This window comes from Adiantum capillus-veneris, chromosome 10 (assembly GCF_014529385.1).
Source record: "Adiantum capillus-veneris isolate H3 chromosome 10, ASM1452938v2, whole genome shotgun sequence".
NCBI lineage: Eukaryota > Viridiplantae > Streptophyta > Polypodiopsida > Polypodiales > Pteridaceae > Adiantum > Adiantum capillus-veneris.
In genome coordinates this window covers 163,816,748-163,888,836 of record NC_140940.1, presented here as the reverse complement: position 1 = coordinate 163,888,836, position 72,089 = coordinate 163,816,748, and positions in this window count along the sequence as shown.

Here is a 72,089-nt window from a genome sequence, read left to right as displayed (position 1 = left end):
ACACAACCCCAAGGGCACAAGAAAGCAGGCGAGGAGGATTGCATGCAAGCATGCATGGCTTCTTGCATGGAAGACAAAGCGTGTGCTAGTGTCCCAAGCCGCGGGTAGCCACCCTAAGTTGGGAAAAGGGACGAGTTTTGATAGGAGCAAAACTAAACAAGGTTGGGCTCGTTGGGTTTGCAGCACGAAGCCAAGAGCTTTTCGACACCTTAGTGCCCCTTGATTTGGCCCACAACTCACATGGTGAGCAGTTTTTGCCTGGCACAGAATCCGCCATCGCAAGTCTGGTTTTTTTTCTTCTTTTTTGGTTTTTATTTTACACCAAAGTGTCCTGGCCGCCAAGGAGGCGCCCATGGGGTGCCCAAGGGGAACCCCCTTGGGGTCCATCCCACTCTTGGGTGCCCAAGGGGCGCTCCCGAGGGGACCCTTTCATCCGGGCATGGTTGCATGGCATGTCCCATGCGCACCATGCTCTGCCAGTATTCTATCGACACGGTTGATTCTCCTTGAGCACGGCTTGGGATTCAAGCACGGGGAAGATTTCCCGCCAGTCGACTTTCACAAATTCGGATATACTACTTCAAAATCCATGTCACCAGTTATGAGCAAGGGCATTGCCCTATGAACACAATCACGGCCTTTTGCCGCGTATTTCAACCATGATGGATTATCAGGCACGGCCCTTGACATCAAAAAGTAGATCATCTATTGCACCAAGCAACAATTTCTGGAAAATCATTTCTCAGTTTGCTTTTTGTTGGCAACTCATTCGATTCTTATGACGGCAAGATTCGTCAACGGGTGTATTTAATGAGGATATCATTTATGGAGCCCTGCATGTAGGAGATAAGATTTTACACGTCTTATTCTGCTTTTCCATTCCGTTTACAAGTAGACAAGGTCTATTTTTTTGTGAATAATCAACAAGGTCGACTTTCTTTTGCTATGACATCTGTTTGTTAGCATTAGTATTCTTTAGCTATGAGCTCTTAGGCACTTCATAAGTCCTTAAGGGAAGCAAGGCTTCCAGATCGGCAGCGTGCATTGAGATTTTCCCGTTTGCATTATGCTATGAGCATACACACTTGAGGAATTTGTCATTTTTTCTTCGTGTTATTTCATTACATGCAAAGAGGATGTATACGATATACGCGACAACTCTCTCTCACGCAGTAGCTATGGCTATGAGCCGAGCGAGTTTTTCCTTTGGAATTTCAAGACAACTGGCTGCATCAAGCTGAGTAGGTTAGACAATTTTAAGTTTTCCTTGTTTTCCCTGTTTTTGGAGAATATTGTCTGCTATGCAAAGCAAAGTACTTTGATACTTTCATGTGAGGCAAGGCTTCTCACGCATGCCATGATACTGCCCATTGACTTGAAATCAAGAACATTGGCACACAATTTTGGGGAACTGGCAAAATAGGGAATGTCATAAAATCTAATACCTAACCAACCCAAATGATTTTCTCATATTAAATTGATCACTTAATGTGGGAGAATTAACGGGAACAAGTGTGAAGATATAGATATGTGCTTATAGATCTATCTCAACACGGGGCCAATAGTAAGGGGGCCCAAATGAGAGATGGTCTATCAAAGAGCAAGGCTAACCAATGGAACATAATACCTTAGGGTTAGCTTCATTGAAGACCTCCAATAATGTGTGTAAAAGTCCTTTGACCTTAGGTAAGCTAGGTCTGAGCTTGAGGTGGGAACCCGGCCCAAGCTCGAGGTGCTTCTCGTGCTTGAGGTACTTGACGTGCTGCATGATTAAGGTGCTTGAGGTGCTTTGACATGCTTGCCTGAGATGCTTGTGGGAACACCCCTAGTCCAAGTGCTTAGTCATGCTTGATGACTAAGGTGCTTGAGCACCAAAGGTCAAAAAGATCCCTACAAAGAGGGGGGCGAGCCCTTTTCTTAGGGGCTAGAGAGAGAACACACACACACTCTCAAGGAAAGCCCAAGCTTAAAGAGGCAACAGGGACACATATCAAGCCCTACCCATGTTACCTCCATGAGGTGCTTAAACTCTATTGGCTAGGATTAAAAGGGGTCCAATGATAATTTACAACAATTATCTAATTGTTTTTGCATTTATCAAGTCCTCTCTCTCAAAGGGGAAAGGGGGGCACTTGTCCCAAGACTACACCTATTGCTAGAAATGGCTCAAGCTTGTGATTGGCTAGGCTTGGCATGAGCCAATGAGCTTCAATGATGAGCTAGAAGAGGGGGTCGACCTAGCAAGGAGGGGGGTTGCTTAGGGGGTATACTCATCCACACACACTCACAAACACTCTCATTGTGTGCTATGCAAAGTGCAAGAGCTCCCTCTCCTTCTCCAAGCAAGTAGAGGTTGAGAGCCTACACCAACACTCTTGGATATGGAGTGCAAATACAACCAAGAGCCATGCTTCAATGCTTAAGCTTTCCATCTCCTTCTTCTTCATTACTATGCTATTATGTATGCTAGCAACAAGAGTTATGATAAGTGAGGAACTAATTCTTTTTCCTATGAAATGTTTCTTCTTCCTCTTCCCTACCCTCATTCCCTGCTAGCTCTCTCCACCTTCGAAGGTGTTTGAGGTCTTGGGACTGAGGCTTGGGATAGTTAAAGCTTTCTTCAAGTTTATGTTATGTTTGTGATGCATGAAGCTTTCCATCTTCATTGCATCACCTAGGTCACAAGGAACACAAAGATTGTATTGTAACAAGTCTCTCTTTATGGGAGAAATCATAATACAAATGCCTATTGGAGGGGGGACCGGCTCCACATAAATCCGGTCCTCAACTGTTGTCATGTTCTCTAAATTCTCTCTCTTGCAAAAGTATTGATCATGCCAAGTTAACTAATTGTTATGATTATGTTGCTATCTTCAATTATGTTCACCCTCTATGCTCACAAAGTCATTTCTCAAAAGTACTCTCATCAATTTCCGCTACTCTCAAATTAAATAGGCCAATTCCATTACATTGGTATCAGAGCATTTGGTTTCTCTTTTCTTGCTTAAGAAGAGAGGTCCTTAAGTAGCCTATAAATGGTTGATGTTGTTAATTATATTAGGGTAAGTGGAACTAGGATCTAATATCGGTTTTGTTGAGCCCACTATGTGGGGGATGGTGCACACCTCGGGAGCTTTGGACTTAATAATGGAGTCTTTTTAGACTTGCCTACGGCTTTACCATTATTGAGCCATAAGAAGTCCGAAAGGAGCTAGCCCTTGGCAACTCTGCTATGTTAGACCTACTCCTCTACTCTCTATAATTCACCACTTTGACCCGTGGGTGTAGATACTTAAGAGCCGATTTTCAAAGGCTAAGAGGAGTGGCAACTAAGGTTTTGAATTGCCAAAGCATACACTAAGTACATACATAAATTTTGTTAACATGGCTGACAATAATCAAGAGAGTAGAATGAACATTGATAGCTTTGATTTTGCACATGAAGGTGCTAATGATGATGCTCCCATGTTTGTGAATTATCTCGATACTAGGTTGCAGCAAGCTATGGGAAACCCTGCTTTGCAAGCCGAAGTTACTCAACAACTTCGTGCTTATGTGTTGGGGTATAAAGCCCAATGTGGTTGCCTAGGTAAGTGGGCGGGCCGCCAGGTATGTACACATATTCTTTTGTAAAAACCTAATAAGAACTCACTATGCTCTACACATTACAGTAGAGCGAGTTCACCATATCGTCGTGCTCTTCTTCTCGCACTCTCTCTCGCGTCGCACTTCCGCTCGTACTCCTTCAACTGGTATCAGAGCTCAGATCGAGGCTCGGGGCAGCACTACAGGAGGCTAGAGTCACCAGCTCAGATTGGAGTGAAATTCGACAGGCGAAGACACGGCCCCAAATCCTGTGGGTAAGCCCGAAGGGCTTGGTGTTCTCAGAATTTCATTCTGAGGTCATCTCGGCCACCGTTCGGCTTCGACAAAGGTCTGCGCAGACCATTTTCGACTACGTGGTCTCGACGGGTGCAGATCCGACTCTGCAAATTTGGGGTTTTCGGCCTACGACTGCAGGTGCTGAGGATATCGACACTCCCAGAGTGTTGATTTATGGTTGTCTAAACATCGAAGGACAGGTCACAGTTCTTGGAGGCGTGTCACATACAACACGGGCGCATCTACACACAGACTGTAGGCGACATCCACTAGTTCATCAGGTAGCTTGTGTTTGCTGCTTGATATTCCAGATTTCATCCTGACATTGCAGGTACTTCCACATGGGATGTATTGTCAGAGATGATGTATGTCTGTTGAGGGTTTGTTGGCTGTGAGTCACGCAGCAAACAACCGCCGCAGCGGTTACAGTATACAGTGGGAAATTTGTGGATGTATGACTTTGTGGGAAGTCTATGTACTGTCAGATTTACTGCAGCCTTTGTTGAGGGTCGAGTGAGGTTTTATTGAGCTGGGGGATTCTCGAATGTTGAGATCCTTTCGGTGATACAGGTCTTGGAGCGATCCCTGGAGCACCCTTAGATAGGCAGCTAGGATGTATTGACTGTGAGTTAGACAGTTGGGATTGCATCTTTGCTTTACTGCCATTGAGGCATTGTCGCAGTCTATGCTTATAGGACAGTGACAGGACAGTGAGAGACAGTACAGGTGCAGGACAGGTTTACCCGCAGCTTACAGTGTCAGAGAGACAGTGTTTTTTGAGCTGTTTTTTGGTCTGTTTTTAGTACACCAGATCCATTTACAAAGGAGACTATGCCAAAATTTCTGCAGAATCTGAAGCTTTTGTTGGTTCATTTGACAAGTTGATATTGGTTCAGAGGTCAGTTTACAGGGTAAAATCTCTGCCGAATCTTTCCCAGAAAAGTAAACTACTGTGAAGCGTAGCTATGGCTGGATCACAGGACACTGCTCTTTACAATATCAAGAAGCTGGATGGAACCAATTTCCCATTGTGGAAGAAGCAGATTTGGCACGTGTTGGTACAAAAGAAGCAGATAAAACCTATAAAGCTCAAGGGGATAAAACCAAAAGATATGGACGAAGATGAATGGAGCGAAATGGATGAATTGGCACTTTCTACCATTATGCTGACTTTGGCAGAAAGCGTTTACTTCAATGTAGCAGACGAGATGTCGGCTTATCAAGCATGGTTAAAGCTGAGTGATCTTTATGAGAAGCAGAGTGCAGCTTCACAGGTATACTGGCTTAAGAAGCTTGTTGACTTGAAGATGAAAGAAGGGACACCTATGTCCAATCATCTGAATGAATTTAACACAATCTACAGTCAGTTGTCAACTCAAGGTGTCAAGTTTGATGAACCTGTTAGAGCTATGTTCCTGTTGATCACATTGTCGGAAAGTTGGGACACTTTTCGCACAGCTTTGAGTAATTCTGCACCTCCAGATGGTTTGAACATAGCAGGTGTAGAAGGAAGTCTGCTTACTGAAGAAACCAATAGAAAGACAATGGACAAAGGCAAAGGAACAGCCTTAGTTGTCAGGGGAAGGACCAAAGAAAAGTACAAAGGTGGAAAGAGGAATCAGTCTCGTAGCAAGTCCCGCAGTGCTAAAGGCAAGAGTGACATAGAATGCTACCATTGTGGCAAGAAGGGTCACATGAAAAGAGACTGCAGAGAATGGAAAGCAGAAAAAGGCAAAGAGAAAGCTGAAGACCATGGTGAGAAGAACAAGTCCTCAGTGAAGATTCAAGAAATAAATGTGACAAACACTGTTGCAGAGGATGACAGTCTAGTGTCAGGAGACATCTACTTCTTGAAGAATACAATGGACTCAGCTCTTCTTACAGCATCTAATGGAAATGCACTGAGTGACTGGATTATAGACTCAGGAGCATCACTTCATGTGTTCTCCCTCCAATTTTGAGTTTTAAAGTTTGTTGTTCACATTTTCAAAAATGAAAAGTATTTTCTCTCTCTACCATTTTTTTAATAGGGAAAATTTGAGACCTCAAACTTCCCCTAGTGCTTACCTTCAGCAACGAAGTATTCTATTTCCTATTTTGTTCATTGCCCTACCTGAGGGTAACATTACTAGATTTTCTTTTGTGGTGATGACTCATGGTCGATTGTGGCATGCTCTACAAGATGTAATTGAACAATACCTCTCATGCAATGTTGCCATCGAGTGGTTGCAACAGTGAAGAACTTATGCAACTTGGGACTTCGAACCTTCTTCTTCTCCGCTTCCATGAATGGTCTTATGGGGATAGGGCAAGGTGTGACTTGGATGATGATGGTAGAGATGTCAATGTTTGCTTTCTTAATTAGCTATCATGGCACTATGTGGAGAACAAAAGGCTTGTGGTGTGTAGGGTGTTGTACGAGTAGGTAAGTGAGGTTTGCAAAGGTACATGGAAGGCCTAAGGGTAGAGGGTGACAGTGTAGAAGACAAAATGGTAAAAGTAGCTAAAATGCAAGATTGCAATCTATTGAGGACCATATCTTTGCTCTTTCACCATTTCATTAGGTGGAATCTTCAAAGATTCCCACCCAGGCTTATCCAAGTTTCACGCTTCAACAGGCACGCCAACCTCAAATGCAGGGATTGAGCTCATTATGTCAGGCAGGAAAGATTGCTCCACTAACCAACTGGGCTATAGGCCGGTCATACCCACTTGGTGACATTTTGCATTAAAAACAAATCGTGGTCGTCACCCCTCGCAATGCCCGTTGCGTGCCTTGTTGTTCCTCACCAACGCTACCACCTAGCATCCACCCTCATCATATGTAACTACCACCTTACCTTTTCCTTTGTAATGCATGCACATATCACCCTTTCCCTTTGCTTCAATCACCTTTGCACCTTCCCATTTCACTTGGTAATGTTAAAACCAAATCTTGCTAGATAGTGGCCAAACAAATTGACCCAAAATCGTTACTACATACTATGGTAATGTTGATTAATATTTATATGAACTCCCTAGCATGATCACCAAAATGTTGTCTCTTGGTTTTATGCTTAAAGTGCAAATGTGTCAGCACTTCAAGCTTGGGGCTAACTTCACCCTCGACAGTGGGTAGCTGTGAGGTCTTGGCTATGGTGCGATGCAGACTAAACTACTAATAGACGTAACTAAATAAAAAGGAATCTTGACACACTTTAAGATATGAAATAACATACATGAAAAATAAGAACAAAGTAAAGAAAGAGACAATGAGAAGGAAGACAGTAGGCAGTAGGCACCCAAAACGACTTTTTCAAAAGCCATTAATTAATTAGTTTGGGGGGGGGGGGGGGGGGGGGGGGGGGGGCGAAGAAAGGAAAAGGGATGGGTGGGGGAAAAAAAGGGAAAAGAGAAGGGGGGAGGATGTAGGGGTAGGGGGGGGGGGGGGGGGTATATTCTTTTTTTTTATGGCTCAAAGAGGCTCAAGGACCAGCGTAGGCATATAGCCTAGTGGTTAAGGTTGAGTTTCATACTATATATGTGATGTGTTCAAATCCTACTCATTAAGATTGATTTTAAATGGTGACGTGCATGGACATGCTAATTAGAGATGCTAAAGCATCTTGGGGAGATTCTATATAATGAAAATCAAAAGTAGAGCTAGTAGTAGTGAGTAAACTACTAATAGACGTAACTAAATAAAAAGGAATCTTGACACACTTTAAGATATGAAATAACATACATGAAAAATAAGAACAAGGTAACAATGAGAAGTAACAAAGTAAAGAAAGAGACAATGAGAAGGAAGACAGCAGGCACCCAAAACGACTTTTTCAAAAGCCATTAATTAATTAGTTTTGGGGGGGGGGGGAGAGAAAGGAAAAGGGATGGGTGGGGGAAAAAAAGGGAAAAGAGAAGGGGGGAGGGTGTAGGGGTGGGGGGGGGGGGGTGTGTTGTATTCTTTTTTTTTATGGCTCAAAGAGGCTCAAGGACCAGCGTAGGCATATAGCCTAGTGGTTAAGATTGAGTTTCATACTATATACGTGATGTGTTCAAATCCTACTCATTAAGATTGATTTTAAATGGTGACGTGCATGGACGTGCTAATTATAGATACTAAAGCATCTTGGGGAGATTCTATGTAATGAAAAACAAAAGTAGAGCTAGTAGTAGTGAGTAGATTTAGTGCCATGATTTAATGTATCTAAAAGAAAGTTTGAAAGATTTAAGGTATTGCAATTGATTACTTAGTAGTGAGTAGATTTAGTGCCATGATTTAATGTATCTAAAAGAAAGTTTGAAAGATTTAATGTATTGCAATTGATTATGGTTTGAGAGTCTTATGATAAAAGCTATTTCAAAGGATGTAAAGTAAAGATTGCACCACAAAGGGGAGTAAGAATAGCCCATAGGAATACCTTTGGAGGATTGTTGTTTATAATACCTTTGGATTGCTATTTGTGGTCTTGCTCGGTTTAGACGTTGTCATTAATCGGAATCTCGCGAGATCCCCTAAAATACCCTCTCTCTCTCTCTCTCTCTCTCTCTCTCTCTCTCTTCCCTTGCACTCACCTCCATCATCGCGACCCTCTTGCTGGCCTGCGTCGGCACTGTTGCACCCGCTCCAATCCACTCTGCGTCCTCCATGACTCCGTCAGAGAGTGCAATGGCGTCATGAGGGACCACTCACTATTCACTCTCTCTCGCTCGCGACGACTGTAGTCCCTCTGTCCCCTCGAGGTGCCATCTCTAAAGCAGACCTCCATTGTCACGTTTTCCTTTGCTCTCGTTTCCCCCTTGAAGCTTTGGGAGTATCTTCCAAGCTCTTCCTTCCGACGACAGTGCAAGCCCCCTCTCTCGCTCATTGGCCAGGGCTCTTCATGCAGTTATCTGTTGGGGTATAAAGCCCAATGTGGTCACCCAAGTAAGTGGGAAGGCCGCCAGGTATGTACACATATTCTTTTGTTAAAACCTAATAAGAACTCACTATGCTCTACACATTACAGTAGAGCGAGTTCACCATATCGTCATGCTCTTCTTCTCGCACTCTCTCTCGCGTCGCACTTCCGCTCGTACTCCTTCAACTGGTATCAGAGCTCAGATCGAGGCTCGGGGCAGCACTACAGGAGGCTAGAGTCACCAGCTCAGATTGGAGTGAAATTCGACAGGCGAAGACACGGCCCCAAATCTTGTGGGTAAGCCCGAAGGGCTTGGTGTTCTCAGAATTTCATTCTGAGGTCATCTCGGCCACCGTTCGGCTTCGACAAAGGTCTGCGCAGACCATTTTCGACTACGTGGTCTCGACGGGTGCAGATCCGACTCTGCAAATTTGGGGTTTTCGGCCTACGACTGCAGGTGCTGAGGATATCGACACTCCCAGAGTGTTGATTTATGGTTGTCTAAACATCGAAGGACAGGTCACAGTTCTTGGAGGCGTGTCACATACGACACGGGCGCATCTACACACAGACTGTAGGCGACATCCACTAGTTCATCAGGTATCTTGTGTTTGCTGCTTGATATTCCAGATTTCATCCTGACATTGCAGGTACTTCCACATGGGATGTATTGTCAGAGATGATGTATGTCTGTTGAGGGTTTGTTGGCTGTGAGTCACGCAGCAAACAACCACCGCAGCGGTTACAGTATACAGTGGGAAATTTGTGGATGTATGACTTTGTGGGAAGTCTATGTACTGTCAGATTTACTGCAGCCTTTGTTGAGGGTCGAGTGAGGTTTTATTGAGCTGGGGGATTCTCGAATGTTGAGATCCTTTCGGTGATACAGGTCTTGGAGCGATCCCTGGAGCACCCTTAGATAGGCAGCTAGGATGTATTGACTGTGAGTTAGACAGTTGGGATTGTATCTTTGCTTTACTGCCATTGAGGCATTGTCGCAGTCTATGCTTATAGGACAGTGACAGGACAGTGAGAGACAGTACAGGTGCAGGACAGGTTTACCCGCAGCTTACAGTGTCAGAGAGACAGTGTTTTTTGAGTTGTTTTTTGGTCTGTTTTTAGTACACCAGATCCATTTACAAAGGAGACTATGCCAAAATTTCTGCAGAATCTGAAGCTTTTGTTGGTTCATTTGACAGGTTGATATTGGTTCAGAGGTCAGTTTACAGGGTAAAATCTCTGCCGAATCTTTCCCAGAAAAGTAAACTACTGTGAAGCGTAGCTATGGCTGGATCACAGGACACTGCTCTTTACAATATCAAGAAGCTGGATGGAACCAATTTCCCATTGTGGAAGAAGCAGATTTGGCACGTGTTGGTACAAAAGAAGCAGATAAAACCTAAAAAGCTCAAGGGGATAAAACCAAAAGATATGGACGAAGATGAATGGAGCGAAATGGATGAATTGGCACTTTCTACCATTATGCTGACTTTGGCAGAAAGCGTTTACTTCAATGTAGCAGACGAGATGTCGGCTTATCAAGCATGGTTAAAGCTGAGTGATCTTTATGAGAAGCAGAGTGCAGCTTCACAGGTATACTGGCTTAAGAAGCTTGTTGACTTGAAGATGAAAGAAGGGACACCTATGTCCAATCATCTGAATGAATTTAACACAATCTACAGTCAGTTGTCAACTCAAGGTGTCAAGTTTGATGAACCTGTTAGAGCTATGTTCCTGTTGATCACATTGTCGGAAAGTTGGGACACTTTTCGCACAGCTTTGAGTAATTCTGCACCTCCAGATGGTTTGAACATAGCAGGTGTAGAAGGAAGTCTGCTTACTGAAGAAACCAATAGAAAGACAATGGACAAAGGCAAAGGAACAGCCTTAGTTGTCAGGGGAAGGACCAAAGAAAAGTACAAAGGTGGAAAGAGGAATCAGTCTCGTAGCAAGTCCCGCAGTGCTAAAGGCAAGAGTGACATAGAATGCTACCATTGTGGCAAGAAGGGTCACATGAAAAGAGACTGCAGAGAATGGAAAGCAGAAAAAGGCAAAGAGAAAGCTGAAGACCATGGTGAGAAGAACAAGTCCTCAGTGAAGATTCAAGAAATAAATGTGACAAACACTGTTGCAGAGGATGACAGTCTAGTGTCAGGAGACATCTACTTCTTGAAGAATACAATGGACTCAGCTCTTCTTACAGCATCTAATGGAAATGCACTGAGTGACTGGATTATAGACTCAGGGGCATCACTTCATGTGTCTCCAAACAAGGAGTGGTTTACCTCTTATGTGACCACTAAAGATCAGGTTCGGCTAGGCAATGGGCAGACATGTGAGATCTTAGGTGTTGGAGATGTTCAATTGAAATTTCAAAATATCTCTTCTTTCACGCTGAAGAATGTGAGACATATTCCCGCAATTACAAAGAGCTTGATCAGCACAGGTTTACTTGATGATGCTGGCTACGTCACCACTTTTTGACAGAACATGTGGAAGATATCCAAGGGTTCTATGACAGTAGCACATGGAGTAAAGTCTGGAGGACTTTACATTATTTATGTATCAAATGTCTCTAAAAATGTAATCAATGTAACCGAGCAGCCGAACGTTTCTTTGTGGCATAGCCGGTTAGGACATATGTCCAAGAAGGGAATGGAAATCTTGTCTCGTTCTGGTTATTTGCTTGGCTTTTCATTTAATGATTTTGAATTCTGTGAACATTGTTTGTATGGTAAGCAAACACAGCAGCCACATAAGCATAGAAGCAGTAGAAGAGATACACAGTTGGCACTTGTTCATAGTGATTTGTGTGGACCTATGCCTAACCTATCTCTAGGGGGAGCTTCTTACTTTATGACATTTATAGATGATTACTCGAGGAAAGTATGGGTTTACTTTCTCAAGCACAAGGATGAAGCGTTTAGTGTTTTCAAAACGTTTGTGACACTTGTGGAGAATCAGGGTGGCAAGAAGCTTAAATGCTTACGCACTGACAATGGTGGAGAGTATGTTTCAAAGGCCTTTCAGGACTTTTGTGAGTCAAAAGGTATAAAACGTGAACTTAATGCTCCTTACAATCCTCCTCAAAATGGTGTTGCTGAGAGGATTAATAGGACCATACAAGAGAAGGTCAGAAGTATGTTGTCTAATGCACAACTGCAAAATGGGTTTTCGGCTGAAGCTGTATCAACAGTTGTTCATCTTGTAAATAGATCTCCTAGCAAGGTTTTGCAGAAGGATTCAGTGCCAGAGATGGTATGGTCAGGCAAAATGCCCTCATACAAGCATCTCAGAGTCTTTGGCTGTGAGGCATATACTCACGTTCCAAAGGAATTTTGGAACAAACTTGAGCCAAAGAGTAGAAAGTGCATCTTTCTAGGCTATGGTAATTCTGGTGAGATGGGGTACAGACTTTGGGATTCTGAATCCAGAAAGGTTTTCCGCAGCAATGATGTTCACTTTAATGAATCCAAATATTATTCTAAACCAGAGAGGGTTGAGGAGATTAGAAGAGTTGTCTTCCAAGAAGATGGACCTGCACGTGCAAGACAAAATGTCAGGGCTCAAGAGGAGCAAGGACAGGATAGAGTGGAACCACAGGTTGTGGCTGAGCCTGAGCCACCTATTGTGCGTAGATCTGGACGTGTCACACGACCTCCTGATAGGTTTGTTCCATCTATGAACTATGTCATGTTGACTGATTGCAATGAGCCTTCATGTTACAAGGAAGCAGTGCAAATGAAGGACTCCGGGAATTGGCAATTGGCCATGCAGTCAGAGATGACAGCTCTGCATGAAAACCAAACATGGAAGCTAGTTAAATTACCATGGGGCAAAAAGGCTCTACCCTGTAAATGGGTTTACAGGTATAAGATCACCGCTCATGATAGTCAGCCAAAGTACAAAGCAAGGCTTGTTGCCAAGGGCTTTAAGCAAGAAATGGGCATTGACTTTGATGAAGTCTTCTCTCCGGTGGTCAAGATGACTACACTGAGATGCTTTCTTGCATTGGTTGCCATATTAGATTTGGTGTTGCACCAAATGGATGTCAAGACAGCGTTCTTGCATGGTGATTTAGATGTGGAAATTTACATGCAACAGCCAGAAGGGTTTGTTGAGAAAGGCAAGGAAGATTGGGTATGCCAGTTGTTAAAGAGTCTTTATGGCTTAAAACAATCACCGAGGGCATGGTACCATAAATTCCACAAGTTTATGCTTTCTCAAGGCTACAAACGTAGTGAGATTGATCACTGTCTATATACAAAGAAGGCTAAGGATGGTAGTTGGCTGATCCTTATTTTGTATGTGGATGACATGTTGATTGCTAGCAAGCTTGGAAGAAATTTCAGCTTTGAAGTCAAAGATGGAAAAATCGTTTGACATGAAAGACATGGGTGAGGCAAGTCATATACTTGGTATGCGCATTGAGAGAGACAGATCAAAGAAGTTGATTTGGTTATCTCAAACAGAGTATATTGACAAGGTTTTGCAACGTTTCAATATGGAGAAGGGAAAGGCACTGAGTGTTCCATTGCCACCATATGTGAAACTTAGCAAACAAGATTGTCCCATGTCTGAGGAAGAACAGGCTGAAATGGATAAGATTCCATATGCGTCTGCACTGGGTAGTTTGATGTATGCAATGATTGCTACTCACCCAGACATTGCATTTGCAGTGGGAGTAGTAAGTCGATACATGTCAAACCCAGGCAAGAAACATTGGGAGGCAGTGAAAGGAATATTGAGATACCTGAAAGCTACAAAGAGTATGTGTATATGCTATGGGAGTGAGGAGCTAAGTGTAAAGGGTTTTACAGACTCAGATTATGCAGGTGACTTAGACAACCGAAGGTCTACGTCAGGGTATGTCTTTACATTGGCTGGTGGAGCAGTATCATGGCTTTCTAGATTACAAGATTGTGTTACTCAGTCTACTATAGAGGCTGAATATGTTGCAGCATCAGAGGCATGCAAATAATCAATTTGGCTTAATCGACTAGTAACAGATTTGGGAATCAAAGAAGAGATGCCTGTGTTATATTGTGATAGTCAAAGTGCTATACAATTGGCTCGCAATCCAGTTTATCACTTAAAGACAAAGCATGTGGATGTGAAGTATCATTTCATCAGGGAAATGCTCGAGGATAAGCAACTTCAACTTGTCGAAGTTCACACCACAGAAAATCCTGCTGATCTACTTACAAAAGGACTTCCCTCAGAGAGCTTTGCGCATTTTCGCAAGCAGTTAGGTGTAGGGTAGTACATCACTTCTCTACATCTCTTGTATATTAGCTTGTATAGTAGCTTCTCTCACACTTAAAGTACCACATTGGACTTTAAGTGGGAGGTTGTTGGGGTATAAAGCCCAATGTGGTTGCCCAGGTAAGTAGGCGGGCCGCCAGGTATGTACACATATTCTTTTGTAAAAACCTAATAAGAACTCACTATGCTCTACACATTACAGTAGAGCGAGTTCACCATATCGTCGTGCTCTTCTTCTCGCACTCTCTCTCGCGTCGCACTTCCGCTCCTACTCCTTCATTATGGAATTTCCCTTCCTCTCCAAGAGGAGAGAGAGCTTAGGAGGCCTCTTGAAGAGACCCCCAAAAGAAGACTCTCTCCCATTCGAGAGGAGGAATCCAAAGAGCAAGAAAGCAATGAAAGTTTAAGTTCCTCTGAAGATGTGGCTCCACGAAGACGGCGGTCTAGACGATCGCCCACTCCTCCCAAGAGGAAAAGGTCAACAAATAGTCCTTCTCCTCATCACTCTGAAAGGCAAGAGAGGAAACAAAGGAAGAAAAGGGCTAGGAAGAGGTCACCCTCTTCTCCTTCTTTACCTTCCTCCTCTTCCGATGAAAGTTATGGCTATTCTCCTAGAGAATACAAGAGGGGAGGACATCGCAAATCATTTCCTGCATGGCGAAGGTCACAAAAGCTAAAGAAGTTCAAGGAGGGAGGAAAGAGTATCTCTTTTCTCACCTATGATGGCACCTTCGGTGCTACCGACAAAGTGTTGGCCTTCATCCAGCAATTTGATGCGGCCTTTGGAGATGAGGGCTTCACAGAGTCCTCTAAGCTACGCCATGTAGCTATGCACTTTCAAAAATCAGCTCGTCAATGGTGGGCTAGCCTTCGTGGAAATGGTGAAGCCCCAAAGACATGGAAAACTCTACGAGTTTCCATCATGAAGCAATTCCTTGCAAGCGATGCAAAGGACAAAGTGCTTACCGAATGGCGCAGCTTGAAGCTCCTCTCCCATGAGTCTATCCACAAATATGTAGACAAGTTTTGGGATTTACATCTCAAGGCTACTGTCTTTCAAAAGATAGACTTTGCCGAGCAAAGGCAGCAATTCTGTGCGGGATTACCTGAAGAGATGGCCGACTACATCAACTCTCAATGGCCTGGTACTATTAGCGAAGTAATCCATCACACCATGGTTGCTTCACGCATCAATTTCCATCAAGGGGCTAGACGTAATGTCAAGCCCATGGAAAACAAAGACAAAAATGATGCAAAGGGGAAAACCAATGTTCAAAATACTTCTCAAGTCAATTTCAATAACAACAACAATCGGTCCAAGGAGAAGGGAGTTTACAAAGGCAAAACAAACTCTCTCCTGAAGAGCTTGAAGCTTTTCGCAAGGACCATAAGTGTTTCAAATCTGGGGAGCAAGGACATGGCTATCGTTCTTGCCCCAAGAAGAATACTCGCAATGAGACTCCTAGGGCTTCCACCATCGAAGCTGCTCATTGCAAAGGATCATCACTTTCCTATGCTTGGGGAAAGGTAAGAGAGCATGATGCCTTCATCTTGTTTGACCCTGGCTCTACTCTTAACTTCATATCAATGGAGTTGGCCACCAAGTTGGGCATTCAAGCTTTTGAGATGGGAGATATAGTAGTGAGTGATCCAGCTTTCAAGGGACAACAAGCCTCCGTTACTCCCTTGATTGGGAAGTTGAGGCTTCATGTCCAAAGCTATGTCGACAAGGAAGACTTCTTCATCTCTCCTCTCCAACATGAGGATGTTATCCTAGGGGCACCATGGTTTGATCGCATGGCTGCCAACATGAAGTTCCCTTAAAGGAGAATCTACTTCACCTACAGGGGAAAGAACATGTATATAGATACTACTGAGCGTGGTCGCACTATTCCACTTGTAAATCCTCTTGCTTTTGATAAGTCAATGAAGAGCTCAGTTTCTGCGTACATGATTTTTGTCAAAGAGTCTCTAAAAGATACTAATGTTTCATCAAATGTAAATGGTAGGAATTAAGAAGAGTTAGACTTGTCTAATTTTCTAAAAGGATTCCAAGATGTGTTCATCGATGATATCCCTATGGACTTACCTCCAAAACGAGGGGATGATGACCATCGTATTGAGCTCCTTCCTGGAAGCTCACCACCTAACAAGCCTCCTTATCGAGTCTCACAAGCTCAACAAGAGGAGATCATGAGGCAAGTACAAGAGCTGGTAGACAAAGGGAGGTGAGGCCTAGTTCCTCTCCCTTTTGTTCTCCAGTCCTTTTAGTGCAAAAGAAAGATGGTACATACCGTATGTGTGTGGACTATCGAGCACTAAACCATATCACTATCAAAAACAGATTTTCCGTACCTCGGGTAGAAGATCTATTTGATAAGCTACAATGCTCGACCTACTTCAGTAGGATTGACCTTAAGAGTGGCTATCATCAAATAAGGATAGTGGATGAAGATATCTTAAAGACCGCGTTTCGCACAATGTTTGGTCTTTATGAATATCTAGTCATGCCTTTTGGCTTGACTAATGCACCAGCTACATTCAATCATTTGATGGAGAAAATTTTTAGACCATACCGCAAATTCACTGGAGTGTTCTTTGATGATATCATCATCTACTCCAAGTCTTTGGAGGAACATAAGCAACATCTCCAAGAGATTTTTCAAGCATTGAGGGAGAACAAGCTTTTTCTTAACCAAAAGAAAAGCGAATTCTTCCTTCAAGAGATTCAATACCTAGGTCATATTATCTCTAAAGATGGTATCCAAATGGATCCATCAAAGTTAGAGGTAATAAAAGCATGGCCTAACCCAAGAAATCTACATGAGCTAAGAAGCTTTGTTGGTATGTGCGCATACTATAGACGCTTCATAGCAAAATTCTCTCAAGTAGCCGGACCACTACACGACTTAACGAAGAAGAACGTTAAGTTTTTATGGACTGCTAAGGAGCAAAATGCTTTTGAAAAGCTCAAAGAGAAGCTTACTTCCCAACCAGTTCTCGTGCTTCCGGATCTCTCAAAGCCATTTGAGGTCCAATGTGATGCTTGTGGTGATTGCCTTGGAGCAGTTTTTCTTCAAGAAGGGCATACCATAGCATATGAGAGCCGAAGGCTCAATATTGATGAACGAGTCTTGGGCATTTATGAGAAAGAGCTTTTAGCTGTTCTACATGCCCTAGACACATGGAAGCACTACCTATTGGGGACTCCATTTATCCTACGAACCAACCACCAAAGTCTCAAGTATTTCATGACGCAAACCAAGCTTTCCGACAAACAAATGAGGTGGGCAAATTTTCTTTCACAATTTAATTTCCATATTTCTCACATAGCTGGTAAGCACAATCAAGTGGCTGATGCACTTTCACGACGACCCAAAGTTAATGCGGTGTCTATAGCTACTCACAATGATCTATCCTCTATGATAGATGAGTATGCTACTGACCCGGACTTTAAAGACATAATGTCAGCCCTTGCTTTGGGGAAGAAAGGGGAACCATTCACCTTGCAGGATGGTTATCTTCTCCACGGCAATAGGCTATGTGTTACCCATTCCCTTCGTGACAAAGTTATGTATGAAACCCATGCTCCTCCATATGCGGGGCATAGAGGTATTCGACCTACTCTCCGAGAAGTAGAGACGTACTTCTATTGGCCTACCATGAAAGTGGACATACAAGAGTATGTTTCAAAATGTGTAGTATGCCAAAAGACCAAGTATGATAGAGGGAAGCAACCTGGATTACTCCAGCCATTGCCTATTCCAAATTCACCATGGGAGAGTATATCCATGGATTTCATCTTTGGATTACCCAAGTCTATCCATGGGAATACAAGAATATGGACAATAGTTGACAGGTTTAGCAAGCAAGCACATTTTATTCCTGTCAAAAAGACTATTAAGGCACATCAAATGGCAACTCTCTTCATATCTCAGATTTTCAAGCACCATGGATTACCCACATCCATCGTGTCAGATAGAGATCCTAGAATGACCAGTAATTTCTAGAAAGGTCTCTTTGAAAATCTAGGAACAAGATTGAATTTCTCTTCGGCCTATCACCCACAAACGGATGGCCAAAGTGAGATAGCCAATCTTACGATACTCGATCTACTCAAGACTTATGTTACCGAAGTAGATCAACGCTCACAATGGGAAAAGTACTTACCTCTTGTAGAGTATGCCTACAATAATACTGTACATACTTCTACGGGAAAAGCACCTTTTGAGATCATTGAGGGAAGACCTAAAAGTCCCTTGCTACTCAAAGTACATGGGAAGATCTTCGCCGCTGATGAGTATAGCCGTGACCTACAAGAATCTTTTCAAAAGATTAGGGAGGCTATATCCATATCTCAACAAAGGCAAAAAGCTATTGCTGATAAGCACAGAAGAGCCTTAATGTTCAAAGAAGATGATTGGGTCTTACTCAAGTTTCCTAAGGCTCGATTAAGACAAACGACGGGCAAAAATCCTACGGGCCATCAAAAGTATTATGCTAAACTAGCAAAAAGATACTATGGTCCTTTCCAAATCTTGAAGCCCATCAATGAGACGGCTTATCAACTCAAGTTGCCCAACCATTGACTCATACACAATGCCTTTCATGTAAGCCTACTTAAGCCCTACAAAGGAGAGCCACCAACTGAACCAATTATTGAAGACCCTACACAGGAGAGCCACCAACTGAACCAATTATTGAAGACCCTCCCGAAGTTGAAGACCAAGAACAGGTGCTACAACCTGAAGCTGTCCTTCGGCATGAGGACAAGGTACTACGACATGGTAAGATTATCCGACGGTATCTTATTAAGTTCAAAAATTATCCTTTTGAAGATGCTAGATGTATGCAAAGAATACAGCTTAAGGATAGTATGAACCTTGTCAATGCTTACAATGCTACATTAGAGTAAGCAGATGTACAAATTTCTTTTAAATGACTCATGTTTTTGTCTTATAAGACTAGTCCTCTTTTCAATTGTGCACAAATTTAACTAGTATGCATGCTTAGAATCATGTTTGTGATGACGACGTCTCACAAACACCAAGTAGAATTTGTCACTCTACTTTGGGAGAATGAAATGGACTAAAGAGCAGACATGCTTGCGGCAGCTATGTCTCCCAAGCACCAAATGGATTAGTCATCCATCTTGGAAAGATGTCGTAGGGTAAAAAGGGATCCTCTACCCGCTAAGTAAAATTGACTGATGACTAAGGCTTTATCTCTTCTACCTCATAGTCGAGGACGACTATGATTTCAAGAGAGAGGTAATGCCATAAAATCTAATATCTAAACCCAAATGATTTTCTCATATTAAATTGATCACTTAATGTGGGAGAATGAACGGGAACAAGTGTTAAGATATAGATATGTGCTTATAGATTTATCTCAACACGGGGCCAATAGTAAAGGGGCCTAAATGAGAGATGGTCTATCAAAGAGCAAGGCTAACCAATGGAGCATAAGACCTTAGGGTTAGCTTCATTGAAGACCTCCAATAATGTGTGTAAAAGTCCTTTGACCTTAGGTAAGCTAGGTCTGAGCTTGAGGTGGGAACCCGGCCCAAGCTCGAGGTGCTTCTCGTGCTTGAGGTGCTTGTCGTGCTTGAGGTGCTTGATTAAGGTGCTTGAGGTACTTGACCTGCTGCATGATTAAGGTGCTTGAGGTGCTTTGACATGCTTGCCTGAGATGCTTGTGGGAACACCCCTAGTCCAAGTGCTTAGTCATGCTTGATGACTAAGGTGCTTGAGCACCAAAGGTCAAAAAGATCCCTACAAAGAGGGGGGCGAGCCCTTTTCTTAGGGGCTAGAGAGATAACACACACACACACTCTCAAGGAAAGCCCAAGCTTAAAGAGGCAACAGGGACACATGTCAAGCCCTACCCATGTTACCTCCATGAGGTGCTTAAACTCTATTGGCTAGGATTAAAAGGGGTCCAATGATAATTTACAACAATTATCTAATTGTTTTTGCATTTATCAAGTCCTCTCTCTCAAAGGGGAAAGGGGGGCACTTGTCCCAAGACTACACCTATTGCTAGAAATGGCTCAAGCTTGTGATTGGCTAGGCTTGGCATGAGCCAATGAGCTTCAATGATGAGCTAGAAGAGGGGGTCGACCTAGCAATGAGGGGGGTTGCTTAGGGGGTATACTCACCCACACACACTCACAAACACTCTCATTGTGTGCTATGCAAAGTGCAAGAGCTCCCTCTCCTTCTCCAAGCAAGTAGAGGTTGAGAGCCTACACCAACACTCTTGGATATGGAGTGCAAATCCAACCAAGAGCCATGCTCCAATGCTTAAGCTTTCCATCTCCTTCTTCTTCATTACTATGCTATTATGTATGCTAGCAACAAGAGTTATGATAAGTGAGGAACTAATTCTTTCTCCTACGAAATGTTTCTTCTTCCTCTTCCCTACCCTCATTCCCTGCTAGCTCTCTCCACCTTCGAAGGTCTTTGAGGTCTTGGGACTGAGGCTTGGGATAGTTAAATCTTTCTTCAAGTTTATGTTATGTTTGTGATGCATGAAGATTTCCATCTTCATTGCATCACCTAGGTCACAAGGAACACAAAAATTGAACAAGTCTCTCTTAATGGGAGAAATCATAATACAAATGCCTATTGGAGGGGGGACCGGCTCCACATAAATCCGGTCCTCAACTGTTGTCATGTTCTCTAAATTCTCTCTCTTGCAAAAGTATTGATCATGCCAAGTTAACTAATTGTTATGATTATGTTGTTATCTTCAATTATGTTCACCCGCTATGCTCACAAAGTCATTTCTCAAAAGTACTCTCATTAATTTTCTCTACTCTCAAATTAAATAGGCCAATTCCATCACAGGGAATATCACCTCACTGAATCCCTACCAGTCTAGACTGTGCAAGGAACTTATGGTTTTGGCTCTCATGTTTGAGGCCAAGTCTGCATGCACGGCATGCTAGCTAGGTGGATTCACTTCTATTGCCTCATGAAATACACTTCCGCTATAACACTAGACACTCTGTCAAGGACAAGAGGCAAAGTGCCAATGCTAATTCATCCTCATACAATCACGATCCCTGCAAGGTAGGTAGGTCAAGATGTGTTTTGTGTTTTTCTGTTACCTCTCTCGATGAGAGAGTCATACCAGAAAAACATGGCATGCTTATAGGATAAACTGCAAGCCAGGCATAAGATGCGTAAGAGCACACATATTGGGTACACACTCTAGAAACTCAAGGAAAGTTCCTCAGTTCAGTATGCTCTCCTTCTCTTTCTTTCTTATTTCTCTCAAAGAATAATGAAAATTTTTTAAGAAGCTTTTGATACATGTTTTTCTTGTGAGTCAGCATGAGCCAAGGTGCTCTAACTCTCAGCTAGAAAGTGGTAAAGATGCCATCTAAATTAGTCTTCATCGGTTAGCCGATTGAACACTAATTGCCATAAGAGCTATGAGCCACACACACTGGCTAAGAGTCATTGTCAGATCTCGGGTAAGACCCAATTGTTCTCTAGCTTGAATAGATCTACCCAGTGGACTTCTCATCGATGTTAATGGCCAAGCAAGAGTCTTGCCATTACATATGGGTATTTTGTAAGCACTACATGTTTTGGTGCGACGATTGAGCTAAGTTTTTGATGAACTTACACTCGCATAGGCTGATCTATAACACTGCGTATAGATGCAGCAAGAATTTCAAATAGCACGGCTATCCATAAGAGCTAGGGGTTCTGCCATGCGTGGATCTTTCGTTTTCTCTATAGCACTAGGCGTGCATATAGGAGCACAGTTTTGTGGTATGACCATAGATGTGATTACTAAATCACACAATACGTGTTGATGATCATTTTTGACACCTTCACACTTTGTTTTTAAGAAAAAAATATGTGCCAAGGGATAGTCAAAAGGTTCTTTCCAACTTTTCACCAAGGGGGTTGGTTTGGCAAGCTATACCCAAGGGTATGGATTGCCACGGCAATAGCCTGGGTTACAACTTCAATTTATTTATCTTCACTAATCTCTAATTTTAGTGATTAGCAGGTCAAAGAAATTTTGATATGGTATGCTTACAGGTTGAGGGATGCACTTGACTTCTGGGTAAGTATTAGGTAATTTCCAACTCATGGTAAGTACCTATTTTTTGGATTTATTTTCCTTTCCAATTAAGTTTGTTTCATTTTGTAAACGGGATGTTTAAGCTAGAAGGCTTTCATCCAGCTTGCTCTTTAGCCAAGTGACAAGGTCATGAAAGAGCATAGCATTCTGCAAAAATAGTGTTATTTTCTCTCTTCCCTTTTCATCAAGATCCGTGCTGGGTTTGACTCTTGTTGAAAGAATTACAGACCTACATGGTACGGTTCTATTTGGCACATGTTGTCACATGGGATACAACAAGGTCTAGTAACTCACGGAGTTTGGTTTAGCCCGTGTGGATCAATGATAATGAGGGTCCCTCTCACTCACGTTGCAGAGTATTTGCAGTTACGTCCACACACAAGTACATCCCATACTTGATGGATGTCACTTTTCCTGACATCCTTATTTGAGACATATTCCACATGCGGCAAATATGAGTCTCTAGGACTGACACTGGCGCCTAATTACTAATGATGTGTCGCAAAAAAGTCCCTACGCGTTGGTCGTATCCGTTTATTAGACCATTTAGAGCACACCGTATCAAGAAAAAATTTAGTGGCCAGAAATGGTCAGGTACTAAGTACAGACTTTTGTGATTACAAGTGCTGTGAAACCACTTAATGGAGGGTCGTTTCTACATATAGCCAAGTATGCTACGTTCATGAGAATGTCTCACGGTTGGTACCTAGGTGTGACTGAGCTTTCACATACTGTTATGGTCCACTCTTGTTGCAAGGCTTTCACGTACGTGCCGTGGAAAGTCTTGTCATGGAATTGCGGTTCGGATTTGTTTGTGTTAAATGCATGCACACTAGGTGTTATGGGCCCTATTGTTTAACACAGATTTGTTCGGAGCGGCATGCAAATTCATGGACTTTCTCGTTTCTGTAATTTTTTGCACTTCAAGTGCAACTTTTCTAGCAATTTATTATGAGTATACACCCTACCATACAAGGTAATGGCTCAGGACGAGTGTCTCTGGTTGAATGGTCTAAACGCTATGAGCTTACTCCACTCCAACCCGCTTTTAACCTAGTTGGTTGTCTCCATTTCATATCAAGTGTATGTTGGATACTCAATGGTTGAGTCATAGTTTATCGTCAATGGTGGAAGACTATCTGTAAGTAGTTGGGGGAAAGCACCTCACTCTTACAGTTGTTATTCATTTCATGTTGGAGGGGCAACTTATAAGTATTCTTTGCTAAAGGATCTATTAAGCACATACGTTAGCACAACGCATTCTGAATGGGGAATTCTCTCCCTATTCTAGAATTTTCTGAGGATAGGTTTTCAACTTTGAACACCTATTGTGGTGGGGTTGGATAACGTTTCAATAGTTTCATAAGTCAAGGCCTTAGTAGGTGTGCTCGCAAAGTATGTTGGCATGTAGCCTTCATTAGGGTGAACATGTAGTTCTGTGTGTTCCAAAATGTTTAGAATTCTGACATAAGGACACTCCCTATTCTATCCCTCAGTAGCTATGAGCTTTTCAAGATACTCACGCGAGTTGGAAATCTGGCTCACAGCTTCATGGAAAGTTGTGTCAATGTTCTCTTGCATTTTTCCAGTATCTTCAAAAAGTCTGAAAACTCGTTATGTCTTTAGACACCTTTTAGTTGTGGTTACTCCTTTAAAGTACTCAAGTGAGTTATAAATTGAGTTACCATTTAGATACAAGTGGCTGCAAAAGGACAACAAGGTTAAAAATCAAGATGTTGCTCTTGGTTTCATTAAACCTCCTCACTGCACCAAGTATCAATCATCATGACAATTGGCCCGCATAAGGGATGCCAATAAGGAAAACATTAGTGTTCTCACGAAGATACGATCAGTTGTGTTTTCGAGGACAAAAACGCTTCTCCAAGGGGGGAGTAATGTCAGGCCAAGGGCCACCCTAGAGGTCAAGGACCTGGGCAAGGGTCTGCGGCTCCCCAGTGGAGAAGGGGTCCTGCAAGCCAAGGGGCTATAAAAAGGGTGGTTGGGTGGAGGACTATTCATGGCAGTTCCCAGGGTCTTTCACCCTCCTACCACATACAAACTTTTGAGGAGGCATTCTACACGAGCTTTTTCACATACTCAACAAGCCGTCATCACCAACCTCAAAGCCAAATTTGTTGGCTCCTGACCCCTCGAACACAAGAATAGAATTACAATGCAGTTCATGTCTACTAGCGATACCAAATGCATAAAAGGGGCCAAGAGCTTCCAGAGTTGTAATTGTTTGTAGTTCCTAGCCTTTGTAGCTAGCCATTTAGTTAGGGTTTCATTTCTCAAACCTTGGCTAAGGTATAAAAGCCAATTTTGTAACTTCATGTTACCATATACATGTGGTAGTGATGTGTGTAAACACACTAGGACTGCCGGGGCATTTTTTCCCTCTTTAGGAGGTTTTTCCCCCCGAGCATTGTATATACGCCCATCACTCTAGGGCTATCTATCTTTCCATTGCATACTAAGTAACACACTCTCTATTGTGTGCCTTGAGCTTCCTGCATCTTCTCCAAGCTGTGTGCGTTTCTCTGCAACCCTAATTCCAACAATTGGTATCAGAGCAGGTTGCATCCTCCTGGGCTTAGTCGCCAACTGCTCCAGCACACGCCTGCTCACTTTCTCCGATTTTAGTGAGCTTTGGCAAGCGTTCGCAGGTCGACAAAAATTTCGGGACATATCGTAGAGCTTAGTCTGCTCAGATTTTTGATTCGGGCTCATTTCGACCTTCGTTTCCACTACAAGCAGGTCTGCACAGGCAATCGTCATTCTGTGCAAAATTTCTGTCAATGTTGTTTTCTGCATAACAGGTGCCTCATAGTCTTCTATGGTTTGTGCTATATAGCACGTGTTGTTCCCGCTCCGTCTCTCCTATTTTTGGGAAGTTTTCACATCATGTGCAGCATTTACCATGGCTAATAACAACACAGATGTGTTCAAGATGTTTGCTGCTGAGGACAGGTTGGATGGGGACAACTACCCTAGGTGGGCTTATATGATGCAACATGTTCTTGTGGCAAAGGGCATGTTGAGGATGTAGGCGATGTTGAGGATGTTGCAGGTCTTGTTGCTATTAGAGTTGTTTTGCCTACGATACAAAAAGCTCGTTGGGATGTAAAAGATGCGCAAGCTCATGCAATGATTGTGTTGTCTGTGAAGCACACAATTGTTCCTCACATCCATTCAGCAAAATCTGCAAAACACGCTTGGGATATTTTGGCTGGTCTTTATGCAAGCCGCAATGAGGCTAAAATTTCTTTGTTGCGTAAAGACTTGGAGTCAAAGATTATGCATGAGGAAGATGATACGGATACTTTCCTTGCTAGTGTCAAGGATATCAATGAGCAACTTACTTTTGCAGGTGAAGTCATTTCAGACAGTTCGCTTGTGCAAACTGTTCTTGATGCCTTACCAGATTCTTACCAGACTTTTGCTAGTACTTGGAGACTTATGACCCAAGGAAATCCAGAAGTTGTCAACTTTGATGCATTATGCACATTGCTGTTGCAATAGCCACTTTCCAGAAAAAATAGGACTAGACAGCATGCAATTGAACAGGCTTTTATTGCTTCTCAAAGAAAGGGTGGTAACAGCAATGCAGCCACTTCTTATGGTTCTGCTGCGAGTGGCAAAAATTATGTTCCTAATGATTCTGCTGGCAGCAATTCGTCTGGAAATTCTGGTGATAAGGGCAAAAAGAAGATGCGTTGCCATTATTGTAAAGCTAATAATCACTTGATCAAGTCGTGTCCTAAGTTGAAGGCCAAAGAGGCTAAGAACAAAGAGGGTGGTTCCACTGCAAATGCTGGTTTCACTACAAATGCAGCCATTGTTGAGTCTTCTGTGAAAGGAGACTGTGATGCTCATGTCGATGCAGAATGGGCTTTGAGCGCATAGTGCACTTACAATCCTGTTGTCCATGATGCATGCTTGTCTATTGCTGCAGATTCAAATGTGTGGTATTTCGACAGTGGTGCTGCAAAGCACATTACCTCACATCGTGAATTGTTCACCTCTCTCGAGTTTGTCCCTCATGGGAATTCAATCACTTGTGCCAACAATGCCTCTTATCCGGTTCAGGGAGTTGGAAAGATTGTGCTTACTGCTGCAAATGGCAGTTCTTTCACACTTCTTGATGCACTTTATGTACCTGGGATCAAGAAGAATCTTTTGTCTGTATCTGCACTTGCTAGACTTGGACTTGTAGTCAAATTTGTGGATGATAGATGTACAGTTCATGATCTCAGTTTTGGTGATGAAATCGTTGCATCTGGGCTTTTGTGCAGTGGGCTGTATAAGCTCACTTTGTATGACAAGTGTGGACAAAATTTTGCAAATGTTGTTGAAGATTCAAGGGCTATTTCAGATGCAAAACTTTGGCATGCACGTTTTGGTCATGTGAATTTTGTCAGTTGTTGTGTTTGCAGAAATCTGATATGGTTGCTTCTTTGCCGCCTCTTGAAGCACCTGTCAAACATGTTTGTGAAGGCTGTATTTTGGGTAAGCTGCAGCGTTCTAAGTTTCCAAAGGATGGTTCAGTTCGGGCCACATGCAGGTTGCAGCTTGTGCATAGTGATGTTAGTGGGCCCAAGCAAACTCCGTCCTTGGGCAACTACCTTTACTTCGTGACTTTCATTGATGATTACTCCACGCATGCATGGGTATTTCCGCTTAAAGCGAAGTCTGAAGTTTTTATGTGCTTCAAAAAATTTCTCGCTATGGCTGAAAATGTCTCGAAATGTACTATGGGCACCCTCGGTTCCGATCGAGGGGGGAGTATATGTCTCATGAATTTAATGCATTTCTGGCTAGTCATGGGATAAAACACCAATGTACAGTACCTTATACACCTCAGCAAAACGGTGTTGCTGAGAGGAAAATCAGGTCACTGACGGAAATGGCACGATGTATGGTCAAAAGTCAAGCTTTGCCGCATTCTTTTTGGCTTGAGGCCATCATGTGTGCCACTATGTACTTAACAAGTGTCCTACAAAAGCTTTGCAGTCTATTACTCTATATGAAGCATGCCATGATAGAAAGCCTTCTATTGAGCACATGCGTGTTTTTGGCTGTTTGGCATATGCTTTGGTGCCACAAACACAGCGCAGAAAATTGGATGATAAGGCTGTCAAATGTATTTTTGTTGGTTATAGTGCTAAAAGCAAAGGTTACAGGCTATATCATCCACAAACAAAGCGTATTCTGGTTTCACGGGATGTAGTGTTTGTGGAAGATTCTTTTCAGCCCTTGCTATCATGTACTAGAGACAGTAATGTAAGCTCACAGGACATTTATGACACTTTGTTGCGTCTTTTTAGTGGTGTAAATACAAATGTAAGTTCCAATGAGGCAATGTACAACCTATGGGTGTTTCTGAAAATGTTACAGATCAGCCTATTGATGATGCAGATGTACATGATGTACTTGATGAGGAAAGGGCTGAAAATGAGCAGGCTAGAGGTATGCCAAAATGGCTGGTGCACACTTTGCGTGACAGTAAATTGGATGCACCTTTGTCTAGTCGTACTCGTTCAGGCTCTTGCCATGCATCTTATGCATCAGATTGTTATGCTTTGGCTGTGTCTAACTTACATGATGTTGAGGAGCCTCTGTCTTTTGATGAAGCATAGAATTCATAAAAGTGGATGGCTGCCATGCAATCAGAATATGATGCACGTATACAAAATGACACATGGACTTTATGTGATTTGCCTCTTGGCAAAAAGGCCATTGGTACAAATAGGGTTTACAATTTGAAACGCAAGCCGCATGGTGAGATCGATCGCCATAAGGCTCGACTTGTGGAAAAGGGTTATGCACAACAAAAAGGTATAGATAATGAAGAGACTTTTGCTCCCACTTGTCGTATGACTATTGTGCGTTTTCTATGTGCATTGGTAGCTCATTTTGGTTTGGATGTACATCAATCAGACATTGTTACTGCTTTCTTGAATGGTGACATATTTGAGGAAGTTTATGTAACACAGCCTCGCGGTTTTGTCAAGAAAGGAAAAGAGGACAAAGTGTGCAGATGTAAGAAGGCTTTGTATGGGTTGAAGCAATTTCCTCGTGCTTGGTATGAGAAAGCTGACACTCATTTGGTTAAACGAGGCTTTTGTAACAGTCCAACAGAAAGCACATTATATGTAAAGCATGAGGGTGATGTACTTCTCATTGTGGTTCTTTATGTCGATGATTTGCTAATCACTCGACCAAATGAGAGACATATTGCTGAATTTAAGGCTCATTTGAATGCTACTTTCAAGATGAAAGATTTGGGGCTGTTGCATCATTACTTGGGTGTACAGTTTAAGCAGTGTGATGGTGGTATTGCCTTGTGTCAGAAAAGTTACATAGAGACATTGCTATGTAAGTTTGGACTTGAGGATTGCAAACCTATTGCCACTCCCATGGAAACAGGTTTGAAGTTGAGTCTACATGATGCTGGCGATCCTACTGATGTCACTTGTTACCAAACTACTATTGGCTGCCTCATTTATGTATGCAACACAAGGCCATATATTCAGTTTACAGTCTCACAGGTCAGCAGATTTATGCATAGCCTAGGGTCTAAGCATTTGCAGGCTGTCAAGAGGATTTTCCGCTACCTTAGTGGCACTTTACATCTTGGCTTGTTTTATCCCAAGGGGGGATCATTGCCGCCAGACTTACATGCTTTTTTGGACTCAGATTGGGCTGGTTGTTTTGACATGAGAGTGTCCACAAGTGGTTTTTGTTTCATGCTTGGCAGTTCATGTATATCATGGTTGAGCAAGAAGCAACCTACTGTGGCCACTTCGAGTTGTGAGGCTGAGTACAGGACAGTCTTCACAGCTACGGTTGAGTGTGTATGTCTCAGACGCCTTATGGCTGATTTGGGTGTTGGACAGGACACTGCCAACACTATCTACACTAACACTCAGAGAGCATTGGCAGTTGCAAGGAACCCAGTTTTTCATGCTCGCACAAAGCACATTGAGGTGCATTACCACTATGTCAGGGAGAGGCTTTCAGTAGGAGAGATCAGCTTGGCTTATGTGCCAACACAGGACAACCTTGTAGATCTTTTCACAAAGGCATTGTCTCATGAGAAGCTTGAAGCTTTCCGCAAAGCTTTGGGCTTACTCCCCTTTGTGGACTGATCATTTCCTCAGGGCATGGCACTTCCCTTTACTCATGTGCCAACTCTCGTTCACCGCATCACTCCAGGGGGGATTTGTTACCATATACATGTGGTAGTGATGTGTGTGAACACACTAGGACCGTCGGGGCATTTTTTGCCTCTTTAGGAGGTTTTTCCCCCCGAGCATTGTATATATGCCCATCACTCTAGGGCTATCTATCTTTCCATTGCATACTGAGTAACACACTCTCTATTGTGTGCCTTGAGCTTCCTGCGTCTTCTCCAAGCTTTGTGCCTTTCTTTGCAACCCTAATTCCAACACTTCGGACATATGTTTTGATAATGAAAGTTGAGTGTACGTTGTAGTAAAATTCAGTGAACTCTCTCTTTCTTCATTGCTTCGTGTCTACCTCATCTGAAGTTGCAGTGTAGATCTGATCATACCAACGCACTCAGAGGTGAAATCTCTTCCTTTCTATGTAAGTCTCTTGCAATGAAGTTGTGTTTTTAGTCGTGTCTATCTATGAGTTATTTTCACTCCTTACTCTCCATACAGGGATCAAAATTGGTTTTCATCCATAGGAGTAGATAGAGCACGTCCTACGGGAGTTAGAGTGCTTTGAAGGCCGGAATCGACTTGCCAAAAATAGGTTGTTTATCATTGGCACAATTCTGCCCAAGTGTCAAAAATGGCTTTTGAGCACATGAGGTTGGTGAGGATACTCTGCACATTCTAGGTAGCACTATAGCTATATGAAATCATTGTATTGCTTGCGGTAAGAAGATTAGCTTTTGGTGTTTGACACCTGAGACCAATCTAGGTGAGAGCACACTAGACTTGGGTTTCTTGAGAGATTAGCTATCTCTTGTATCCTCCATGCACTAGGTGGGTCAGCTACGTCCCACAGATTGACATTTTATGTATGTGGTTCTCGCTTTTCTAGCATCGATATGGTGAGGCTTGGCAACCGACGGATAGGTATTAAAGGCCTTCTATGATATAATAAGTAGACTCCGAAAATATTTTCCACCAAACTTAATTTCGAAATAGGTTAGTTTTCTAGGTATGCCTAATGTGTTTACTATATTCTTAAAAAATCTCAAAAGCTCCATAAGTATCGCACAAATTTTCCTTGTACTTTGGTAATTTTTGTCATTTTGTTTGAGTGAATTATTTTTAGAGATAGTGAATCGAACCTGATCTTTGTTTGAGTAGAATTCGAATTTTTTTAATGGATGTCTCTGATATCTTTCACTCCCCAAATTTGGTGAGGTTTCTTGTGTGTTGAGGAAGATACACTTTCTGGGTATGTGTGATTTTTTTTGTGGGCTCCTTTCCTTTCATCAATTGAAGAATTTTTTTGATGGTGTTAGCTATAGGTGTGTTAGCCAGCCTTGATAGTAAAGGATTTCCTAAATAATACAACACTAATCCACAAGCAACTTCAAGCATGTTTGTGGAAGTGATAATAAACTAGCACAACCTGGTGTATTTCCAAAGGTATAGAAGCTACCCATGCTATATATGCATACACTAGTGTTGGTCCAAGGTTGAAAGGAAAGAACCTTGGCAGGTTTTGAAACACAAACCATAATAAATGTTCGACCCTTAATATAGAAGCATTACAAGTTGAGTTGGGATCCTATTTTTTGTATGAGCACTTCTTGACAAAATGGTTGATATGTATTCCAGTAGTTGCGAAGGAACTTTTATCTTTAGCCCAACCAGCCATAGACAAATTTTTAGTCCTTGCAATCTGAGAGGAATTAGAGCACTTGTTGGAGTTGACAGCTGCAAGTGAAATCTACTGAAGCTCAAAGCAAGGCCAATAGATTACATATGCTTTGATTTCAAGGCACTTGTATTGCATTGTTCCATGACCTCTAAGGGAGCACTATAAAGCAAAGCAAGAGAGCTAATTGTAAAGGGTAACAATGGTTTATAAGCTCAAAGTTCCATAGTTGGTTGTTGAGTCTAATGGAGTCCAACTCGACTTGCCTGAGAGGTATAAGCAAAACTATTCCAAAAAAACTATTGCGAGAAAGATTTTTCAGGTTAAGTAGACATAGCACCCAGAAGAAGTGAGAGGGATTCTTGAGGATCTAAGAGGTCAAGATCAAGCAGAGGATTCATAATATTCTCTGCTAAAATATAATCTATTGACAATAGTAGGTAAAAAAGAAAAGTAAAACTCATGATCAACACTATCGTGAGTGTGGACAAAAGGTATATTAAGGAGGAAGGTTGTCAAAGAGGAAAATAAATCTAGAAGGGTTGAGACTAGGAGAGAAATCCAATCATTGACTGAAGCTATATTGAGTACAAACAAGGACCCTTTAGAGATTGCTTCACAATCAAAGTCTAGTATTCTCCTGTGAAATTCAGGATCTTTGAAACACAACATAATGCTTTGTGTGGTAGAAGTTGGTACTGATATACCTTGCTTGCTTGCATAGCCAAGCTTAGTTAATGAGGAGATCCATCCCACCTGCTATTATGTGAAGAATATTTTCGGTATAGTTTAAGATATTGATACCTAGTATAATTTAGTTATACAAGGTCACTCGACCAAGAAGGACCACGGAGAGAGTGAAGTGTGTGTTTGAAATCAAAATCCCCTTTGATATCCAAACTATATAATGAAATTTTACCACATATCATTTGTTCAAAACTTTTCTTTTAAAAACTAAGACAATGACATCACTTAATATTCATGAAAACTTGATACATCACGTTTAGTTTTAAGGCATGATGATGGACCTTTGATGGAACAAGGTTGAGGTTTGTACCTATAACCATCCAACAAGACAGATGTATAAGAACACATTCTAACGTTGGGAAGGGGGAAAGAGGAACACACTCAGCACACAACCAACACGCCTCTCTATAGTCCAGGATATACACAACACCCCTAATCACTAGAGTTCACCTTCAAAAGTCACATGACTCATAGGAAAATCGCCGTTTTTACACATCCATATACACACACTCTATATGAAAATACAAACAAAGCCCTATCATCCTGTACAACATAATTCATTGCCTTTACCACACACACAACCTCTCTCAATCCCTCTTTGCACAATAGACCATCGGGGGGGCACAATGTACTTCCGGGTACACTCTCGGAAAAACACACACACACACACACACACACACACACACACACACACACACACACACACACACACACACACACAACAAAGAAGAGAAGGGGAAAGGGGGAACCAACAGAAGATTTACAACAATGATGGCTTCAACTTGTTAAAAACACCATGTACAAGATAGCCCCAAGCCGGCACACCCTTGACCAGCACAAAACATTAATAGGTAGAACTCATGCTCCGTACAAAGTCCGTAGCCACCCCTTGGCAATACAACACGACTCGACGCTCAATAGTGGAGCGAAATGGCTCTCCAAATTGAATAGGCAGAAAGCACTTCAAAATGCGTGTGAATCCACTTTATAGAGGCTTACAAAGTTCAAAAAACAAACAAATAAAGTGTTTTTTTTTGCTCCTACAGGCAACTCAAGCCTCTTTTGGCATTTTTTGTGCATTGCATCCAATTGTCACACTCCATTTTTAGCATATCCACTGCATGGTTGCCACCTCAAACTACTTTTCACCTTCTCTCTCTTTGTGAACTGCCCCTTGGGCCCCATCCCCTTGCTCTCCCCTTAGCATATGAACAACACCCATGAGGGGGGCACCGACGGCGTCGTAAATGCTCGCCCACTCTCTCTTCAAAAAAGGATGGCACGAAAACCTACTCTTAGCCCACTGTCACATCATCATGCAACTGCCCCTTGTGGGGTCCATCAACAACCACCGCCGATAGACCACATGCCAGCGGCTGCCGCCAACCACCAAACCATTGTCATCTCCCGCCCGCCACCGCAGGCTCTGCGCAGAGTTGCCACTCGCTAGGCGCCATAGCCAATGGCTCCAAGAGCATGCCTTGTGATGCTTATATGGGATGCACGCTGCTACATATATAGTGTGAGCTATATATGAACTCAATAACCCATGTGGGTTTTGTTTGTCACCACATGGCACTCACAGGGTATCTCACCCTCCAAACCCCTCAAAGTCCACGAAAATCTTTCCAACTCAATTAAAAAAAACCCTTTTTTTTCATTTTTCACTGCTCCCATTTCCTGCCTTGTGACCTATCTATCGAGCCACAAAGTCACACTGAAAACTCATTTTGTTGGCTCTGTCTCTTCCAAGCACTGCTGCTTTTTGAATTTTCCAAGCACCTCAACCCTTGCGACCAAAATAAAAAAAATTCATATGCTACCACACCGCCTCTAACTGGAACCAACTTCAATTTGCAATAACTTGTCGACCAGTTCTTTGTTTGACGTGCAATCACTTTTTATCAGCTCGATATTGTGTACACTATCTCTATGAACTTTTTTAGGCTTAAAAAAACATCATATGGCACATTTCTCGAAGTGGCCCAATTGGCTCAAAACTGCCCCCCATTAAAACTTCAATTGTCAACATCTCGGCCACCAAGACCAAGAAGCTCCATATGATGAACACTTTAGGCCCATGCATTCACTTCACCTTTGATGCTTTATTTGCAAATGCTCAATCCGGTACAGATATGCAAACACTTCCAGCTTCAAACCCAAATATATTGCACTCTGTAGCTATGTTTGATGAGCCGTCTGTTCTTGCTCCTTTACCATCTCGAGCTCTACACTTCTAGGCCAAAAATCAGCACTTTGACCCCCCTTCACTTTTCACCTTGTCATGCCCTCTCTGGTGTCCTTTAGGTCTATGAACCGCATCATCCATACAAATCAGATGTTACCTATCTTCCCAGGCTCTTTGTAGCTGCTCCAACCCTTTACCATGCACCTGCTGACCTGCACATATGTGCTTGTGCCATCTTGTATGGTTGACACACTTTGGGTGCACCATCATTGCCCAGCCTCGTTGTTGAACATTTATGTTCAACCACACACATGCTTTATTCACCTACCAATTGGCAAACACTATCAGAAAATCAGAACATATATACAGTCTGATTGTGCCCTACTGCCAAACCTTCAAGTGGGTTGCCCCACCCCCTGTACCACATAGCCTTCACCTGGATCAAAAACCTGTCATTGGTTCCTTCCATCCATCTGTAACAGCATATCATTGTGTTGCTCTCCAGCACATAGACCATCATGTTTATAGGTTGTCCATGGCCTACCTCCATCACTCCAATCATCAACTTGCATATTGTCCACTTCATAGCAAGCATCACCAAACACATTATCACTAAAACAATAATACCTGACATATTATACCCTCCCTCCCAACCAAAAAAAGTGGAGGCTTCCATGCGAGAAACCTTGTCCAAAAAGCATTCGGTTGACACAAGCACTCCTCCACATCAACTTCCATCGGCACATCCATAGCACACTGCTCGTCCAAAGAAATCTCCACCTATAGAGGGACTAACCCTTGCATCATCTATACCTTGGTCAAAGATTTGTCAACAAGCACCTACATCTCTTCCTCCATAGCAACCATGGAATCATAAAACCCCCAATCCAAATCGCTTTCAAAGCGTAGCTTGCCCATAGAACATGTATCCACCGCATCAACATGGCAATCCATAAGCAACAACAACTGCTCCTCTCTTTGAGCAACATCCAATCTAGCATGACCATCAGAAATATGCCCAACCCCCTTGGCTTTTGCTTCATCATCATCATCATGTCGACTTGGTAGACCAACTTGGCTATCCATAGACTCAGCATTGCCCTCCTTTGCATAGCTCCAAACCATCTGCACTGCAATAGCAGTTGCCGCCGCTACCTTCATTGGCATGGCCACCAATAGAGCACCACATGCCCCCTTTGACATCATATCTGCCTTTACTAGCTTTGGTACTTCAACATGTTCTTCTTCTACATTGGCTATCACCAATCATCAGCTAGACAAGAAGGCATCCTTACCTTTACCATCACCGGCTCATCAAACTTGGTCTCCTTGCCATAGGATGTGGGCTCATCAGCTCTATCTTCCTCACTCATCTCCCAAAAACTTGAATTGGTATCTTCATAATCATTAGCATCACATACCGACTCCGTATCAGCATATTCATCCGCTTACTTCTCCACAAATGCTTGGCCATCTCCATGGCTTGTTGACACACTTTCTCCATCTACTTTTGAACCTCGGTTTCTAGAATTGATTTGCACACTACTACCTTTTCATACAAGCTTTCTACAAGAACAGGCTTTACCTCAACATGCTCTAAAAACCCGACATCTGCTACCTCTTTGGCACACTGGCTCACTTCAACAAGGGGTTTCGGCCTTACCTCAACAGGCTTTACACTTCGCACGATCGGCACCACCTTTTGTTGAACCTTAATATCCTCTGCTATCATTGCAACATGCAATAATCTGTAGGCTTCAACAAGCCTAGCTTCAGCTTCCACTTTACTTTTTTACTCTTCATCTTGGCCATATAGACCATGTCTTCATATGTACCAGCACCACACTCCACCTTGTCCCTATTCCTCGGATGCAAGCACTCAAGAAAATTTGACAGCTTCAAAAACTGATTTCCTTTCACCTCGGTGGCAACCCCAACTGCTTCCAACAGGCTCCAAACTTCTCAAAGAAAAAATAGTTAAGTCTTTACTTACATCATGGCGTACCGCCTACAATATTGCACTAGCCTCTGTGGGAGTGATCACTTCGTGAAAAACTGCCTTCACAATTCCTGCCATGAGCTTTGATTACTCCACTTTAAACCATCAAACCAGATCTTGGCCCATCCGCACATCAGTAGCGGCACCGTCTGCAACTTCTCCACATCTGTCAACATATGCATCAATAGCATCCATAATTTGAAATCTGCTAACCAATCCTCAGGGTCTTCAACACTTGTAAATATGGGGCCAAAGCTCAACTCCACCATCTCTGCTATCTTCAAACACTACTTTCGACTTCAAATCAAAGCATCAGCATGCTCCTTTGTGGGGGCACAAAATGATGGGAAGGGGGAAAGGGAAACACACCCGGCACACAACTAACACGCCTCTCTATAGCCCAAGATATACACAACACCCCTAACCACTAGAGTTCACCTTCAAAACTCACATGACTCATAGGCAAACTGCTGGTTTTGCACACATCCATATGGACACAGTCTATATGACAACACAAACAAATCCCTATCATTCCATGTAGCACTATTCACTACCTTCACCACACACACGACCTCTCTCAATCCCTCTATGCACAACAGACCATCGGGGGGCACAACTGCCGAACACATGTACACAACAAAGAAGAGAAGGGGAAAGGGGGAACCAACACAAGATGCACAACAATGATGGCTTCAACTCATTAAAAACACCATGTACAAGATAGCCCCAAGTTGGCACACCCTCGGCAAACACAAAACATCAACAGGTAGTCCTCCTGCTCTGTACAAACTCCATAGCCACCCCTTGGCAATACTACAGGGCTCAACGCTCAATAGCGGAGCAAAATGGCTCTCCAAACGAAATTGGAAAAAAGCCCTTCAAACTGTGTCTGAATCCCCTTTATAGAGGCTTACAAAGCTTCAAAAAAAAAATAATGTGTTTTTTCTGCTTGTGCAGGCAACTTAAACCTCTTTGGCATTTTTTTTGCATTCCATCCACTTGTCACTCCATTTTTAGCATATCCACTGCATAGTTGCCACCTCGGAGTACTTTCCACCTTCTCTCTTTGTGTGAATTCCCCCTTGGTCCCCAACACCTTGCTCTCCCCTTAGCATATGAACAACACCCATGAGGGAGGCACCAATGGCGTCGTCAATGCTCGTCCACTCTCTCTTCAAAAAATGATGGCACGGGAACTTGCTCTTAGCCTAGTGCCACATCATCATGCAACTACCCCTTGCGGGCTCCATCAACAACAACCACCGACAGACCATGTGCCAGCGCGCATTGCCAACCACCAAAACCACAGTCATCTCCCACCCACATGCGCTACATAGAGATGCCACTCGTTGGACACCATAGCCAATGGCTCCAACAGCACGCCTTGTGATGCTTATATGGGATGCACGCTGCTACATATATAGTGTGAGCTCTATGAGCTCAATACCCCATGTGGGTTTTGTTTGTTGCCATGTGGCACTCACAGGGTAGCTCACCCTCCAAACCCCTCAAAGTCCACCAAAATCTTTCCAACTCAATTAAAAAAAACCCTTTTTTTTGCCATTTTCCCATTGCTCCCATTTCCTGTCACGTGACCCATCTACCAAGATGCAAAGTCCCACTAAAAGTTCATGTTGTTGACTCCGTCTTGTGCAAGCACCACCGCTTTTTGAATTTACCAAGCACCTCAACCCCTGCAACCAAAACGGTAAAAATTCATCTGCTACCACACCGCCTCTAACTGGCACCAGCTTCAATTTGCAATAACTTGCCAAACTGTTGATTTTTTTTATGTGCATTCACTTTCTATCTGATCCATACTGTGTACACTACCTCTCTGAAATTTGTATGGCTTCAAAAAACATCAGATGGAATATTTCTCGGCCACTAGGACTTAGATTGTTGAAAAGACTGACAAGCTCCATATGATGAGCGCTTCAGGCCCATGCATTCACTTCACCTTTGATGCTCCATCTACAACTTCTCAATCCGGTATGGATTTGCAAACACTTCCAGCTTCACACCCAAATATCTTGCACTTTGTAGCTCCATTTGATGAGCCGTCTAGACCTACTCCTTCAGGGGGATGGGAATGGAGGGAGCTTTTTCCAGATTTTGCTCAACTAACCAATTTTTTTAAAAAAAGCTTGCTTCACTCCAAAATCAATTTTTGGAGCGAGCTTTTCGAAGAGATTTTTTTTAAAAATCCCTCTCCCTCTCTCTCTCTCTCTCTCTCTCTCTCTCTCTCTCTCTCTCTATATATATATATATATATATATATATATATATATATATATATATATATATATATATATATATAGATAGCGTGTTTAGGTGGTACCAAAAAGGAGTGTCTTGGACACTCCTTTGGGAGGAGATGAAATGGGTGGTGGGTTATTCATATTCATTTCATATAAAGAAAATATAAAATCTATTTGGCTGGAGGTTGGAATTTAGGCGGGCTGGAAATTCCATTTCACTTTAATACTAAAGCTTAAAGTAGCAAATTGTTTGTGCATTTAAATTCCCTCTTTCCGCCACTCCTCTGTGCTCTCTGCAGTGCTGTCTCAATGGGTCCCTCCGTCTCTTGTGCCCATCTCTCTCTCTCTCTCTCTCTCTCTCTCTCTCTCTCTCTCTCTCTCTCTCTCTCTCTCTCTCTCTCTCTCTCTCTCTCTCTCTCTCTCTCTCTCTCTCTCTCTCTCTCTCTCTCTCTCTCTCTCTCTCTGTGTGTGTGTGTGTGTGTGTGTGTGTGTGTGTGTGTGTGTGTGTGTGTGTGTGTGTGTGTGTGTGTGTGTGTGTGTGTGTGTGACATGAACCCTAACGCGTCTCAGGCCGCGAACCCTAACATCTCAGGCTGTCCTCCCCTGGGTGACGGGCAGCCCTGTGGGAGGGCCTTTGAGCCCAACCCTACCCTACACAACACAACACAACTTAGCCCTACTCCAAATCAGGCCTTTGACAGTGCGCCATGGTGCAGGTGTTCACGTGCTTTGCAACCAGCCCGGGCCCGCCCGCTCACACAGTGAGACTATCAACACACGATTTTTCCCTCTACAGAGCCCGCTTCTCATTCTTCTCTCTGCAAACTGCAGCAACATGACACCAATGCCTAAATGGGGCTTGCTCACACAGTGAGCGTCTCTCAACACAAGGCCAGTATAGCCAGCTGCTCTGCCCGACTCTGTTTCAAAAAACCACAAGCACAGCGCCCCACGGGTTATAGAGAGCCGAACTTCTAGGGTTTTTGAATTGTCCACACAACACTTAAAGCTTTATCCACCCAGCCATGTCTTCCTTCAACACGCCGACCCCTAGCACACGCAAGAGTTTCTTGCTGTGGCAGCTGCACCCAAGAAGGACCCCGCCGCTCACCAAGACGCGAGGATCATAGCCCTCGAGGCTTAGATCCAAGCACTTGTTTCAGAGAATGATGCACTGAAACAACACTTGAATAAGCTCCAGGATGTGGCGAAGGAGAACGCAACTATACTTGCAAAAAAACACAAAGTCGAAGCTTCTCTCAATGAGACTGTCAAGGCAGCTCAACAAGAAGCAAATGCGGTAGCACATAAGAAGATCGACATCGAAATCCAAACACCCTTACAAGAATTCCGGCTACAAGATTCCCTTCCCCTCAAGACCAGAATTGGAAGACTCTCTTCACCCTGGTGCACAGAGGAGGACACCCTCAAACAAGCCATCACCAAGCTTAATGACACTCTTCAACCAATCAACATTGAGCCCGACACTATCTCCTGGATCAACGACACGCATAGGCATATACCACTTGGCCAATGTATCCTCAATTTCAAAAACGAATAAGAACAAACAAGGTTGCTATGCCAATCCTATCGTCTCAAGGGGACAAAGCTCTAGATTGCCAAGGAATTGACTACAAACCAACTCAAGCTTAAAACAAGCGAGCTCAGAAAGGTGCATGACACAGGTAAACAAGGTAAATGGGCAGTCTACCGTGGCAATAAAGCCATCATTTAAGAGTTTCAAACTCCCAAGCCAGCTCCCCCACCACCTGAACCCCCTTAGGGTTTTCCTCTTGATCTTATCCTTTTTTTTTCCTTCCCCCTTGATGGACCCTCAGTCCCTAACTGATTTGTATCCAACACCTTCACTTCAAAAGAACAGATGTAATGTTTTGTTTTGGTCCCATAGGTCATATCTGACCTCCGTGGATGATAATTCATCTCTCTCTCTCTCTCTCTCTCTCTCTCTCTCTCTCTCTCTCTCTCTCTCTCTCTCTCTCTCTCTCTCTCTCTCTCTCTCTCTCTCTCTCAATCCTCCATAGCCATTGCAGGTGCTTGCAGGTGCAACACAAAGCCATATCAACCAGCTCCTCATTGCCATCCATATTTACTTTCAACAAAATCTCTCTCTCTCTCTCTCTCTCTCTCTCTCTCTCTCTCTCTCTCTCTCTCTCTCTCTCTCTCTCTCTCTCTCTCTCTCTCTCTCTCTCTCTCTCTCTCTCTCTCTCTAAGTACTATGGCACTGTTTTGACTCTCTTCATTGTCATGTCAATAGCATCGTCACACGTTCCACATGGAATCGCATAATACTCATAATGGTAGTACAAGCCCCCTTTACCTTCCTCCATTATCTGCTACACAGCATATCCCAAGGGATGTTCTGCCGAGTCTACAAAACTACTAGGCTGCAAAGAAGAGGGAACAAAGAAACATGCAAAAAAGGATGGCACGAGCGCGAGAGGATGGTGACATTGATGAGCAGGAGGCAAAGAAAATATGTAGGGTAGTTGCTAAGTGTTGGTGTAATCAAACAAACAGGCTTTTGAGGGTCTTCAATGGAGCATTTTATAGCAACTTCTCAGTCATCCAACATTCTCAATGTTGCAACCCACATCGGAGATAGTTGGGAGGCTGATTTTCTTTAACATTTGTCATACATTGTCTGAGGTGAAGACTCCTCGTTTCAAACAATAAGCTATTTTTGAAATGGGCTACTGTCATGGCATGCCTCAATGGAGTCAATGGGGCTAACAATGTAATGAGCAATAATGATGTTGTGAAGGCATTAGGACTTCATTGAAGAAATGTCACGGGAGCCAGTTTTCGTCTACAAATTGATATGGAGGGGTCAGCTCCCTTAGACACGTGTCAATGTCAACACATAGGACCAATACCTTAACAATCAAAATCAGAGAAACCGTGTTTCAATTCTGGTCAACGGAACCCCCATCTCCCCAAACAAGAAATTTCGAAAGAGAATTAGCAAGAGGATACATGTGGTGCATCCTCGATTTACCTCAAGTATATTAGCCCGAACATCTTCAAAGTGTGTCACAATGCTTTACTTAGTAATTTTGGGTGCTTGCAAAAGCTTTGAAATGCTTTATAAGTGTTTCAAAGTGCTTCAAAGTGCATCACTTAGAGCCTGCAAATGCTTGAAAGCACCAGAAAAGTGCACCTTAGTGTGCATGAAAGCTCCAAAAAGTGCTTCAAAGTATTTTAAAGCGCTTCCAAAGTGCACTAAAGTGCTTCATGGTGCTTGAAAGTGCCACAAACTACTTTAGAGGGCTTCAGAGTGCTGCAGAGTGCCATAAAGTGCCTCAGAATGTCTTAAATAGCACTGAAGTGCTTTCAAAGAGCCCTTAAAGTGCACTTCAAAGTGCTTCAAAGTACTTTAGAGTGCTTGAAAGAGTCAAAAAGTGCTTTACAGTGCTTCAAAGTGCCACTCGATTCTATTTATGCACCAAAGTGTCCCAAAGTGCTTCATAGTGCTTGAAACTGCCACCATCAAGTGCTTCATAGTGCTTGAAAGTGCCTCAGAGTGCTTTGAAGTGCCCCAAAGTGCTTGAAAGTGTTTTTAAAGTGCCACTAAGTAGTTTAGAGTGCTTCCAAAGGGCACCAAAGTAGTTCAAAGTGCACCAAAGTGCTGGTAAAGTGCTTCAGAGTGCTATCAAGTGCCTCAAAGTGCTCTTAAAGTGCACTGAAGTGCTTCAGAGTGCTTTCAAGTGTCCCAAAGTTCTTTGCAGTGCTGTAGAGTGCTTCAAAGGGCACCAAAGTGCATGACAGGTTTCTTGAAAGTGCCACGTGGTGCTTGAAAGTGCCACAAAGTGCTTTAAAGTGTTGCAAAGTGCTTAAAAGTGTCCCAAAGTGCTTCAGAGTGTTCTCCAAGTGCACTGAAGTGCTTCACTAGTGGACACCAACTCCCACTGCTCAACCAACCCCACCTCACTTTGGTTGAAAAGGTGGAGAAATGAGATACCTACCTTTTTTTGTGGACAAAAGGTGAAGTCATACCTACTTTTGTGAAAATACACCCCGAGGTGGTAGTAGGTAAGTGTTGCAACTAGATTTTAGTACTTTATGTTTTTACGTCTTTTGTGTGGTAGAGGGATTTGTACATGCGGTTCTAGGAGGCTCATCCTAACATTAGGATGTCCCTTAGATACTTTGAGGGTCTGAAGCCATACGTCATATGCAAGTTGAAGGACCACAACACCTGTTGTTGTGGATACCATGTTTGACTTGTATACTTAAAGGAAGGCTTAAATCAGATGTGTCATGGAAGATACGAGCTACATGGAATGTCATGCTTTTGCAGGTGTCTTGTGTGCAGTCCGAGTGGTGGAATAGCGCAATGCACAGCATCAAAAACCACTTTTTCATCCTTGATAGAACTATGGGAGCCTGTATTGTGTCCAAAGCCAACTGATAGTGCTTTTCACCACCGCAACAAATGTCTTTTGGGAACGTGCATTGATTGCGGGATTGAAAGGCTCCTGTTGTGTCCCGTCGAAGAGAGTGATGGTATCCCTAGAATGACTGTCAAGCTTTTTACACAACAAAGGATAAAGAAGGTCTAGATAAATGTTAAAAAGACCTCGTGGTTTAGCACCTCAATCCGATGAGTTTCATTTATGTGCTCTGAGGGAAACTAGGGAAGTTCATCAAACGCAACTATTTGTACAAGTGGCAAGCTCAACAACTCAAGGAGTGTTTGGCCAATTTTCCTGATGATGTAGTGGTGTCTATAGTGGATTTTGCAAAGAATTACTCCTTCAAGGTGCAACATGAGATCCAGTCAATGCATTGATATTCATCTCAGGTCACAATCTTTGTTCACATTTCATACTTACGTGTTGTGCTTGGTCCTATACAAAAGACAACCTACTTCTACATCTCTGACGACAAGACACATGACACTTTGTTTGTGTAGCACTTTTTTCTTTTGCACAATGAATGGTTGAAAAGACACAGCTATAGTGTCAAGCGACATTGGGTGTGTTCGGATGGTGTTGCATCACAATTCAAAGCAAGGCGGCCATTCTATTTTGTTGCACGATTCTTCAATATGACAGGTGTCGAAATGACGCACAATTTCTTTGCTTCAGGACATGGAAAGGGTGAACACGACGGAACTGGGGCACTGGTCAAAAGATCCCTCACACATGAGCAGTTGAAATCTGACAGGTGGGAGCTTGCAAAGAATTCAGCCTTTCACTCAAGGACAAAGCACATTGAGGTGAGATATCACTTCATACATAATATTTTGGAAGAGGGACAACTAAAGGCAGGAAAGGTGCACACAAGTGAAAATCCTACGGACATGTTAACAAAGGTGGTTAACAAGGAGAAGTTCATCTTTTGCTCATCTTCAATTGGCATTCAAGGATAAGAAGCCATGATGAAAATGTAAAGTGTGAGCTTTGTCCTAAAGTGTGAGTCAAGGAGAGAAAAGTGGAATTATCCCACATGTTGTGGAGCAAGGCTAAAGAGCTACTTAAAGCTCACTTCATGAATGAATAAACACAACTCTATTTTGCACTACATGCTTGTCTGTGGTGAGCTTGTGATAAGCTAAGTCAATACTCAAGATTGTGTTTATGAGTCCAAGCTAATTCTATCTTGGAACATAATTCACGTGAGTGATAACCTTGCTTACACACACACTCACACATTGACGCTATGTTTCTCTTTCATCCACCATAGCTAGCACGATCCCATTCCCAACAATTGGTATCAGAGCTTTAGGTTATGCTAGCTAGATTTGTCATTATGCATTAGTGTGTTAATTATTAGCATCTCCATTAGATTGATCGGCATTTCATAATTATTGTTACGGTCCATTGACATTTTATAACTAGTTGCATCTCTCACTAATTAAGCACTAATCTAGCTATGTGTGGGCATGTCCTTGGCACACCCAAGAGGCCACTACCCTCCATGGCTAGGTAGGCTTGATTAGGGAGATGATTAGCATCTTTTTGTGTTGCATTTTAGATTTCCCTTTTGTGTCAATTTTTGCATCGTTTGCCTCTTCGATTAAATTCATTGAACTCATTTTCTTTTTGCATTGCTCACCTCATCCCAAAGTGCTCATTTCAAGCTTCCATAGAGCCTTCAAGCTCTGCAATCCGAGCCCAAGAACTCCATTAAACCTATCCTCAATGTTACCTATTATTAGGGGTGTCTGTGTGTGTGTGTGTGTGTGTGTGTGTATGGAGCCTGCTAGCTTGAGTTTAAGACTCTATTTTTAGGAGCTCCTTGCAAGCAAACGAGCTCGCTTTCTTGGCTAGTGCACCATAAATGGTGTGTTGACTTGTGGGGTCTACAGCTTAAATCGTCTTGGCTATTTCAAGCAAGCTGGGCGGACTCGAAATTCGCATCAAATTGGATTTTCGAGCAAATCGGGTCCACTAGGGACTGTTCCTGCCGCACCTTTTTTCCCCGCCTGCCCATGCCTACCCGACAAGCTGCCCTAATGCCCGCGCTTGCCCGGCCCTGCCCGCCTTGCCCGTTGGCACTATCATCGTCTCACACGGCCCCGAGCACCACAAGGGGAGGTTCCTATAAGGCCTTGCAAAAAGGTCCTCCTTTGGAGCCCTTTTCCACCTGCAGTGAAACCAAGGTGACTAAAGCATTCCTACAAAAGGACAAACTCCATAAGGTTATTTCAGAGGGGTAGTCTTCACTACCATAAGCTTTTTCAAACTCCTTCAAGCATCAGAAGCGGCAACTTCCAATGAGCCTCACAGCGTAAAGCAAAGGGCATTACCTCCTTGTGAAGAGGGGCTTCACCGACGATGAAGAGAAGATTCATAAAAGGAGTAGAGCTTTATTAAAGGAATTTTCACTCACTCTCTCATTATTTCTCTCTCTCTTCCCCTACAATTAAACCCTAAAATTATTGCAACCAGGCACGCCAACTTGCCAATAAAATTTTTCAAGGGTTATTTGTGCTCGTGTAAAGAGGTAGACACTGGCTAGTAGAGTCTCCTAAGCTAAGACCCCTCTGTTATCACAAATGGGGGACAAAGGAATAGAAAAATTCAATGGGGAAGGGTTTCACACCTGGCAAAAAAAATTAAGAGGATATCTTATGAAAAAATGTTTATGGTCTGTCATCAGCACTGCCTTAGAGCAACAAGCCGAACCCGTTGGAGTGCACACTAGGGCATCTACACTCATAACAAGTGCAAAGAATTTGGCCAAAGATGAACAAGCGTTAGGAATCATTATCACCTCCTTACATGACAATTATGTGCATTTCATAGACGAATGTACGCATGCACATGATGCCTGGCATGTTTTAGAAAGCAATTTTGGAGCCAGGGCCAAAAGAAGTAAAATTAGTCTCAAAAGACAACTTTACAAGATCGCCATGATTGAAGAGGAGGACATTGCTAGCCTAGTAAATAGGCATAAGAGCATTATCACGCAGCTCACTTACATCCAGGTCGAAGTACCAGAAGACGACAAAGTGGCCATACTATTAAGTGCTCTTCCACATTCTTATGACCACTTAGTCACTATTCTGAAGAAAAAGAACCGGCTCCACCTTTTCAAGATGTCATCAACTCAGTCCAAGCACAAAGAGGTTTATTAACTCCATCAGGAGGGGCCTTTGTCACAACATCCTCAAGGGGAAGATATTCGCCATGGACATTATCAACCAGAAGAAAGTGTTATGAATGTGGAAGAATGGGACACATAGCGAAAGACTGCTACACAAACAATCCTTGCAACAAATGTGGTAAGAAGGGACACCCACCTTCTCGATGCTACTGAAATGGAGGCAGTAGCAGTGGAGAAAGCAACATTAGTAGAAGCAACGAAGGCAAGAGACCTAACAAAGGATCAGCTCACATGGTAGAAGACAAAGAAGACAAAGGAGAGACCAACCTTGTCTTTTATGAAGACGTACTTTGAAGATGTAACCTCTCTACTTGTAGGGGAGGACTTTTATTTTCCTATGTGGATATTATCATCCTGTGTGCATTTTGTCAACCTGTGTGAATTTTGTCAACCTGTGTGGATTTTACCATCCTATGTGGATACCAGCTTATCATCCTGTGTGGATCATGCATCTTCAGTATTTTGTCATAGTCCAAACCTCAAGGGGGGGATTGTAAAGTGTGAGCTTTGTCCTAAAGTGTGAGTCAAAGAGAGAAGAGTGGAATTATCCCACATGCTGTGGAGCAAGGCTGTAGAGCTACTTAAAGCTCACTTCATGAATGAATAAACACAACTCTATTTTGCACTACATGCTTGTCTTTGGTGAGCTTGTGCTAAGCTAAGTCAATACTCAAGATTGTGTAAATGAGTCCAAGCTAATTCTATCTTGGAACCTAATTCACTTGAGTAATAATCTTGCTTACACACACACCCACACATTGGCACTATGTTCCTCTGTCATCCACCATAGCTAGCACGATCCCATTCCCAACAAAAAAGCAGTCACAGGTTTGGTGTGAAGTTAGTCTCCAAGTGGGAGATTGTTAAGTATGGAGCCTGGTTCACGCCTTGTAACTTTTAGTCTAAAAAACGAGCATTTGTAAGGCTCCCATTATGTGGAGAAGCCATCGTGCGTAATAAAAATCACTCGTCAAAAGATCAAACTTTCACGCTCACATTAGAATAATCCTTTTTTTGTCGAAATGTTATGGTCGGAAAGTGGTCAGAAAATGGCCGATCGGTTGGTCGATTGGCATCAATGGTCGGTGGCCGGTGGGTGGAAGTCTTTGACCGGTGCCCAATTTCTAAGCAGACTTGTCTTCTCAAAGGAAACCACACATGGGCGCATGGGAGAATTCAACTCGTACTTAAACTTTTCTGTATTCAAAGCAATTTTGTACACTTTAGGCAAAATATGAATAGTCACATGAGGACAAGAAGTAGGGTCATACATGAACTTGGTCCTAATCTTCAAGGTCAAACTATAGCAAACCTAAACATCTATAAGCAAGAATAGGAACTTACATGCATCCATATAAACAAAACAACATATTTTTTTTAGCCTTAAATATGTTTTACAAGTTCAAAGAGTCTATCGTATGTTTTCCATGTCAAAACTTAAAAGTTATTAGCTTGACTACATTACTTATTAGTACAATTGTATGTGCATGTTGTTTAATATAAACTAAAATACCAACAGCTAAACAAACAAAATTGTTACAAATGTCAACAGATATAGACATTAAAGGGTTTTTTTTAGTATAATACAAAAAACACGGGATATAGAACAAGAGAGATAAACCAAAGTCTAATTCAAAAAATGAATTTTATCAATAGGTGAAGATCTTAGATCTTCTTTTGAGCAACACCCATCTAGACGAGAGAGAAAAAGCTAGAGAGAGAGAGAGAGAGAGAGAGAGAGAGAGATCGTCATCTACATCTAGACAACATAAAACAACTATTTGTTAGCCCATTGTGCATTTTTAGGCCTCAACAGAATCTCTCTGTCACCAACATTTAAAGATAGACTTTTCAAAAAAGTACATTCGTGCATTTTCTACACAAAGTGAGATAAAGTTTTTAAAAATTAAGATAATTTTTAGCATCTATTTTAATATTTTTGAAAAAATACCTTGTTTGTTCTTTTTCAAAAAAAGAACCCGAGAGACCATTTATGGTCTATTATTTCTTGTAGGGGTAAAAATTATTTCAAAAAAATCCTAATGAAAGGCCATAGCTTAGTTTTAAGTTAGTCCAATTTAGGTAAGAATCACACAACTTGACTATCTCATGCTTGGGAAGGCTCTACAATGCCTAGCAAAAGGATCATAAGCATTAAAACACCCAATATAGATACAACTATATAAGAGAAATTAGCACCAAACACTAGGTATCGCAAGAGATGACCCCAAGCACATCATACTATTGTACAAGAGCAATTAGCAAACACTAGGTATGACATCATGCTCCCTTCATGAGAGCTCACAAGAATTCCACACGAGATTGGTCATCATTTGGTTTTTCAATCTTAATTTGTACCCTCAATTCTAGTACCTATGGGTCCCCAAAGAACCTCCACAAGCAACACTATCCATGTACATTTTATGGTAGGCTCCAAAAACGTATTGATAAACCCAAACCATGATCGTACCATGGTGGTCAATACCACCATCATACACTCTTTATAAAAAAAAGAAGAGTAGTCCTTTACATTAGTAACAAAATAAGCAAGACGATAAAACCAACTTCCCATCTAGGCTCAAAAAAAAAGGCCAACGATGGCTTGTTTGTGAATACAAAAGCTAGCTTAATAAAATCCATAACCCATATATTACCAATATGTCAAAACACCTTACAACCCTTCCTTCACATGCAACCCATAGGGTTTAGGAAAACCACCACTTTTGGTACTTCAAGATAGAAAAAGTTGGAAGATAAATTTTTCCCGCTCTGAATAAGAAATAGGCTTAGTGAAACTCCTCCTTTTGTCATAGAAGCATTGAAATCAGAACAAAAGAAGCACATTGATCTATAGACAGATGGTAGATTGTATCCTGTAGACCCCATCACCAAATGCACCCACCATTCTTCAATTGTTCTTCATTGATGAGATTTGTAGGAGATGGTATGAACAAGCTATTATGCTATACACAAACCCTTATAGCAGAGAGGGACATTCTTAAGTTGGAAAATCATTTGCTACTACAGTGCAAAGATTCTCTTAATTATCAGCTTCAAGAAAGCAAGGAGAAGGTAAAAAAACTCTAAATATAGTCAAAAGAAAGAGAGCAAAGTTTGGACTTAGACAAAGACAAAGACAAAGGAAGTTGAAGAATATTGAGAGTCTCAAGCGAGGAGGTGGAGGTTGTAACAGAAGAATCAAAGTTGCGAGGTAAAATTTCTTTTATTTTTTCAAATTGATACCTGTTTTACACGTTGGTATCTTTGGATGCTGTAGTCTTTTTCTTTCCTTGTGTTTACCCCAAGTCCTTAGTTCAATCAGATTTCTCACAAGGAAACATGTTGAGGGCTATGATAAAATTCTATGATCTTCAACATATTGAGGTGAATGGGCAAGCCTTTTTTTTCATCAAATTAGATGAGAGTGAAATTGTGAAGGGTAGAAAGCTTGACATAGTATGATGAGAGTGTCAATAACCCTCATGAATAGAGCTCTTCATACCATAGAGGGGGAGAGAAAAACCTAAAAATTTTAGTGTGCAGTCAGAGAAGAACATTTGGTGTTTTGAGGTTGATAGTGAAGATTTTAATGTGTTGAATTGGATATTCCACCACACTAGTATCCTTGCTATAATCAAAGCTCAACAGGCTGAGGAGGAGCTAGATGTCGAGAGCTTTGATCGGTACAAGGTGGAATGACACATGGGGGGACCTAAAGACACTAAAGTGTATGTACAATGTGTCAAGGGGTGCCAATTCCAAAAGGCCCTGTTCTACTGCATGGGTGCAACAAAGGAGCTGGATCCTGCTAACTGGAACAAAGCCCCCTATAGACACTCTAAAGATCTAATATTTCAAGTTTTTTTAGATATTCCCCTTTCAAAATTCCACCTTTGCACATTGCATGCACTTTGTAGAATCATTGAGAAGATTGTGCACCCCTACATAGGGTTTGCATGGAAACTACAATCTTTATTAGCTAGAGAAACTGCAATAAAAAGTATTGAGAGGATATTGTCTGATATTGAACTTCATGGGGGGAATGTTGTGATTGAGTCAGACCCCAAGATGTCATCTCGTGGAAATAATGTCCCTAGGAAATCTTCTATTGGTGGGATAAAGGCCATAACATTCTTGGGATTTCATGGAAAGTTGGGTAGGGGTTCATCTAAAGTTCAGTACAACCAATGGAAGGCTCTGCACAATGTTGTGAAGGACCATGGAGTTGATGGCAAAGCAAGAAATGAGAATTCAAAAGTGTGGGAAGTCCTAGATGCAGTCTTTCCTTACTGTGATAAAAGTCATTAGGGAAAGAATGACCTCTCCAACTTTAAGAAAGAGTAGAACAGATTCAAGAAAGCTATGACAAGTGCTTGGAGCTCAAAGCACTTCACACACTACATGGTAATAATTATGAATTTTGACTCTACTAATTTGCTTCAATACTTGCAGAAGTCGCTAAAGAAATTATCTTTTTTTGTCCAACACATTATCTACAATTACACTTCTTTGTTCGTACAGAAATATGAAAGCTTGTCAATTTGATCTACTCAAGGTATGGAGAAGTCCCAGTGTCAGGTAAGAACCAAGTTTTTCAAACACACTAGACATGCTGGAGGAGCTCAAAAAGCTAATATCTTGCTTGAAGTATTCTAGTGGTTTTACAGATAAGTGTGGCATAGAACAAGATCACAAGAGACTAAAAAATTATTAGACAATTCCGATATTGCTACATCTATACAAAAGAGTATACAAGAAAGGAAGGATGCATACAATAGATCATCTAGAAGTGAAAGGATTTTACAATGGCTTTCCACTAGAGAGAGGCAAGGAAGAAAACGAGGAATAATACAAGGATTGGCTCTGGCTGCTTGAGCCAACATTAGGATTTTCATTTTTCCCACTCCACTTCAAGTACTCATGCTTCTTATAAACGTGCAATTGCTTCAAGTCACCAAAAGAGGCAAGGATATAACTGGCCATAGTGCCAGAGTATGAACTTCTTGAGCCCATAAATCCTAGAACAAGTCCAAAAACTCTAATGGCCTCTTGCTTCTTAAGAAGTATTATTTTTTCCACTCCAATTCTTATTGGATGTGAACCTACCACCCTTGATAGAGACACTAGTGTAAGTATGGGGAGAGTGGGTGATTGGGAAAGCTTCCTGTGGTAGATAGCTATTGTCTCCTTGTCCAGCTTCCCAATGTAATGGCCCAAACTCTAATCCCTCTTCAGATCCAAAGGCTTGGAGCCCTTCCCTCTCCCTAGAAACTTTTCAAAATCTACAATATGAATATGTGCAAAATAACCCCTTAAATTAGTTAATAGAAATGAAGTTTCATTGAAATTTCAATGGCTTCAATAATGTGCTTTAAAAAATTATATATAATTTTATCTTAGGGTTTTCATTATCTTCAAAAATGTTCTCTTTTCATAGGTCAATGGAAAATCTTGGTTTATTCTCTTTGCTATCTCTTGGAGCTTCTGTGCCCATGTGTTCAATCTTCAATCTTTTTTGAATTTGTTAGAACTCCCCAACTATGGGAAGCCCTTTCTCTTTGTAGCTTTGAACAACATTTAGCACATGCTCTCCAACATGGGACTGATCAATAAACTTCTCAGATTCACTATCAAGTAATGATAATGGGCATGGTGTACTATAGTCCACAAAGCCTTTATCATGATTTGCCTACTCTACCAAAATAGCAAGGTAGTAGTCCTCTCTTAGATCAAAGAGGTTTTTTATATCCTGTAGTAGCAAGTACTCCTTATTGTTTATCTTGTAGGTGGGCATGGTTGCAGTGCATACCAAGGGATCAAGCTGTTTCTCTAGAGTATGGATGGGCTCCTCCACTTTGGTGATGTTCCTTGATTTGAACTCTGCAATCCAAGATCTCCTCTTTGCTTTCAACCCTCTCCATTTCCTCTCTAAAATCTTCAAGTGTTTCCTCAACATCTTGGAAATTCACAACTGTTGTATTTTGAAAAAATGTGGACTCTCCTTCCTCTATTGGAATAAGAGTCAAAAAGAGTACAACTGTAATATGTTCAATCACAAGCTTACAACCATGCCTTCCATGCCATTGACAAGGGTTATGGACCTTCTTCCAATCATCTTGGAGTAATGTGAACTTCTTGAAGTTTGTGCTTGATGTTAAATGGATTGCTTTAAAAATATCATTAAAGTGTACAAAGTTGTCAAGCTTGTGCTTCCTAGTGAGGTAATCAAAAACCTTATGATAGTCAAGAATTTCATTGCTGAAGCCTTCCAAAAAAAAAAATCCAGATCAAAAGGAACATCAAATATTTCTTTCACATAGGCAAACTTAAACAATTGCTTGACTTGGTATAGTAGGTCCATCAACCTGTCATCACATGTTGCACTTGAACGGCTGTTCGGGTGCTCTATTTTTGCATATGAGCGACAGACAATATGTTTTCTTACAATGATGTGTCTTCGCTATACGAAAATAGAGCACCCGGATGACTGTTCGGGTGTTCTATTTTTACATATGGGTGACACAACAAATTTCATAAATGTTTTTTTTATTCACTTAATTGTGTCTTTGCTATGCAAAATTAGAGCACCTGGAAATCCGTCCGGGTGTTCTATTTTCGCATAGAGATGACATAAACACACAAAAAAATCCAAAACGAGAATACTTACCTTTATCTTTCCTTAAGAACATTTTGAGCTCTTTAACTTTGAAAGAGTTTCACAAAATACAATGGATTGATCTAAAAATGTTATATATAGCCCCTTGGAGAGCTATATATAGAATGTCATCATGCCAATCATGCACCTTGGGCACGTGTCCAATGATCAAATCCATGCATCATAAATTGTGTTAGTTCAAATTTTACCTTGGTAATTGTGCACACCTATATATAGAGGCACTCACACTTGAACAAGCTTTTTACAAAAAAAAAAATCTATTAGCTCCATTCTTCTCTCCACATTGATCCACAAAGTCGATTCAAGGTCGACTTACATCAGGCCTTCTTCTTTTGTTTCACATAATTGATTTCAAACCTTCATGTTTTCTCCAAATTTCTCATTGTTTTCTCAATTCAAATAGTTCCATTCTCATTGTAAGGTAATCTGTTGTAATATTAATGATTTTTTTAGAAATGTTGGTAAACTCACACCATGTGATCGCTATGCAAAAACAATGTCGTCAGACACAGGTTTGACTACATTTTTTTTGCTATGGTATGTTTCCACGGTCTACATTCCTCCTCCCCTTGTTTGAATTTTCAAGTATTTCTAAAATTCCTGATATCCCTCTAATGTTAGCTAGATCTTCAAGGATGAGTTCATAATAGTTATAGATGTAATCCTCATTAATCCAAGATGAGTTGAGCACTCTCAATCCATCCAAGTTCCTTTTAGCTTGCTCTCTTTGACAAATATTAGGTTTCCTTGAAATGACCACTTCTACTTATCTAGATCCTTCTTCTGTGTTGTCTAGGGTGGAAGTTGAAGTGTCCCAGGTTGGCGAGATCCTTGAGCATTGGATCAAGTGTTCTCCTTCTGGATAAGTCAATAGATGGCTCTTGCTCCAGCTACTCCCTACAATCAGTTACCATCTCTACTTCATAGGGTGCTATCAAGTTCCAAGTCTTTTTATCAACATCATATAGGGCTTTCTCTCCTTTGGTGATTCTATCTGTGGTTTCAATATCATATAGGGTTTTCTATTCTTTGGTTCTTGTGATTAATTGAAGTAGTATGAATCCACTATGTCATCGTGCCTCTGAAGTTGATTAACACATCTTTTAGCTATGATAGTTGTTTTCTATTCAGAGTCATTCAGTGCATTCTTCTAGGCAACCTAAAGAGCTTTATTGTACTCTCCCTTGTTGTTAGCATGCAAAGCCTTTAATTTCTTTCCTGACTAGTTTTCTATCATAACTAGGAAGTTATGGAAGGCATTAAATATTTCGTCTTTCCTCTTCAAGAGGTAGACCCTCATCTTTTGAGTAGAGTCACCTATGAGAGCCACAAAATATAATGCTCCCCCTAGAGACTTATCCAGAATAGGCCCAAATAGATCACTTTGAACCAAGTTCGGGAGGATTCCCTAACTCTGTATTCAATGTCAAAGTGGTCAGCCTAGTTGTTTCTCATATATGCAATGCTCACACAAACTAAAATCACAATAGTTTAACACAGGTATATAGCCAAAATTTTGTAACTATTTCATTCCCTTCTGACTCATATGACCAAGTGGGTTATGACATAACTTAGTAAAAGGTAGCTCGGCTATATAGATAGAGTTCTCTTTCACAAAAGAGACATACAAGGAATATAATGAGCTAGATTTTTGGTCTTTGAGCATGACCAAGTTACCTTTTTTAATGATCTAGGAACCATTGCCAAACATTGTAGTGTATCCAAGATCATCAAGCTGTCATGCTGAAGCCAAGCTCTTAGTTAGCTTTAGCACACGTCTAGCACCTCACAACATGAACTTAGTATCGTTGCTAATATGCAACTTCACATCTCCAATGCCGCACATGTCAAGGTTATGAGAATCATCCAGCTTAACTAAACCATGTGTAGAAGCATAACTAGAGAACCACTCCTTGAGAGGAGTTGTCATAATAATCAATATCTAATTCTCCTAAATGATTTTCTCATGTTTAAATAATCATTTAATATGGGGAAGTGCCAGGGGAGAAAAAGCTAGAATATTGGTTAAGCTAGCAGACCGGCCACAGTTGGGATCCAAAGGATGGAAAATAAAGATCCAAAGGGGGGGCCATCTGTAAAAGAGCCATGTGCAACAATGGGCTTAAAAGACCCTAAGGTTCAACCCATTAAGAGTTCCAAAATGCTAAGGTTTCAAAATTCAAAGGGTGTGTCCAAAGGTCAAACATTGGGGGAATTGGATTCTTTGTGTGTGTCCCAAAAGTCTTTGGCAATCCCTACATAGGAGGGGGCGAGCCTTGCAAGTAGGGGATAAGAGAGAAACTCACTCACACACACACACACACACACACACACACACACACACACACACAAGCTCCCTTTACACAAAGGGAATGAGGGACACATGTCAGCTCCCTAGCCCAGATGCCCACAAGGTGTACCCAATTCCTAGTGGATGGCCTTGGAGGTGGACCAATGAGAATTAGGCTAGAGTAAATCTAGTTTAATTAATTTAAAAACACTTAATAAAAGAACCAAAAAGAATTAAGCTCTCTAGAAGACTATTGGACAGTCTCCCAAGCGGATCAATGAGCATTCAGCAGCCCAATGGCTTGCCTGATTCCTATTGGCCAGGAGGCAAAGGGGTCCAATGAGAGTTTAGTTGAATTAAATAATTACCTAAAGATCTCACAAAAGGGGAAAGGGGGACACATATGAGAAGGCTACCTTTTATGCTGCTTAATTACCATTGGCTAAGCCTGGGGAGGTCCAATAGGATGCTATCAAGAGAAAATAGCAAGAGGGATCGACCAAGAGAGAGAGGGGGCTGATTTTTGCAAGGCATTATCACACACACACTCACACTATCTCATGTGTGAAGTAAAGAAGACTATCTCTCCTTCTCAAGCTTTAATGGAAAGCTTATCACCTAGTCCAAGCTTGTGAGAAGGAAGGCCTACACCAACAACTCTTGGCTTTGTGATGCAAATCCAACCAAGAGCCAAGCTTCAATGCACGCTCATCTCCTCTACCATGCTAATTACTAAGCTAAGCTATGCTAATATGAGTGATTATGTGAGGAGATGTACATCTTTCTCGTAAGAATACTCCTTCTTCCTCTCAATCTACTCTCATACATGAAGTTTCCATCTTCATTGCACTAGCTAGTATTGAAGGAACACAAGAAATTCTATTGTAAAATGTCTCTCTTGATGGGAGAAACCATAATACAAAGCCTTTTGGAGGGGGGACCGGCTCCATGCAAATCCAGTCCTCAACTGTTGTCAATTGCTTAATTTCTCTCTCTTTTGAAGTATTGTTCATTGCTATCTAACTAGGTGTTATGCTTTTTGTTGCTCTCTCCACCCAAGCACTCTTGTTAATCTCATTGGGAATCTATTCTAATGAAATGCTCACTATGTTCATGCTATTTTCCGCTACACACAAGTTACTAGGCCATTAAATGTTACAGGAGTAACATGAAAACCGACTTCTTAGTCAATAATCTAATTATGCACATAAAATTTATCAAGAGCTAACAATGTCTTTGAAATCAAATCAAAAGTGAAGACTAGTACATCTAGGATGTGGCATGTCACGAACAACATCAACATGTGGAGACTCTTAGGAGATGCAAAACTTGCGTCAATGTCTTTGCCCTTCTCTCTTTGAAATAAACAACAATCTTTCTTCATGTGTCCTTTCTTGTGACAATGCTAACATTCAATGTTCCTTGTGGCATGTCCATGGATTTTTCTATGTACATTCTTACAATATTTTGAACGGTCCGTGAATGTGAATATGACCTCTGTGCCTTTGATTGTTCCTCTGGCTACTTTCACTTGCCATATATGCATCACCATACCACTAGTGTCAAGAGACATTAGAAAAAATATGAACCCTCTATGGGCCCTTTGGGATTAAGGTTAATTAGAGGCTAGCCAATAGGTAGAGAGTGGTGAACAACCTCTATGCCCTCAAAATAGTAGGGAGACAAAGTTATCTTACACTTCTTAATGGTCTCTTACTTAGTGAGAAAGTGGGGGGACCCACTTGGACCCTCCAATTTTTCCTCCTTTTGAGGTGGTTATGAAAAAACCTCAAAACCTTGAAATTTTTAAAATTTTCAAAGTTCAAATTTAATATCTTTAAAACCCCCCTAAACGTTTTTTATGGTCACAAAAGCATTTTTAAACCTTCAGAAGTAAAAAAACTGCACCAAAAAACCCTAAATTCAAAATTTTGAATTTTTTTAAAACCATTTTCTACTCTCCAAAGCTCCCCCAAACCTATCCCATACTTAAAGAGTGATTTTCTCTCTCTAGAACCCATTGTTCAAGCCCTCCTTTGTTACAACCATCACACTCACCCTCTACTCCAACACTCTCTTTCGACTACCACCTCCATTGCAGCACCGAGGAAGCTCCTCTCTCTGTCCCTCACCTCCCATTGCCACACCAAGCAAGGGTCATCCACATACTCTTCTCTCCATTGCGGCACAAACCAAGATCCTTCCCCTTCTCTGCTACTCCCACCTCCCATTGGTGCACCATGAAACTCATTTCCTTTCTCCCACTTGCATTGTAACAACAAGCAAGGTTCTCCTCCTCCTTCTAATTTCCTTTATTCACACTAGCAAACTCTATTGTGCAAAGATGGGCACAGTATGATTTCATTGGACTTGCATGCCACAAGACAAGAGGTGTAGATGGTGAGTGGGTGCCACAAGAGTTCACCAAATCTGCTTGGGTATACATGAAACCATCTGCTATTGGCCCTCACCGCATTCGAAACCGTGGAAACTTGGATCATCATTGAAAAGGAAATCTCCTTGGCTTCAAGAATTTCAAGGACAAGGAGATCATAGCCATTGTGCAACATGTTTTCTTAATGTCAATTATACAATTTCAAAAACCTGCTCGATTCCCACCACACTGTGATACATACATGTGTACCAACTACCATGCAAGGTTATGGGAAGCTTGAACCCATCACGGTATCTTCCTTATTAAGTATGGAATGGCCACAACTAGATTTATGGTTGGTAGCATCTTTCAAGCAAAAGATAGTATCAGATGTCCAAAACTCCTTGGAATATTCTAAAGCTTATAGATTTGTGGGCTTGAGTTGGTGTTTGCCTATTCATTGTTTTGTGCATATCTTTAAAGAGTTTGCATCCGTAGTAGAGACAACCACAATGTTTGTATGCAAAAATGTGCACTATGAGGATTTGGGGAGGGTTTTAGAAGAGAACTAGGGTTTTGTGAGGGCATGCACAATGGAGATAGGTATCATTATAGGGTTGGAGCATCAGGAATTGAGATGTGCTATTTAAAATCCTACACCTCCTTGTACATACGATTTCACTATGCTCGTTGGATGTGCAAGATTGGAGTGTGGACTCCCTTACAAGGTGTAGGTGGAGAAATTGAAAGCTTTGACATTAGAGTGAGGATGCCCAATGATGCTTTGGAATGTGTCCAAGTGAACAAGCATTGGTCTCTCAAAAATGTGCGAGAACATTTAGCTAGTATGGGTTATGAGGACCTTCAAAAAGCTCAATTTTGTCTCCAAGTTCACAAGGTGAGAATGTTTTCATCAAATTTTTGGTCCATCAAAGTTTGAAATTTATTGGTTCACTTATTGTTGAGTATTTGCAAATTGGAAAGGGAACGGAAGACAAAATGAAGGTCTAGGATGATTGGGGCATGGATGGAACTATGCTATCAATGTTATAGCTTTTTTACTCTTACATTTTTGAAAAAAGTTTCCTCTGTAATCAATTTGCTTAGCTTTGTTACATTTTGGACTTTGAATATATTTTTTCGTTGAACAATAGTGATCTTGTGTACAATTTGTTTTAGTACCATTCTTATTTATGTTTTAGAATCTTGGCATCACAATGAGGTGAAAGTCCGTTGTTATAGCGTTGTTATAGCGTGATTTGGTTGCCCTATTAAAAAAGACATTTTATTGAGCTATTCTCGAAAAAAGTTTTCCTTTTTTAAAAAGGCAACCATTATAAAATGGGGCTTGATAACTTATTCTCACTTTTCACTTTCGCAACCCTTAATCTCTTCCATTATCTATCGACACTCCAAACCAGATATGGATGCATCCATATCCTCTGCCTCTGTACCCACATCTACCCCTTTATCACGCTTCACCCTCTTCTTTGAGGACACCAACTCAAGGGAAAGTTGGGACTTCACACACTTTTCAATCATCTTTTGGACCTTGCCACCACAATTGCCCTCCACATGGATGCATTTGCAAAGATTTGGTGTTATCGTTTATTAAGGTGTGTCCTTCTTTCTTTGTCAAAAAAACTCATTGTATGCGGTTTTGATGTCAGGGGGAGGTGGTGAATGGATGTATGGACACTTGAATTTGTGATTTTCTAGTGTCCTGGGGTACACATAAGGCCAATCAAGGCAAAAAGGGAGTGCCCACAAGGGCTCGTAGAACTGTCAAATAGGGACCAAGGGGGTGAATAGATGCATGGTTTGGCAGCTTTGCATGCCCTTGTGGCCACCCCCTTTTTTGCCCTTGTGTCCATCCCCCTTTTTGCCTTGACGGCCTTGTGTGCACCCCAGCACATCAAAAAAGCACAAATTTATCTTAAATACAAGTGTCCATGCATCCATTCACCCCCTCCCCCCTAACATCGATAGACCCAAGGATGAGACCCAAGGATGAATGGGTGCATGGACACTTGAATTTAAGCACAATTTGAGTTTTGTTGGTGTCTCATGGTGCATACAAGGCTTGTCAAGGGAAAAAGGAGGGTGTCCACACCCCTATTTGGTAGTTTTGTGTGCCCTTTTGGCCACCTCCCTTTTTTGCCTTGACTAGCCTTGTGTCCACCCCAAGACACCAAAAAAACTCAAATTGTGCTTAAATTCAAGTGTCCATGCACACATTCATCCCCTCCCCCCCCCCCCCCCCCCCCCCCCCCCCCCCCCCCGACGAGACACGTTGGTGGACCTAAAGGTTGTGCACCAAACAAACATTGTTTAACTTAAAAACATTATAAAGTTAAAGAAAATAAATGATTTTGGACATAGAAGATACAAAGCTATGAATCCTTTAATCATCAACAAAATGTTTGGATACAAAAGTGTGGGTAATACAAAACATAAATTTCACTTTGGCTAATGTTCATGTTGGGGCAGCTAAGGCTATGGCGGGTGCTCCCGATGAGGATCCATGGCGTGCAGGTGGAGATGCAGTAGAACGAGAGATAGAGAGAGGAGAATTCGACACAGTAACAAAAACCACACGCTATATTTTGATTTGATTGCTTAACCTTACATATAAAGGCTTTTTCCTTGCCATGCAAACTTTACTTTAAGTGGGACCGCCTGCATGCTTTTAAGAGACTGTGCCCACGAGCTAAGACATTACTGGGCTTGAATACCCAACAACCCCCCCTCACCCAAACCACTGACAATGGACTCGAGACAGACAGACCATGGCAGAGTTCATTCACCTGAAACTTGAGTAGAAGCCCGCCCCTTGACTATAGCATAGGTTTGTGTGTGCACTTCCCTCAAACAACCATCAGTGTGAGACATACCAAAACCCGACCAAACAACAAAGGGTCTTACCAATTTATTTTATGGAAGTGTCTATAACCCGTACAATTTTGACATGTTGACAACTGACAAGCATGAATGACAACAAATAATGTAAAAGGAGGCTTTGACAGAAAGTTTATGACGGTTTTGACAATAGACAAAAACTGACAAATCTAGGATACTAAAAGTGAAAAAATGGTTTTGAGAACTTGTACTGCAATCTCAAAGGAGATCTTGATGTTCATCATCTGTTGAAGTACCTCTTGGTTCTCGAAGCAAACTGTTGGTTTATGGATGTTTGTCATCTTCTCTAGATCAACATGTAGTATTGGATCAATCTCCATCGAGCTATTCTCTGTCCAATCTAGTTCTCCAGTACCATATAGCTCTTTATAACCACCGTGGTCGACAAGGACCTTTTGCAAAGCTTTATTTAACTTCTTGGTTGTCAACAACAAAGTCTCCAATAGCTGCGTTTTTTTAATACGCAGGTAGCTTGCCTTCCACAATTTGGAAATTCACAATTTCTTGATCTGCTAAGAGACTATGAGCATTGACGAGCACCGGATTCGCGGGCGAGGGTACGCGAGGGTGTGAATACACATTTGCTCAAAGCCAATTGAGTGGCCAATGTATAAGAGTGTGAACACAAATATAAAGAAAAAACGATTTTTCTTTTGCTGCAGACCAGCGCGATGGTGAGGGTAACAAACCTGCTCACGGGCGGGCTGTACAGGCCGAATTGGCAAGAGCGCAAGAGACAAAAAACGATCAGCAAGCCAAGGTGAAACCGTTGATGTCGGGCTTGTCCAATTTGCTGCAGGTCGACTGCGCCTCTCTCTCCTCTGCTAGCGGCCGAACCCGTGTTGCTTGTGTCGAGTGTCGAGGTTGAGCCAAAGCTCTGATACCATCTGTTGGGGCAGCTAAGGCTATGGCGGGTGCTCCCCATGAGGATCCATGGCGTGCAGGTGGAGATGCGGTAGAACGAGAGATAGAGAGAGGCTAATTCAACACAATAACAAAAACCACATGCTATATTTTGATTTGATTGCTTAACCTTACATATAAATGCTTTTTCCTTGCCATGCAAACTTTACTTTAACTGGGACTGCCTGCATGCTTTTAAGAGACTGTGCCCACGAGCTAAGACATTACTGGGCTTGAATACCCAACAGTTCAAAGTTTCACCTCAATCGATGCAAGTTGCATGTCCTATGGTTGTAAAGTCACTCTCTTTTGCATGTATGGCACAAAGGTTGGTATCCTCTAACATGAAAATGATGTGGACCTCAATATCTTCTTGAATTGCCTCCACCACCATTTATTGATATCCATAGCTTTGAAGCATCTCCTTCATTGTGTAAGCAAAGGGGGCTCATCAAAGATAAGAACGTGATCGCTAAGCGATCCGTAAAGTTTAGATTTTTATCATGACACTTTGCACAGATCCGGTTTCACAAACTGATTTCTGCATCGCCTACAAAATAGTCAAAAGAACATACTCGTGCAACCAATTCAACATGATAATCAAAGTAAAAAAACATAATTATATACCTTCATAATCTCAATTGCAATACTCTACCATGAAGAAACAATCCACTTCTTGGTTGATAGCAGGGAGAGCTGTATGATGTTGCATGTCTGTCTGTCCCTGTGTATACTACACTGCTGTTGTCTTCTGTTTGTTTTCATCATAACTTCTACAAACAAACTCATAACAGAGCAATCCAGGTACTTAAAACGACGGGAATAGGTTTGTTCTACAAGACAACGTAGACAGAATTACAAAAAACGTCTCTGTTTGGCTTAAAATGCAACTTTTAGATCGCGACTCATAAAACCTCTATTTTTGGGTCTCCACTACTTTTACAACTTATTTTAAGCCTACCCATGCATTTTAAGCTAAAACACATAAATATAAAATATTGATATTAATAAAAATCTCAATTTTACTGTTCATAGACAGACTATCTATTATTCATTAATCTTTATCAAATCCGTCTTTAGTGTATTATTTAAAAAAAGGAATATATGTTCTCTCTTAATATCTCAACTCATTCGTACTCATTCGTATAAGCTCTATGTAATAGACTATTCAACAATCTTTCAAATCGTGCTAACGAAAAATGTGCCCTGCTACATTCTTTTCGACTTTAAGAACTTCAAAGATTAGTCCTATTACATTCTCTCCTTATCAAAATTAACTCTGTCTTCAGAGTTGGTCTAAAGAGAGGAAAATTCTCTTTGCAAAACACTAAGATCAACCCATGATGCATCCTCTACTGGATAGTTCTGCCACTTAACCAAAACTTCCACAATGTCTCTATTTCTCAGATGTTTAAAACACCTATCTAGTACTAAGTCTGGTTCTACAGTCAATGGTCCGTCATCTTTCAACTTAGAGTTGTTTTGTAAAACATGATGCACATTAGGAACATACTCACATGAAATACAGGATGCACTTTAACATGAGAAGGCAATTCCAATTTGTAAGGTAATGAACCAATGCGCTTCAAAATTTTAAATGGCCCAGCAAATCATGGTTTTTATATCATGCAAAAGAACTAGTTGAACATCTCTTCCAAAATAATTAGATTGTATTACACGACCACCATGTCGAGTATTCTAAAAGTACACGTGCTCGCTCCATGAATGTGATGTTCATCCTTTAGGAAATTCCATTTTGTTAAGGTGTCCTTTGGGTTGTCCTTTGCCTCCAAATGACATTGCTATCACAAAAGCTTTCAAAGGCTTGGTTGCAATATTCGCATCCATTGTCAGATCTAAGGCATTTAAGCTTGGTACCTGCTTCATTCTCCACAAAGGCTTTCCACCTTTGAAATATGGAAAACACATCGGATTTATAAACCCATGTTTTCCTATTTGCATCGTCTATGAATGTTACAAAGTACAATGAGCCACCAAGGGATGGTGTACTTGCAAGACCCCAAACATCCGAATGAACCAATTCAAGTTTTTTATTTTTCTTTCATTTTCTGCCTTTTGAAATGTTACCCTCTTTTGTTTACCGTAAACACAATCTTCACAGAACTCTGAGTCCACTTCTTTCAAACATGGTAGAAGCTTCTTTGATCGAAGGATTTGCATTCCTTGTTGATGCCAAATTTTTTGTTGATGTTGATGCCGTTGTGCAGATGCCAAGAAAACTTGATGGGTGTCGATGTCGATTTCACTTCGATTTCCATCACCGGATGAGAACGCCTTATCGATGTGGAATGCCAAGAAAGCTGATGCTGTTGAAGTCGATGCCAAAAGTTCCAGAGGAGAGCCAATGTTCTCTCTCTCTCTCTCTCTCTCTCTCTCTCTCTCTCTCTCTCTCTCTCTCTCTCTCTCTCTCTCTCTCTCTCTCTCTCTCTCTCTATCTATCTATCTATCTATCTTCTTGCTCTCTATAATGCTACATAGTAAGGTTGCATGGACTTTTATTAAAACACCATTGCTTTGTTGATTTTCTAGCTCTACACAGAGAAGTACCAAAGTGCTATTGATTTCTTGCCTTAGCATTGCCTTTTACCATCATTGCCTTTGATTTTGCCATTGTAAGCACCTAGCACCAGCTCTGCATATTTAAAAATGTGTGCTACTATAGAACTCTCCTTCTCTCCACAAAAATCAAACCAAGAGCTTCTTTTACTCCAACTCCATTGTACTGCTCGCTATCACATAGAGACCTTAATCAATCATTATATCTCTATATGTGTAAGGCTCCAAGGCTTGATCCTTGGCTCTCTAGGAAGGCCACATGCTCACAAAATGGGAGAGGACCATTGTAGCTCTAATACCATTTGTGAGTGCATTTACTTAAGTTACATCATAAAGCAAAATAACATGAATCTCTGGTATACTGTGGAAAGCATTATTGGTCAAACATTCAAAACATATCTTGATTGGTTTTTTTGTAGAATTTTGTTATTAAAAAAAAATACTGGGAAAACTTTGTTCAAATCACTAGTAAATGGTTTTTTATTATTTAATTTTATTTCAATACAATTTTCTACAAAAAAGAGAGCAGTAGTGTCGATGTCATTGATCAAAAAGCAATTCGGGAATGTAATTTAAGTGGAGGTTTGATCTTTGGTTTACTAGTATACCACATGTAGGGTGAAATTAACTTAAGAGGATGTCCTCGTCGGGCAATATTGAGCAGGGACTTGTAAATAACAGCCACATTCACTAACAAAGATTTTAGGATAGATCATTTCTATAGATATACCATTGCATGGTAGAATGAATCTTTTATTCATTCTAATAGACGTTGTAATTCTTCAATACATAATTTTAAGCTAATAGTTCGGCCCATTGAATGGTATAGAATGAATCTTTTAATCATTCTAATAGATGGTGTATTACTTCCTTACATAGTTTAAACTAAATATTTTGGCCTATAACCAATATCTCATAAATAGATGGTTTTTTCAAGCAAAAGCAATCACCAAAGAGCTTACATATACTAAGTACAACTAGAATTCAGTATGTATAGACCCGGCTAAGCTGGCAGCTATCAACAAGAAATTAGCATTAGAACATGGCAAAAAATTTCAAACTACTCACATAGTAGATCCTAATACAACCAAAAAATTGGCTTCTAGGACAAGACCTTATTCGGCTAAAAGAGCCAATAAAAATTGTTGTACCCAAAAGAAGCTTCATTATATATATACTTTAGTGCGCAAGGAGGTTTCTTTTTTGGGATTGACAGCGGTCAACCAAAAATTTGGCTTCTAGGACTAAACCTTATTCGGCTAGAAGAGCCAAGAAAAATTATTGTACCCAAAATAAGATTCATTATATATATATATACTTTAGTGCGCAAGGGGGTTTCTATTTTGGGATTGACAACAATCACACGCGGCTAAGGTTGCCTTGTACTTGTCTTTCCACAACGTTGGTGCACCCAAAGTGTGTTGACCATAGAAGATGGCACAAGCAGGTATGTGGGAGGTCAGTAGGTGCATGATAAAGGGCTGGAGTAGCTACAAAGAGCCTGGGCAGACAGGTAGCAACTGATGTGTATGGATGATGCGGTTCATAGACCTAAAGGACACCAGAGAGGGCCTGACCACGTGGCAGGTAAAGGGGGATCAAAGTGCTGGTTTTTGGCCTAGAAGTGTAGAGCTCAAGATGTTGAAGGAGGAATTGAGGTTTCAAGGGAGATTTTTCCAAATTTTTGCTCAACTAACCAATTTTTAAAAAAAAACTTGCTTGGCTTATATATATATATATATATACATATATATATATATATATATATATATATATATATATATATATATATATATATATACACACACACACACACACACACACACAATCCCTCTCAATCTGTGTGTGTGTGTGTGTGTGTGTGTGTGTGTGTGTGTGTGTGTGTGTGTGTGTGTGTGTGTGTGTGTGTGTGTGTGTGTGTGTGTGTGTGTGTGTGTGTGTGTGTGTGTGTGTGTGTGTGTGTGTGTGTGTGGATGCACCCTCCTTGTCTATCATACAAACCAAGATTCATCATCAAATCAACTATTTATTGAGACTCAGATTTAGGAGAATACCTTTAGAGGCCAAGACTTGCCAGTTGTGTCATATAAAGCCAAAGACAGTTACATGACATCTGTCATTGTCCATTATACTATGAGATATGAGACCACTTTCACTATCTGTTCAAATAGGGATTTGGACCACTGGCTACAGTCATGAGATATCAAGATCAGAGATGCCTCAGGTTGTTTTTGCTAGAGTTGCGTAGACATAGGGAGAGTCTGTTGAGGAGATTAGACAGTGGGACACATTCACAAATAGAGATCATTGACTTCTTTAGAACAGAGACTCGGCAATCAGATGAACAAGCTTCACAACAAACTTTAGAGTCCACCTATACTAAAGGTATATTGACTGACAAAGCCATTGAGCTTGGGAGAGCTAGATTGACAGAGGTATGTTGACTCAAAGAGCTGTTGAGCATGATTATGCAGGCAATCTCTTTGTCATCGGTTACGTTCCTCCTTATAGCCAGCTAGAAATTGTAGGAGGAAATTAAATACGTGAGGTTTCCTTGTGTGTAGCATACGCTAATGCAAGTGTACCCACCTTCTCACTAGCCTCATTTGCCTCAATGGCAATCTTCTATAGCGGCCATGCAACATCAACGCCCGAGTTTATTAATACATAACAAAGGCCGAAGGACATGACTCCTAATGATATCGACATCACCAAGTATTTCCACCATATTGAGCGAGCAACCCTTTGTCTTGGGCACCTTTCTGTTTCTTACAATTTTCATCACTTTCTTCCTTTGAGTTGATAATCTTCCATAGGCCGCTTCAAGAAATGCGAAGACGGTGAGCGCTCAGAAGAGAAGAGGCGACCTACTTGTAATGGAAAAGATAAGGATGCGAAAGGAGGTTCCATATGGCCACATGCAGGTAGCCATGTCCTCTCTCTCTCTCTCTCTCTCTCTCTCTCTCTCTCTCTCTCTCTCTCTCTCTCTCTCTCTCTCTCTCTCTCTCTCTCTCTCTCTCTCTCTCTCTCTCTCTCTCTCTCTCTCTCTCTCTCTTCATTTGCAGATCAATTGCCAAATCATACTAGCAAACAATTTGAGTTCCGAAAAGAAATCAAGCCAGTATACAGAAAACTTTCAAATCATACGGCCTTACACAGCTTCTTCTCTTATGTTATGCTACAGTCATTGCTTCAACAGACAACCTTTGTAATCCTTGCGAGGGAAAATTGAGAATGGAAACTTGCAACCTGATTTTCATAAGCTACATTTGGGAAAACTCACATGAATCTCTTAAGATGATGTTCAAAATCAGGAATCCTTGCGCTCCATACGCTCAACCAGGAGTTGCTTTCTTCTCTTTGTTCCTCCATTTCTTTATTGATGGGGGGTCCAAAACAATTGTTCAATATTGTTTATGGGACCTTTTTAGTGCAGTTTAAACGTTCTCACCTGAACCGTAATCAGCAATGATGGCAAGATACGCCACAACGACTGTGCATACACACGTCGTTCATTTCACAAGCAAGTCCGCTCGAGGATCCATGGCATGAACCACTTTTGCGCTCGCAGGCTCTCCTTGTGCTAGCGTAGTTCTGTGATCGTGGATGGTACGGAGCAAATTCAAACCAACTTTGGGAGGCCCCGAGACTTTTTATTCGTCAAAATATTCTTTTTCGTCAGAATATATTAGCCGCACAGCGGTCGAAAGACAATCGGAAAAAGGCCATTTGGTTGTTGGTGGCTGGTGGTCCATGTTGGAATTAGGGTTGCAGAGCTTGGAGAAGACGAAGGAAGCTCAAGGCACACAACGGAGAGCGTGTTACTTAGTGTGCAATGGAAAGATAGATACCCCTAGAGTGATGGGCGTATATACAATGAACGGGGGAAAAAACCTCCTGAAGAGGGAAAAGCTGCCCCGACGGTCCTAGTGTGTTCACACACACCACTACCACATGTATATGATAACAAATCCCCCCCGGAGTGATGCGGTTAACAAGAGTTGGCACATGAGTAAAGGGAAGTGCCATGCCCTGAGGACATGATCAGTCCACAAAGGGGAGTAAGCCAAAAGCTTTGCGGAAAGCTTCGAGCTTCGAGCTTCGACAATGCCTTTGTGAAAAGATATGCAAGGTTGTCCTGTGTTGGAAAATAAGCCAAGCCGATCTCTCCTGCTGAGAGCCTCTCCCTGACACAGTGCAGTCAGCTTCACAACTCAAAGTGGCCACAGTAGGTTGCTTCTTGCTCAACCATGATAGACATGAACTGCCAAGCATGAAACAAAAACCACTTGTGGACACTCGCGTGTCAAAACAACCAGCCCAATCTGAGTCTGAAAAAGCATGTAAATCTGGTGGCAATGATCCCCCCTTGGGATAAAACAAGCCAAGATGTAAAGTTCTACTAAGGTAGAAAAAAATCCTCTTGACAGCTTGCCAATGTTTAGACCCTGGCTATGCATAAATCTGTTGACCTATGAGACTGCAAACTGAATATCTGGCCTCATGTTGCATACATAAATGAGGCATCCAACAGCAGTTTGGTAAAGAGTGACATTAGTAGGATCACCATCATCATGAAGACTTGATTTCAAACCTGTTTCCATGGGAGTGGCAATAGGTTTGCAATCCTCAAGTCCAAACTTACATAGCAATGTCTTTATGTAACTTTTCTGACACAAGGCAAAACCACCATCACACTGCTTAAACTGTATACCCAAGTAATGATGCAACAGCCACAAATATTTCATCTTGAAAGTAGCACCCAAATCAGCCTTAAATTCAGCAATATGTCTCTCATTTGGTCCAATGATCAGCAAATCATCTAATAAAGGACCACAATGAGAAGTACATCACCCTCACGTTTTACATACAATGTGCTTTCTGTTGGACTGTTACGAAAGCCTTGTTTGACCAAATGAGTGTCAGCATTCTCATACCAAGCACGAGGAGATTGCTTGAACCCATACAAAGCCTTGTTACATTTGCACACTTTGTCCTCTTATCCTTTCTTGACAGCACCGCGAGGCTTTGTTACATAAACTTCCTCAAATATGTCACCATTCAAGAAAGCAGTAACAATATCTAATCGATGTACATCCCAACCAAAATGAGCTGCCAATGCACATAGAAAACGCACAGTAGTCATACAACAAGTGGGAGAAAAAGTCTCTTCATAATCTATGCCTTTTTGTTGTGCATAACCCTTCGCAACAAGTCGGGCCTTATAGCAATCCATCTCACCATCCGGCTTGCATTTCAACTTGTAGACCCACTTCGTATCAATGGCCTTTTTTTGCCAAGAGGAAAATCACATAAAGTCCATGTGTCATTTTCTATAAGTGCATCATATTCCGATTGCATGGTAGCCATCCAATTTTCCGAATTCTGTGCTTCATCAAAAGACAGAGGCTCCTCAACGTCATGTAAGCTAGACACAGCCAAAGCATAACAATCTGATGCATAAGATGCATGGCGAGAGCCTGAACGCGTACGACTAGACAAAGGTGCATCCAATTTATTGTCACGCAATGTATGCACCAACCATTTTGGCATACCTCTAGCCTGCTCATTTTCAGCCCTTTGCTCATCAAGTACATCATGTACATCTGCATCAGTAATAGGCTGATCTGTAACATTTTCGAAAACCCCCATAGGCTATACATTTGCCTCATTGGAATTTATATTTGTATTTCCACCACTAAAAAGAGGCAACAAAGTGTCATAAATGTCTTATGATCTTACATTACTGTCTCTAGTACATGAAAGCAAGGGTTGAACATGCTTTGGTTCCACAAACACTACATCCCGTGAAACCAGAATACGCTTTGTTTGCGGATGATACAACCTGTAACCTTTGCTTTCAGCACTATAACCAAAAAAAATACATTTGACAGCCTTATCATCCAATTTTTTGCGTTGTGTTTGTGGCACCAAAGCATATGCCAAACAACCAAAAATACGCATGTGTGCAATAGAAGGCTTTCTATCATGCCATGCTTCATATGGAGTAGTAGACTGCAAAGCTTTCGTAGGACACCTGTTTAGTACTTAAGTGGCACACATGATGGCCTCAAGCCAAAAAGAATGCAGCAAAGCTTGACTTTTGACCATACATCATGCCATTTCCGTAAGTGACCTGCTTTTCCTCTCAGCAACACCATTTTGTTGAGGTGTATAAGGCACTATACATTGGTGTTTTATCCCACGACTAGCCGGAAATGCATTAAATTCATGAGACATATACACCCCCCCTCGATCGGAACGGAGAGTGCCCATAGTACATTTCAAGACATTTTCAGCCATAGCCAGAAATTGTTTGAAGCACATAAAAACTTCGGACTTCGCTTTAAGCGGAAATACCTTTGACACAAGAACGTGTTGCATCATATAAGTCCACATAGGGTAATTGTCCCCATCCAACCTGTCCTAAGCAGCAAACATCTTGAAGACATCTGTGTTGTTGTCAGCCATGGTAAATGCTGCACCTGATGTGAAAATTGCCCGAAAAGAGGAGAAACGGAGCGAGAACAACACGTGCTATATAGCACAAACCGTAGAAGACTGTAAGGCACCGGTTATGCAAAAAACGACACTGATAGAAATTCTACACAAAATGACAAAATATTTGTCGACCTGTGAACGCTCGCCAAACCTCACTGAAATCAGAGAAAGTGAACAGGCGTGTGCTGGAGCAGCTGGCGACTAAGCCTGGGAGGACGCAACCTGCTCTGGTACCCATTGTTGGAATTAGGGTTGCAGAGAAACGCACACAGCTTGAAGAAGACGAAGTAAGCTCAAGGCACACAACAGAGAGTGTGTTACTTAGTGTGCAATGGAAAGATAGATAGCCCTAGATTGATGGGCGTATATACAATGCACGGGGAAAAAACCTCCTAAAGAGGGAAAAAATGCGTCGGCGGTCCTAGTGTGTTCACACACATCACTACCACATGTATATGGTAACATTCCATGGTCTTTGGCGATGGCTGGTGGTCCTTGGTCGGTGGCCGAGTTCTAAGCGAGTTTGTTTACCCAAAAGCGACTACACATGGGTGCATGGGAGAATCCTACTTGGACTTGGCTATCTAAGGGCGGCTATACATGGGCGTTTAGAGGCTCCCTTACATCTATATAAAGAATCCTTCTCCATGAGTATTTTCAGCGCTACACATTAGAGGGGTGCACACTAGATGCACACACACACATCCTTGTTGAAGGATTGTTAGCCCCTTGTATTTCCTACTTGTTGTAGTTGTATAAGTCGCCATCTAAGCTCTATCTTGAGAGCACCTGAGTGGATGACACATCACTTTGTAATAGTGTGCTAATCTAAAGTTTTGTATTTGCCATTAATCTACTTTCCATCGTATATCTCTCTACTCTCCTTGCTACTAGGTCCTTATTGTATTTCGCATTTCTTGCAACCATTCTAGGGGGGGAAAACCAGACACATGGCTCCAAAATGATATGAGCGTATAGGGGAAGTTAAAAGTCCTATATGCTCATTTAGAAGCCAAATTTAGGAATTTTGACCATGTTCAATAGGTCACTTTACCCTTGGGACCATGTCAAAGTGCAAAAATAGGGATAGAGCTCAAAACAATATAAATGCTCCAAAACGATTTGAGAGCTAGAAAACGATGCGATGGGCAAAACAACTCTTGGGGTTTTAGGGGGGATACTTTTCATTTGCTAAAATTGGAGAGGAAGTTTGGGAGAGAAGAAGGAGAATAAGTTCTCAAACTTTATCTCTCCGTTCTTGTGCTTGAACCTCTCATTGCTTCTCCAAAGTGTTCCTACGTGTTTCCCTCAAGAGAAGGAACAAGGGGACATAAAATATTTGGTCTTCTTCACAAGTACCCTACCAACATGACATAGATCATTATATTGGCTTCACTTATGGTTATCTTTTGGTTGCATGGGTGGTTGAGACTTTAGTCTTGCACTAGTGTTGCTTGGAAAGAGCTCCATAGTCCTCCATAAAAAAATTCCTATTGGATTTTTGCGCTAGAAATCTGGTAAAATCTCTCAAAACTTTATAAAAACTTGCCAATGTCGTAACTCTACCTATCCAACTCAACAACAAGTTTGAAACGGTGAGCACAAGGTGTCAAGCTAGTGGTGGAGCATGCCATGGCAATAGAACACCAATCAAAGATGATCTCCTAAAGAACAAATCACAAGGGGAATCCCCAACTTTTCGAGAAGATGATGCACACTATAATGTGAAATCCTACAGGCTTGACACCACCAAGTGCTAGATAGGTAAAAAGTAACTCAACCATCATGGAGCCAACATCTTGCATGGTTGCTTCAAAAGTTCGTATGGGGAGGAGGTGATAACCAAGTGTTGGGTACTTCCAACTTTGAAAATCCATGAAGCCCATGGGAAGCTATTTGGGCTTGAAGAGTACTTCAAACTTCCACCCTAGCTCCCAAACTACCAAAGGGCTACAAATTAATGCACAATCTAGATGGAAATGGCAAGCTTTGTCAAGCCCCAAAAGAATTGCAACCTTGGTGGC